The 72,089-nt window shown below is 38.9% G+C and overlaps 1 protein-coding gene and 1 pseudogene across 2 annotated transcripts; both read right to left on the bottom strand.

Moving 5' to 3' along the window:
- Nucleotides 1-47,911: 47,911 nt before the first annotated feature.
- Nucleotides 47,912-48,845, bottom strand: LOC136229070 (myb-related protein 2-like; annotated as a pseudogene).
- On the bottom strand, nucleotides 48,534-53,338 carry LOC136230610 (NADP-dependent malic enzyme 4, chloroplastic-like). Of its 2 annotated transcripts, none has more exons than XM_066019734.1 (9): nucleotides 53,219-53,338; nucleotides 52,482-52,597; nucleotides 51,806-51,936; nucleotides 51,403-51,726; nucleotides 50,597-50,712; nucleotides 49,689-49,758; nucleotides 49,507-49,597; nucleotides 49,194-49,321; nucleotides 48,534-48,762 (listed from the first exon to the last, which is right to left on the bottom strand). In XM_066019734.1, the coding sequence occupies exons 5-8, from the start codon at nucleotides 50,710-50,712 to the stop codon at nucleotides 49,275-49,277; spliced, it is 324 nt and encodes a 107-aa protein (XP_065875806.1). In that variant the 5' UTR covers nucleotides 51,403-51,726; nucleotides 51,806-51,936; nucleotides 52,482-52,597; nucleotides 53,219-53,338; the 3' UTR covers nucleotides 48,534-48,762; nucleotides 49,194-49,274. The 2 variants fall into 2 exon arrangements, with proteins under 2 accessions (XP_065875806.1, XP_065875807.1); XM_066019735.1 differs by having other exon boundaries at nucleotides 49,194-49,318.
- Between the last annotated feature and the right edge of the window lie 18,751 nt (nucleotides 53,339-72,089).

The following is a 72,089-nucleotide window of genomic DNA, read 5'->3' as shown; positions in this document are numbered from 1 at the left end:
GATAGTGACGATCAGAGCTGAGAAATTGAGTTCAGTGGCGGCGTTGGGAATTGAGCCTCAGCTTTTCTCCGGATTCCAAGTTTCTGGGATCTACGAGTCTAGCATGACCGCCGATGTGGTGAAGATGATGAAAGGGGGTTTCATCCCCGGTATGGGCTTGGGAGCACACCATCAAGGGTTGCCAGAATTTCCGGACTTCAAGAGTCAGAAAACCCGGAGGGGTTTGGGATATGAGCTGGGAGGTCCGTCCAACACAGGTGGTGAGGGACAGTTTGATAGCTCCCATTTATATAGGGTTTTTAGGCCCTTTTTAGCTTATTTTTACTTTGTTTTCTTTTACTTTTGTACTCCTTTCATTCTCTTTTAGCAATAATTAGTCTTCTTGAGTATTTATGGCAGTTTTCGTGTTTTCAGGTGTTGGAAGGCTTAGTCGAGTATTCCCGAACCAGACCTGGATCTTATGGAGCAAATCCGGACAAATCTCGGGACCGTCGGAGCACTTTTGGAACTCATCTGGGACCATTAGAGCAGATTTCGGTAGCCCAAGGACCAAGACGGAGAAAAACCTGGAGTTTTGCCCCATTTGGGAGCCTGTCTCGTCGAGGCACAGGCCTGTCTCGCCGAGATGGGTAGTGTCTCGGCGAGACACTGTGGTGTGTCGTCGAGACACTCACTCGTCTCGACGAGACATCCCTTGTCTCGGCGAGACGAGGCGGGAGACCAGTTGGAAACTCGATCCATTAAGCCTATTTTGCCCTAATTGGCGCGGGAAATGCCCTTTTTACCCCCGAGGAGCTTAGGGTTGCTGCCTATCACTATAAATAGGCAGCTAAACTCATATTTTTGGGGGCTGTTTTTTTACTTTTCTTTTTTTTTCTTTTTGCAGAGACAATAGACTAGGGTTTTAATTCCTGTAGTTTAGTTTTTCTTCCTTCTTGTATCCGAAGGAGTGTTCAAGGGGTGGAGGATCGAGGTGTTTATCATTGTAATCAGACAAACGGGTTTTTGGATTCTCTATCTTTTTCCCTTAATCTAATTTGCATTTATTAAACATGATTTCGCTTATCATTACATTCATTTATTCTTTGATTGATATGTCTATGAACTGATCCCCATCCAATCTAGGATGGGGATGAAATTGCTAGGATTGCTATGATTTAGGTTTAAGACTTGTTAATGATTTGATTAGGTTATGTGTGATTTATGCCTAGATGTTATTGGAGACAGGATTAATTGCTAGAATGGGTATTGATAATGCCCAACTAGCACGATTTTGTATATAGTGCACCTAATGCTTGGAACGACAATAATGTGTAGATGCTAGGAAAGGTGGTCTCTGACCACGAAATTACCTTTCCCGAATTCACATTTCCCCTAACTTCTCTAGAGACCACTAGGAATGAGGCTTCGTGGCGGGGCCACGGCTCAAGCCTTAATTACCAATGAACCTAATGCTTTGCATGAACTAGGGTATATGCCTAATCAAGCCGTCACCCAAATGCATGTGAATAGGGAGGACAATACTGATCACATTGGTCCTCAACTTAGGGTAATTACCTTCAATCTTTAATTAAGCTTAAACTCTGGATTCCTTTTACCGCACTTGTAGTAATCGAACAATTGATTCCCCTACCTAGATTGCAACCACCATAAGTCACACTCCACCCTGCGGCACATCCTGTTTATTGTTTTCGTAGTTTAGGTGTTTATTTTTGTAGCTCAACTACCAACTTGCTTTTGATTCCGCTAAATAGACAAATTTCCAGTTGAATTCGACTGATTAGAATAGTAGTCCTTATGGTTCGATCTCGTGCTTAGCACTTTATTACTTGTTGCGATAGGATACACTTGTCCTATTAAATGCTATATACTTTACGAGCATCAAGATTTTGGTGCCGTTGCCGGGGACTACTATAATTTTGATTGGTGCAGTTTGTTTGTTTGGCTTACCATGAACCGACGTTCTCGGAGTCATTCTCCATTACGGTTTGATCCTGATATAGACCGTATTTCTCGCAGGATAAGGAAAGAACGCCGAGTAGCCCTGCTTAGACAGAGAGCCAGCGAGAACTTTGACACAGCAATCCAAGAGGAAGATTGTGAAGAAGAACCAATGGCAGATAGGTCTATCATGGAACTGCTCAAGGCACAGAGGCCGGCTGCGACCTCTAGCATCCTTGATCCAGAAATTGCTGCGGCTTCCTTTGAGATCAAACCGGCAATGATTCAGATGATCCAGAACTCTGGTCAATTCGGTGGGGATTACCATGAAGATCCCAATGCACACCTCAACAAGTTTATGGAATACTGCGGAACATTAAAGTACAGGGATGTGACGCTTGAGCAAGTTTTCATGAAGTTCTTCAGGTTTTCTCTGAAGGATGATGCTGCAGACTGGTTAAGCTCACTAGCACCGGGTTCTCTGACCGATTGGAACGTCACAATGGCCGCCTTCTTGGCTAAGTTCTTCCCACCGTCGAAGACTGCACAGTTCAAGAGCGACATCACTTCGTTCCGACAGTTCGAGAGTGAGAACCTGCATTTGGCCTGGGAGAGATTTCAGAAGCTATTGAGGAAGTGTCCCCACCATGGTTTTGAGGTGCACCATCTTGTTGACTTGTTCTACTCTGGTATCACTTCTGCTAGCAGAGCTTCACTAGATGCAGCGGCAGGAGGAAATCTGTTCAACAAGACAGCGGCTCAAGCTTACAGTCTGGTAAAGGAGCTAGCCGAGAGAAGTAAACAATTGGCAAATAGAGAAGCCAAGTCAGAGGAGGGGAGTTTTTGCAGTAGCTGCCCCAAGTACGCCTGCAGAACCTGATCCACAAATTGCAGCACTGACTGAGAAGATGGACCTCCTGGTAGCTCAGTTTCAGAAACCCAAAGTTGTGGCAAAGTGTGAACTCTGCAGTGGCGGCCACAAGAACGCTGAATGTCCGATGGTCATCGAGTCTGTGAACTACATCAAGCAGTTCGGGCGCTACAACGCACCTTAGAGACAAAACCATCCAGGGTTCAGTTGGTCCAACAACCAAGCGGCCTTGGGACCACCAGGATTTGCAGCCCCTCCACCCAACCAAAATCAGAATCAGAACCAGAACCAGGGGCAAAGACCTAAAAGCGGGATAGAGGAGAAGATTGATGTGATGGTGAAAATCCTCGGAACAATGGAAGGCAGGCTCACCAACAATGAGGCTTTCTGCAAGGGCCTAGAGACTCAGATTAGCCAATTGGCTAAGATCAATTCGGAGCGGGCTACAGGACAACTGCCAATCACTAACGAACCGAATCCGAGGGACAGACCACCGCAAGGACCCTGAGGGGGAAGGACAGTCTCAAGCTCTAAAGACTCAAAAATTGAGCGCTGTTGGGAGGCACCCCAAACATGAGTTCAATTCCTAAACAATTCTTTTGAACAATTTATGACTTGCTAATTCATTTTAATAAGGCTCGTATTAGGGTCGGTTCAATTCTAACTCGTATGGTTGTGATTGTTGCCTAGTTTGAATATGATAGGATTGTAAAAAAAAAAAAATATATATATATATATTTTGATTATTTTCTTCTTCTTTTCGAGCATTAGGCCGTTTCGTCTCGGCGAGACACAGAATGTCTCATCGAGACGAGACAGTGTCTCGTCGAGACATACAGTGTCTCGACGAGACGTACTGGGGGACCGCGGCAGCATTTTCTGCCAGCCGCGGTGTCTCACCGAGACACCCCTCGTCTCGGCGAGACGGGCCACCCAATGTCGAAATTTGGCGGCTCAAATAGGGGATTGGCCGAACCAATCCCCCAAAAACCCTACAAATACCCTAATTAAACCCTCCTAACCCTTCATCTACCCCTTCCCACCTATAAATAAGACCCCCCTTCTCTCTTTCCCTACCATTCTTCCATTACTCTCTCTCTCTCAAACCATAACTAGCCTCCCTCAACTCTTCAACTCCAACCTTTCCTCTTTCGATTTTCCACATTCCGTTTTACATTCTTCGCAAGGTTTCAGGAGGTAGGTTATCTTTTGTGCCAAAGATTTTGATTCTTGGTGTTTTTCTTTACTTGTTTATTTGGGTAGAGTTGGGATCCTTGAGGCTTTTTCACACATTAAGGTTGCCATTGATTTATTATTTGATTTATTCTTCCATAATAGTTGATAGGGACTTTAATAATCGATGGTTTAATCTATATTAATTTGAGATTGTGTGTTTTAGGAGTGATTTTAGTTATGGATCATATCGCTTGGGCATAGAGACGGGTTTTTCCTAATCTTCCGTTGTAAGGATTTAACTTAGGTTTGTTCTAATTTTGATGGGTGAAGATTAGGAATTTGCTTGCTTGTGCTTCTTAATTTTGTTTATAGTTTGTTAATTTCGAACTAATTAGGACCCTTTGCTTCACTTGATTTAGAGATTCTGAGAGAATGCCTTAGGATGTTCAAACACAGTATCTCACGATCTCCTATACGATTTTGTGGACCTAACTTAAGTTTTTGTGTATTTCCTTTTTTTCTTTTTGTGCAGATTCGATGGCAGCACCACCGAGACAGCATCGCCGTCGACGGACCGACACACTCCCGGAAGAGGTAGAGCCTATTCCGGGCACGGTCCGTGCCCGAATCATCGACCCACCAGCCCCCGCTCTAGATGTCAACCGCTACCACCCGTCCCCACTCTCCCGGAGGTTTAAGTGTCCCTTTCTGTTAAATTCTGTTGATGAGGGAAAATTGTTTAAAAAGATCAAAAACTACTCATGTGCTATTCCTAGATTTTTTGACTGGGAGTGGTTAGATCAATGTAATTTAAGTGCGCGTGTCCGCGCTCTTTTATCTGATATGGGGTGGCTAATAATTGAGAATAGGCGTCGCCCTCTGTCTCCCTCCTTTATTTTGGAGTTTTACACAACTCTCAAACTGGAGACAGACGACGATGGAATTAAAACATTACACTTCCGGCTAAATAGCATTGAGCGAGAGTGGAGTGAGGACGATATGAATCAGGCTTTCGGTTTCAAGGAAGCCGATATCACCGAATGGGAACGGGACCTTACCCACAGTCAGTACTTCACTGAAATTTCTAGAGAGCCACGCTACTCTAAGAAAACTGCCACTAATGCTAGCTTGACGGACCCAATGGACCGTCTCATGCATAAGTGGATCTCTTTTAATTTAAATGGTCAAAGGGAGGCTGACAAAGTCACTGAAACAGACCTCCTACTGCTGTGGTGCATGAAAAAGGGTCGTCCAGCCAGGATGGCCCACGTCCTGTGGTCCCAAATGGCTAACTTTCGCTTCACTAAGCGAACTGCTTTCCCATTTGGAGCTATTATTAGCCGCATGGCATTTTTGGAGGACCTTCTTAATGAATTATCTGCTAGACCCTCTACTCCTTTCCTGTTGATTGATAAAGACTATCTGAGTAGAGCAGGTATTATTCACAAGTCCGGTGTTTGGACTAGAGATTTCAATATAGGTACAGCTGGAGCTAGTTCATCTGGCACAGGTGAGGCGGATCGGATGGCAACCAGTTCTGAAGAGGAAGATGAGGGGTACCAGCCACCGCACACTGGTGCACTTGAAGAAAGGTGGAACTTGCCATTGTTGTAGGGGAACAAAACCGAGAGAGCATCCGGGCATTGAATCACGAATTTTAGGACTTTCGCCTCGATTTCAACAGTTTGGCAAGCGATATTCGGGGTTGGATGGATCGCCACCCATAAGGAGTACTTCTATCCTATTTCTTTTTCGCACTTTACTTTATGCTTGTCTTTTGCTTTTTTGGAATAAATGCATATCGTAATGTGGGGAGGGCGGAATAGGATAGAAAGTCTCTTGGAGTTGTGCCATTGAGTATGCATGTTTTGTTTATAGTTATCTTGTAGGTATGTTTGTTTTTGTTTGTTTTGTAAGTCATTTGCTTGTTTTTGGAATTGTTACATTGCTCGTGGTTTTAGGATTTCTAGTAGGAATAAAAAGAATCCTAGACAGTTGAACTCGATGCATTTAGCTATCCCAACAACTCGGATGACACTGCGCTGAAAGTTTTGCACATTCTAAATAAAATCTATGCATGCGAAAAATTTTGAACAACGTTTGAGTCTCCAAAGAGTGTTAATTGCCTAAAACTGACATGGAACGGAACGTTGGTTGAGGCTAGGATTGATACCAATAACCCTGAAATTGTGAGTTAGAGCCAGCAAGATCAATATTTTAGACTCCTATTTAGGAACAATTGATCTCTTAGGTGTGGGATTACGTTGATTGTCATTGTGCTCATAGGAATTGCATCCAATACTGGTCGAATTGTGTGTTTTTATGAAACTTGAAATGATTAGGCAACCTAGGTATAGCCCTTTGTGAGATTTAGCCTATTTCCTTGTTTAGCCAAAATCCCTTAAACAATTCCACTAGATAAGCCCCTTTGAGCCTTTTTCCCTTTCTTTGACAACCACTTTACAAACCTTAGCCTTCTTAAATATCCTTTCTCACCCAAGTTAATTGACTCAAATTAGTTTTGATAAATCTTTAGGCACATATCCCTCAAATTCTTCACTAGAAATGATTCAAAGGCTGTACTTACAATAGAAGGAGCAACCTTTCTGATTTTCACTCTATTAAAAAAAAAGCGGTTATATGGTTACAAACCAGATGAAAACAGGCAATAAAATAGAGAAAAGGATAAAAGACGCGTTTATACTTCCAGATGCCTCCAAAATACTTCACTAAATCACAAAACAACCTTAGCTTAAACCTTCTTATTCGTAGCGAAAAATGTGTCCTGTCTGCAAAAGTCTTAACTGATGGAGTCATTTAACTTTTTGCCTATAAATTCCCTTTTTCCTACCCCAACCTTTAGCCAACGTTACAACCCTTAAAGACCTATGATTTTGTTTAATTCTAACACATTGATTTTGACCGGATGGATGATGCAATCCCAATGTGACCACTTTGTATAATGAAACGTAGAGCGTTACAAAAACAAATCTTTACACCCAAACACTTGAGCGTTAGAGTGACAACTTGTGAGCTATCAATCTTAGTCCTTTTCTTCTGTTCTCGTGAAGTGTTGCTTGATAAAACCAGATTAACCGGTTTTGGAGACTTGTCTGAGGTTCATTACGTTTTTAATTGCAAAGTGAGTAGTCGGGATTGTTGTGAATAATAAAGCGTAGAAGAATCTTGTTTTGTGAGGGAGCTATTTGTTGATTCTTCTCTATTTAGGATTCTGCCTTGCTTGGGGACAAGCAAGATCCAAGTGTGGGGAGGTTGATAGCTCCCATTTATATAGGGTTTTTAGGCCCTTTTTAGCTTATTTTTACTTTGTTTTCTTTTACTTTTGTACTCCTTTCATTCTCTTTTAGCAATAATTAGTCTTCTTGAGTATTTATGGCAGTTTCCGTGTTTTCAGGTGTTGGAAGGCTTAGTCGAGTATTCCCGAACCAGGCCTGGATCTTATGGAGCAAATCCGGACAAATCCCGAGACCGTCGGAGCACTTTTGGAACTCATCTAGGACCATTAGAGCAGATTTTGGAAGCCCAAGGACCAAGACGGAGAAAAACCTGGAGTTTTGCCCCATTTGGGAGCCTGTCTCGTCGAGGCACAGGCCTGTCTCACCGAGATGGGTAGTGTCTCGTCGAGACACTCACTCGTCTCGACGAGACATCCCTTGTCTCGGCGAGACGAGGCGGGAGACCAGCTGGAAACTCGATCCATTAAGCCTATTTTGCCCTAATTGGCGCGGGAAATGCCCTTTTTACCCCCGAGGAGCTTAGGGTTGCTGCCTATCACTATAAATAGGCAGCTAAACTCATATTTTTGGGGGCTGTTTTTTTACTTTGCTTTTTTTTCTTTTTGCAGAGACAATAGACTAGGGTTTTAATTCCTGTAGTTTAGTTTTTCTTCCTTCTTGTATCCGAAGGAGTGTTCAAGGGGTGGAGGATCGAGGTGTTTATCATTGTAATCAGACAAACGGGTTTTTGGATTCTCTATCTTTTTCCCTTAATCTAATTTGCATTTATTAAACATGATTTCGCTTATCATTACATTCATTTATTCTTTGATTGATATGTCTATGAACTGATCCCCATCCAATCTAGGATGGGGATGAAATTGCTAGGATTGCTATGATTGTTAGGATTTAGGTTTAAGACTTGTTAATGATTTGATTAGGTTATGTGTGCTTTATGCCTAGATGTTATTGGAGACAGGATTAATTGCTAGAATGGGTATTGATAATGCCCAACTAGCACGATTTTGTATATAGTGCACCTAATGCCTGGAACGACAATAATGTGTAGATGCTAGGAAAGGTGGTCTCTGACCACGAAATTACCTTTCCCGAATTCACATTTCCCCTAACTTCTCTAGAGACCACTAGGAATGAGGCTTCGTGGCGGGGCCACGGCTCAAGCCTTAATTACCAATGAACCTAATGCTTTGTATGAACTAGGGTATATGCCTAATCAAGCCGTCACCCAAATGCATGTGAATAGGGAGGACAATACTGATCACATTGGTCCTCAACTTAGGGTAATTACCTTCAATCTTTAATTAAGCGTAAACTCTGGATTCCTTTTACCGCACTTGTAGTAATCGAACAATTGATTCCCCTACCTAGATTTCAACTACCATAAGTCACACTCCACCCTGCGGCACATCCTGTTTATTGTTTTCGTAGTTTAGGTGTTTATTTTTGTAGCTCAACTACCAACTTGCTTTTGATTCCGCTAAATAGACAAATTTCCAGTTGAATTCGACTGATTAGAATAGTAGTCCTTATGGTTCGATCTCGTGCTTAGCACTTTATTACTTGTTGCGATAGGATACACTTGTCCTATTAAATGCTATATACTTTACGAGCATCAGACAGGTGGGCCTAAAAAAGTATTTTGTGAATGAAGGCCACGGGAAGGTGTATTCGGGGGCTCATGAGTCATGGACTAGCACCAAAGGAAAGATTCTGCCAGGTTTTGAGATCTTCAATGATGTTACCGACTGGGGAAAAGGAAAGGCAAGCTGTTTCGTCGAGGAGATCATGATGTTAGATCTAAATGCCGAGGAGCAGGTGATCACAATGGAAGCAACTGTGGGAGCGGTGGACGAGCCCAACACCTCCAAGGCTTATGAGAAACCCGAGAACCCTGTTGATGACAATTGTATTACTGCTTTGTTTGAATCCGATGATGTACTCACCAACACTATCAATGAAATGAATTCTGATTTTGCTTACTTGCTTGATGTTGATTCTGATCATTCCATGCATTCTCATTCATATAACATGCCTACATTTGAAATCAATGCAATAGAAATGTCAACTTTCAATCTTGGCACGGATGAAAATCCTAAACTTATACAAATTGCTCAAGAATTAACTACTGAAGAGAGGAAATAATTTGAGAGAATAATTAAAAAATACGAAATAGTGTTTGCTTGGACATACGAAGACATGCCAGGAATCGATCAATCAATCGTAACTCACCGTATTCCAACATACCCCGATGCTAAGCCCGTGAAACAGAAACTCCGACGCATGAGGCCGGAATGGGCAGATAAGATCCGAGAGGAAGTGAAGAAACAGTTAGAAGCAGGGTTCATCGAAGTAATCGACTATCCCCCTTGGGTCGCAAATGTAGTGCCGATCGCGAAGAAGGACGGTAAAGTGAGATTGTGCGTTGATTACAGAGATCTTAACAAGGCGTGCCCTAAAGATGAATTCGCATTACCACACATCGACGTATTAATCGACAGTGCAGCATCGAGCGTCTTGCACACGAACGTTGACGGCTTCATGGGCTACATGTAAGTTCAGATGGCAGAAAAGCACAAGGCAAAGACCTCGTTCACAACTGAGTGGGGAACGTACTGCTATAGGGTAATGCCGTTTGGTTTGAAAAATGCCGGGGCAACTTATCAACGGATGGCTGCGGCACTGTTCCATGATATGATACACAAAGAGGTAGAAGTTTATATGGATGACATGATGGTCAAGTCGGAGACGAGAGAGGGGCATTTCGCGGCACTTGAGAAGTTTTTGGCCCGAATTGTAGAATTCAAGCTAAGGTTAAACCCGAAGAAATGCTTCTTTGGCGTTTCATCGGGGAAGATCTTAGGCTATGTGATCAGTAACCAATGGATTGAGGTGGATCCCGACAAGGTAAAGGCCATACAGGAAATGTCAGCACCCAAGAATGAGAAAGAAGTGAGAGGATTTCTGGGGCAGGTTCAGTATATTAGTCGTTTCATAGCACGACTCACTGCGATCTGCGAGCCGATCTTTAAGTTGCTACGGAAAGATCAACCAACGGTTTGGAATGATAAGTGCTAGCAAGCATTGGAGAGTGTCCAGAACTATCTGTCTAATCCACCGGTTTTAAGACCGCCTAAACTTGGAAAACCCTTCTCCTCTATGTAGCAATCGAGGAGCGATCTATTGGGGCAATGCTGGCCCAAGAGGGGACACCGGTGTGGAGCACACGGTGTATTATCTGAGTAAGAAGTTCCTGGAATACGAGCTTAAGTATAACATGATCGAAAAGATGTGCGTGGCAGTAGTATGGCTAACAAAGAAACTACGGCACTATTTTCAATCTTACAAAGTGATCATTATTTCTCGGATGGATCCCGTGAAGTATCTGTACCGAACTCTGTCTCTAACAGGGAAGCTAGCCCGATGGTTGTTGCTCTTGTCCGAATTTGATATCGAATATATAACAAAGAAGGTTATTAAGGGGAGAGCCGTAGCAGAATTTCTGGCCAATCAGCCTCTGAACGCAGAAGAGGAGGAGATAAATTATGATTTCCCCGATGAGCACTTGAACGCAATAGAAGTTATACTGTGGAAAATGTTCTTCGATGGAGCGGTTAACTCAAATGGAGCCGGAGTAGGAGTGCTACTTACCTCACCAGAAGGAGAAAGGATCCCAATGGCAAAGAAGTTATCCTTCCCTCTCACCAATAATATGGCCGAATATGAAGCGTGCATCTATGGGTTGGAGTCATTAGCAGCGTTGGGAGCATCGTATGTTGAAATTTGGGGCGACTCAAAACTGATTATCGAACAAGCGCAGGGAAACTAGGAAGTAAGGGAAGAAAGGTTGCGTCCATACCTAGACCAGTTGGAGGGATTAGCACAAAGATTCAGCGAGTGTCGTTTTTATCACATTCCTCGAGCACAGAACCAGGCAGCGGATGCTTTGGCCACTTTGGTGTCAGTATGGGATAACCCTCGGAACCTTGCCTCGAAGCCTTTGGTGTTGAGGAGGTCCCACAAACCGTGCTATGAAGACGTAATGCTATTAGGAGCGGATGAAAAGCCTTGGTATTTCGATATCGTAAACTTCATGAAAAGTGGGGCGTACCTGGCAGAATCAAAACTTAGGGATCAGGCCGTGATTAAAAGGTTAGCTCAGCAGTTCGTCATCCAAAATGACTTGCTTTACAAAAGACATACCGATGGATTATAACTAAGGTGCTTGGATGAGGGAGAAGCCCGTGAGGCAATGGAGTCAGTACACTCGGGAATTTGTGGAGCCCATATGGGAAGAGTAGTATTGGCAAAGAAAATCGTGAGGCAAGGCTTCTATTGGCTCACCATGGAAAGAGATTGTAACGAATATGCGAAGAAATGCCATGATTGTCAAATCCATGGAGATTATAATCACTTACCAGCTATGGAACTGCACGTGTTAGCACCCATTTGGCCGTTTGCGGCTTGGGGCATTGATATCATCGGGGAGGTGAAGCCTAATGCGTCAAACGGACACAAATTCATTGCAGTCGCCATTGATTACTTCACCAAGCGGGTAGAGGCATAAATAAAGGCATGAATATATTCGAAGAGGATGATTGGAATCATTACAATCTACTGAATGCATTGTATTATGAATCATGAGTTATACATTTCCTACCTCTTTCACATAAAAAGCCTACGTCCTATCCACCCCTCTCCCTATATACAAACTATACATCGGGGTAATACTAATGAAGAAACTGCAAATAATGAGCCTAATGAGGAGGAAAATCCCAGAAGTCCTCAAAGTCCCTCAGATGGGAAGCCCGCTCCGCAGATAAGGCCTCCTCGGCAACCCGACGACCCTCCTCGGCGGCAAGGCGCCCCGCGGTCTCCACTCGCGTCCTCTCCTCTGCAGCAAGATGCCCCTCGGTCTCCACTCGCATCATCTCCGACCAGTGAGCGTTTCTCTCTCGATAGACATGCCCGACTCTAGCATCGGCATCCCGCTGTGACTCACTGAACCGTTGCTCATTCGTATGAAGAGCGCTCTGCAAAAAAAGGGAAAAATAAAAAAAACATCAAAACAGACAACAACAGAAGTCATACATACATATGTGCATCACACGCATACATTTCACTACACTAAGATAAAATAAGAATACTCACCAGATGGCTGGCGCAACTCAGGTTGAGCCGCTCTCTGAAATAACCAGACAACCCCACGTAATCAGTACACGTCTCCCTCGAAGTATAGAGGGCATCCAGGGGATCGAACGACATCCTCGATGTAAAAACGGGAGGAGCTATCTCAACGCCGGCATAGGCCACTCCTGTCTCGCCATAATGAACTACCGAGAAATCCCTCCCAAAGTCAGGGATAGGTACGCCTAAGTGGGGCCGCTCTGGCCGGGCGGTGCCTGAGGACTCACCCGCATAGTAAGAAGGCTCGCTCGCAGGCATCCGGGCCTGAGCACCGTCGAAAAAGTCGGACATCCGAGCACTCCTCCAGGAACCCTCCTGCACATAAAGACACAATAAGCATCCCTAACCACCTCGTGAATAAAGAATGAAAAAGGGTCAAGCACTCACCGGGATCTCCTCTCGACCGAAAACCGCAGCGACAGCCTCCGCTGAAAACATGTCCGTCCCGGGATCCACGTCCATCGCAACCTCAGGAGGGTCCACTAGAGTCAACAGCATCGATAAATAGCGAGCGCGACCCCCTGCATGGTCCCACACATCTCGAGGGGCAAATCGGCGGGTCAAGTCGCAATGAATGTCCGACAGAAGCATGGTCCTCACTGCAAACATGGACTCTGGGATCTCGCCAGGTGTCCAATGCGAGGCGCTAACCCCGGTGATGCCCCGGTCGCCCAAGTACCATGCCCGCACGCAGGGACCTGTAAGTACACACTGCTGCCCCTGGACGCAGGTAACATAAGCATAATCGGGACCAAAGTCGAGGTCGTCCCATCTAAATCGAATCTGAAAAAAAAAGAGAAAAGTCAGGTGTGATCAAACGAAAATCTAGCATAGTTAGAAGATGTTCACCTACCCCAAGGTCCGCGAGTCGATCCACGCTAGGAATCGTGCCACTGTTCGCCCCTCCTCGGCGTCTAGATCAAAATCACCCCACCGCGCCATAAGTGGAAGCCTAACCACCCGCGGCCTGCTCCTGCGTGTGCACAGAAGAATCCGCCTCTCGTAGGCCCAAACCTGCTCGTAGAAACGAAGGTTAAAAGCAGAAATCGCGAAAAGAATAAAGAAACAAGCCAAGGATGAACGACGTACCAAGAGAGAAAAGGTGTAACCACCGAAATCCTTGCGCTTCCGGCAAGTCAAATCCAAAAACTTGTACAGAAAAGCCAAACTGGCTCCTGCCCAATCATAAGACGATACCGCATCTGTTAGACGAGGTGCTGCGGCCTAATCTCCCGGGCGGACCGGGGGGTGGACAACCTCATGGCGACGTAAGCGGTGATTGGCACCGAAAGCAACCAATCGTGGAATCAAGCTGCTCGGCAGTGTTGGTCCCTTGTAAGGTTGCAAATATAGTTCCAAGGGGGGGTTAGGAACTATTTTACCTTTTTAAAATAATTTGGGCAGATTTCTTTTCTTTAAGAGAAGTTTATAAAACAGCGGCACTTAACACTCAGTAAGACACTGGCTTAGTCAACTAGTGACTAGGACAGCTTCGTTGCTTAGGTCAGGAAATAACACTTAGAGTCTATTCCTGAACCTGCTCGTTTGTAGCGCACAACTCAGCTTGACCTCTTTTACTTGGTCAGTTTTAGTTTGTTTTAAGCAAGCAATATGAATAAGGAGTTAAGGTTTAGAAAAACTTCACTCAGCAGATTTATCCAGGTTCGTCTTCTTCTAAGCCTACGTCCTGTCCCCGGAACACCTCCGAGATTTCAAATCCTCTACTGAGCTCTTTAAAGGTAGAGCCTCAAACCTTTTACAATATCAGCAATTGAGTATGACAAGAGTACCTTCCTCTATACTTCTACTCAATCCTAATCTCTCCTTTTACAATATCAGCAATTGAGTATGACAAGAGTACCTTCCTCTATACTTCTACTCAATCCTAATCTCTCCGCTGAGTACTTAAAACCGAGTACCCAGCCTCTCCTTTCTACTTCTAGAAATGATAAAGATTTTGTCCTAAACAACAATTGCTAGAACACCTTAGATGATTGAAAACCAATCACTCTAGACTTTTACACAAATGAATAGACTTTGTAGTGTAAGAATTTTTCTTTGCTTCTTGCTTGCAGAACTTGTAGAGATTTGGACAGCGTAATGGCTTGATCAAGTTCTGTTTTTTTGTGAAGCTTGTGATGGCACTATTTATAGAGACGTCTGGTCATTCGGTCATTTCGAATTTTGAAATAACCGTTGGAGGGAAACGGCTATGTGTCGTTGTCATCCTGACTTGCACAGAGCTCTTGGCCAATCACAATCGTGTATCTTCTGTCCTCGGTCAGCACAGCAGATGGTCTCTCCTTTTATGGTAAAGTCAACTGGACAGCATACTGTGTCGTCTGAACTTTGCCAAAAGAGGAAACACTTTGTCTGGAAGTTTTTCTTTTGCCAGCTGCTGTCTTGTACGCTTTGTCGAGACTACTCAGCAGCTTCATCTTGAAGTTGTTCCCGAAGGTCTTCTAGATCCTTCCGATTGCTAAGTTGCGTTTTGAACAAAAACGGCAGCGTCTTGACATACGCGGGCCGAGTGTACTGAGTTGTTTGACTTGGGCCTTGGCTTCCGTATTGGGCTTGGGCCTTCCAATCCTTATGACTTATAACATTTATACTCAACATTGAACAAACACATTAGTAGAATAAATCAACGCATTTAAACTTAGTGTGTTTAGAATATGTATTCTAATTTATACTTAAACAATTTTGTCAAATCAAAATTATGTGGAAAGGTGTTTCAACAAACTCCCCCATTTTGATGTTGGCAAAACTATTCAGCGAGGAACTCAGTATGAGCTCCCCCATGATAGTTGACCTAGTATAATTTAGCAAACTCCCCCGTAAGGGTTGAGCTACTGACTTAGTTTTACTCAAAACATTTAAAGGTTTAAATGAGTAAGTCTAAGGTCAGTTTTCAGATATAGGTCAGCTATATCAACATATTCTATTTACTCAGTATTAAGCGGAAGGTTTAGTCATATAGAGCGCGCTGAGTAATTTGTTGTTCAATGAGTTCTTATCAGAATGTTTTATAAACACATAGGTCAATGTCAATCATGTTATCAGCATATCATTTGGTCAATAAATGTTACAAGTATTAAACATAGCTGATTTAATTGAAGATACATAATGACTCAGTACTTAATAACATATATCATAACTCAGGATTTGAATAAGAGATGCAAATATGATATATAGATAGAAGTCAGTAATTACACAGCAAAATTTTTATAGATAAGGCAAATAGAATTAGATTACAAGTGACTCAGTCTAAAACTGGGCTAGCCTATCTATTTCTTTTTCTTGTGTTGCGATGACTGACTTCGCTCATGCTGAGCTCTAGCTGCATGTTCTTTCTCCCCCGTTTTGTCAACTTCAGGGAGTCTGAAAGCATCAGTTAATACAGCGCGAGTCAGTTCTTGGGATAGCTCCTTAAGCTTCTCAGCGCTTTCATTTACGCCATCAAAAATGGCAACTCCATCAACTGATACCTCATCGGGTACTTTGAGATCAGCAGCACTGAGCATATTTACACTGAACGCTTGAGCTTTGCCTTGCCAGATAAGAGCTTCAGTAAGGCCAACAAAGATTTGGTGGAAGGTTTTTAAGAGAGCTGTGTCGTAATACTGACGTTGAATGTTGTTATGACGAATGTGGTTGAAAGTTTGTTGTGCGAGAGTCATCATCTCGTTCTGCTTCATTGCGTCAGTATCCATCTCTTGCTTATTCAGATTAAGCAACCTTATAGCCTCACCAATTTGCTCTACTGAGCACTGACTGTACGACACCATTTGCTCATTGGTCTTAAGTTGCTCAGTATGAAGCTGAGCAAAGAGCATTTTGATTTCAGATGAAGTGGCATAGTCAGTGTTCATAGCTGACAATTTCTGGACTTGTTGATGGAGACAGTTCAGGTGTTGCACGGTTGTCAGCTGGATCTCAGCCAACTTGGCAATTGAATCCTGCTTAGCTTGCTGTGCTTGGAAGGATATGACGACATTCAGCAGATCCTTGAGTCCCTTAACTTTAGTGAGAAGCTGAGTGACTTGGGAGAGCTGGGTGGTCTCAAGAATTGAAGATCCAGCAGCAGGAGAAGTGGAATGTTGAAGGTCTCTGATTAATGCTTGCACTGAGTCAATGATCTTTTTGCCGGACTCAGTGGCATTCAGATGGCTTTGTGAACCTTCAGGGACATCAGTATGACCGGAAGGAGGAGGAGTGAAAGGAGTAACCTGGTCAGTGACTGGAATAGTATGCTTAATCTGCACTTGAGTTGTAGGAATAGTTGATTGATCGGCAGAGAGTTGAGTTGGAGAAGTTGTAATGCGAATACTGTCTGTGCTGACGGCAGAGGTGTGTGGAGTCAGCACCATGCTTGAGGAAATAGCATGAACAGTAGATGGCTCAACCTGACTGGTTGATGTTGCAGAAGCATTGGGGTCGACATGTTCCTGTTGAGAAGAAACAGAGGCTTGTTTTTCTAATGGCGCCGATGTAGTGGAAGTGGATTGGCGTTTGAAAAACTTAAGTTTGACGGTAGAAGGGTCCTTAGTTGTCTTTGAGACGACAAAGTCAGGAAGAGTTGGTAGGTGCACAGGAGGTTCACTGACTAGCTTCTCACTGGCCTTGACCAACTTTCGCCTTCTACGAGGTGGAGTGACAGTATGATCAGGTTCTCCTGAGTGAGAAGGGGAAGATTCTTGTTGCTCAGTATGAGGCTGGTCAGCTTGCTCTTCAGCTGGATCAACAGTGTGTTGGTCGAGTACTTGCTCAACTCCAGCGGCCAACTCAGTATCGACATGCTCAACCTCAATCTCACTGGTCGTTTCCTCAGAGTCCTCAGCGTCATCCTGACCGCTGGCTTCTTCTTCTTCTTCTTCGGTACTGTCACCGTCAAGTTCTTCCTCAACTTGAGAGATGAAGTGATCATCTAGTTGTACCTCATGTTCATCATACTCAGCTTCTGTACTTTGACACTGCGTGAAGTGAGAGTCACCCGGTACAACGAAGTCTGTAGGTATGGCGTTCAGTGGAGTCAGTGTTGAAGACTTTTGCTTCTTCTGAGGTTGCTCCATAGCTTCCTCAGTTCCAGGCTCACCTTGCCTGCTTCTTTTCTTAGCTGACTTACCGGCTGACTTCTGCCTCTTTGCTGGAGACTCAACGTTTTTGGAAGGAGTCTCAGCAGTTTTCCTCTTGCGGGAAGCTGGGGCCTTAGTCCTTCGCCCTTTCTTTGGCTCAGCAGTTTCCTCAGCTTGGCCAGCAGCAGCAGCTTTACCTTTCTTCAAGGGCTGTCCAAACTTTAAGGCTCTCAGCGAGGAAGCTGTGATCTCAGTTCCTCGAGTCTTCTCCTCACCTTCGAGATCAACCTTATGATCAATGAGGATTCTAGTGATGAGTGATCCAAGCCGCATCGTGCCAGTGCTTCGAAGGAAACCAGCAACAAGAAAGACTGGCATGTTGATGGGGGTGTATGTCAGCATATGCCAGATAAAGCATTACTCGAAATTGGTTGCTGATGTAGTGCAGTTGATCTTCGGGTAGATGAAATAGGTCAGCAAGTAATGAGCCATCTTCTGGTGCTGACCCATTGATGAAGCTGAGACTTCTCCTGAGTGACCCTCAGGTTTGCAAAAGTTGTGTTTATAGTCAGTTTTATCCTGATCTCCCGATCTTCTCAGCCTTGCTCCTTCAGTTTTTAGCTTGAGAAGATTTCCTATGTAGAGAGGGTTGATGAAGATGGTTTTGTTTTTCACCTCAGTGCACAGGTAGTCAGTGTTGTCATTTGCAACTTTGAGGTTGTGGTAAAACTCCCTCACCAGGTCAGGATAGGTTTCATCCCTAACCGAAAACAGCCCAGTCCATCCATTCTGTGAAATCCACTCGCAGAACGGTTGTTCATTTTGTACGAAGTTTTCAGAGACCCATCTTGAGGGCTCAACTTTCCATTCGCGGACATTGTCAAAAACCTTGGAGTAGGTCCTGACCTTTACGGGTTTTCCCTGACCAGAGGTTTGACCAGCTTGTCCTTTGCTCGGTGTAGGAGGATTTCCAGTAGGTTCATCGGAGCTAGTCTTTTGGTGGCCGGCACCGGAGACGTTGTAGGAAATCTTAGTCATTTTCAAGGATGGGGAAGGTTTAGAAGGATTTTGAGAGAGAAAGAGTTTCTTTGCCTTAGAATTTGATTAAGCGTAAAGAATAAAAAATGGGGAATTACCCATTATTTATAGAAGAAATGAGCGGTGTGGATTTAATCAAATCCATGTGTCAGTTTTGCCTCGGGATTATGTACCGACAAAGATCCTGGCATTTATGACACATACGGCGAATACGTCATCCTAGGGCTATACGCGTGCTATTGCATTCATTCTAACGGATCTAACACTCAGTGTGTAGAATACTAAGCGTTTGATATTCTGAGTGGTCAGCATTGCATAAAGGGATGATTTTTAAGTTTAAGTTTAAACTAATTTACTCATTGTGCAAGTTTACTCAGTATTGTATATTCAGTCAGTTTCAAGAGATACTCAGCAAACAATAGATCATTCAGCATGTAATTCTCTCAGCATTCAATATTCATTTAGCACAGGAATTTACTGAAGAGGATTAAACATACCAATTGCTTCTCTCAGTATGCTGAACTGCTCACGAGCCAGTGGCTTCGTGAAGATATCCGCTAGCTTCTTGCTGACTGTAGCCCTGAGCTACAAGTCTTGCTTTGTTCCTGACTACGTTTCCTTGTTCGTCCATCTTGTTCCTGAAGACCCATCTTGTTCCGATGGTCTTTTGACTCTTTGGATGAGGCACTAACTCCCATACATCATTTCTTCGAAATTGATCGAGCTCTTCTTGCATTGCGTTCATCCAGAATTCATCATACCCAGCTTCAGCGAAATTCTTCGGTTCTTGTACTGAGACGAAAGCAACATTGCTGAGGTATTTCCTGAGTTGATTCCTCGTTATCAGGGTATTCCCAGCAGAATCAAGGATTGCACTTTCGGAGTGCCCTTTAGGAATCCTTATTTCTTTGGGTAGATTCATGTCTTGTGCTGTTCCTGTTTCAACAATCTCTGCAGAAGTAGATAAGTCAGTGAAAGTAATTTTAGGTTCACTCTTACTCTTGGTCAGCCTTTTCATGAGTGACTCAGTAGCTGGTTCTGAGTCAGCGATGGTTACTGAGTTTGGATCATCTTCGGTCAGCGGCTGGTATCTACCTGCAGGGTCAGTTTCATCGAACTCTACATGTATTGACTCTTCTAAAACTTGAGTTCGCTTATTAAAAACTCTGTATGCTTTGCTGTTTGTTGAGTAGCCCAGAAAGATAGCTTCATCAGCTTTTGAATCAAACTTTGCTAAGCTATCTTTGGTATTTAAAATAAAACATCTACAGCCAAAGGCACGAAAGTATCCAATATTGGGCTTTCGTCCTTTCCAAAGTTCATAGGGGGTTTTCTTGAGTATAGGTCTAACTAGAGCCCTATTAAGAATGTAGCATGCTGTGTTAACAGCCTCACCCCAAAAATACTTTGGAAGCCTATGCTCATCCAGCATTGTCCTGGCTATTTCAACCAGAGTTCTGTTCTTCCTTTCTACAACCCCATTTTGCTGAGGTGTTCTAGGAGCAGAAAAATTATGGTCAATGCCGCTGGCTTCACAGAATTCAACAAACTTTTGGTTTTTGAATTCTCCACCGTTATCACTACGGATATGAGCTAATTTTAAGTCTTTTTCATTTTCAATTTTTCTAACCAAATTTGAAAATGTCTCAAGGGTCTCATCCTTGCTGGTCAGCAAGATAACCCACGTATACCGAGAGAAATCATCTACAATGACCAAGGAAAATCTTCTTCCACCCAGACTCAGCGGCTGGACTGGACCAAAGAGATCCAAGTGTAGTAATTCTAACGGACGTTTAGTTGAGACAATGTTTTTACTGTGAAAAGATTGTTTGGTTTGTTTTCCAGCTTGGCAAGCGTGGCATAATTGATCTTTTTGGAATTTAAGTTCAGGCAGTCCCTCAACCAATTGCTTTCTTGCTAGTTTGGCCAGGAGGTCCATGCTTACATGACCAAGTCTCCTGTGCCATAGCCAGGAATTTTCTTCCTTTGTTACTAAGCACACAGTTTTTGAAAACTTTTTCTCTAAGTCTAGCATAAAGACATTATCTATCCGAGGGCCAGTTAAAATTAACTCATTAGTTTTACCCTCGTATATTTTACATCCAGTAGCATCAAATATAACTTTTCTCCCATTGTCACATAGCTGAGCTACGCTGAGTAAGTTATATTTGAGTCCGCTGACTAGGGAGACAGATTCAATAGTAGGATTACCTCCGATGGTTCCTGAGCCTACTATCTTACCCTTCTTGTTGTCTCTAAAACTTACGCTTCCTCCTCGTTTACGTTCGATCGTGATGAATTGAGTTTCATCACCCGTCATATGCCTTGAGCATGCGCTGTCAATATACCACATTTTTTACTTCTCGGCACATCTCAGGCTTACCTGCATTGTAATCAGTTTCCTTTAGGTACCCAATTCTTTTTGGGTCCTGACTTGTTAGGTTCAACAGGTAAAGCATCATATTTTATTTTGTGGCGACATACATTAATAGTGTGGCCACTTTTTCCACAGAAGTCACAACTGACTTTCTGTTTAGGACTCTTTACTGACTTGTCAGCACCCCAGTGCTGAGCGTGCCAGCACACCTTAGTGGTGTGTCCTAACTTCCCACAAAAGTCACACTGGACTCTTCGCTGGGGATTTCGTCTCTGCTGAGTACCTTGGTACTGAGTACCTTGGTACTGAGTACCTTGATACTTAGTTCTCAGAGGAAAATTATTTTTGTTTGGAACCTTTAGTTGGTTCTGAATGGTTGTGACATCCTTCCTCAGTTTCTTGGAAACTGACTGGACTTCAGAGACAGACTCATGAATGATTTTCATATTTTCATGCAAAACTGAGTTGTCTTGAAGAAGGTATCTGAGGTCACTTAGTTTGACCTCTTCTACTTCATCACAGCGCCGGCTGAGTGCTTTAATCTTCCTATTACACTTTTTAACAAGTGTATAGAGATCACTCAGGGCGTTACCCATCTCATTTCTGAGTTGAGAGAGAGAGATTACCTCATTAGATTGCTCTTCATTCTCTGACTCATCAGATTGGTCAGCATGCTCAAAAATGCATGGCTCAGCAAGTTCGTCAGCCATAAAGCATATCTTCGCTGACTCGGTGGCCTCAGTTTCTGTTGATGAAGATTCATCACTGTCACTCCAAGTAGCCACCATTGCCTTCTTCCCACTTTTCTTGTCTTTCCTCAGCGTGGGGCAGTTTGACTTAATATGGCCATCTTGGTGGCACTCAAAGCATGTAATGGGCTTTGAGCTGTCCTTTCTGTATTTGCTGTCGCTTGAGTCAGCCTTATACTTATCAAACTTTTTGTAAGGCTTTTTGGAATATTTGTCGTTCTTCCTGAACAGCCTCTTCATCTTTCTTGTGAACATAGCCATCTCCTCATCATCAGTTGAACTCCCGTCAGTGGAGTCAGCCTTCATGACAAGTGACTTCTGCTTCTTGTCATCAGATTTTTCATTCACCTCAAAGTTCTTCATTGATATCTCATGGGTCAGCAATGAACCGATGAGTTCGTCATATTTGTAGGTGGTTAAATCCTGAGCTTCCTCAACTGCTGTCTTCTTTGCTTGCCAGTCTTTTGGAAGACTCCTGAGTATCTTTTTGACTTGTTCTTCCTCAGTGAAGATTTTCCCAAGTCTCTTGAGCTCATTAATGATGTTGGTGAACCTTGCGTTCATGTCTGAAATGCCCTCATCATTGTTCATCTCGAACAGCTCGTACAGTCTCATCTGCTGATTCACCTTGGATTCTTTTACTTTGTTTGTTCCCTCGTAGGTGACTTCCAGCTTTTTCCAGATCTCTTGTGCCGACTCACAACCTGAGATTTTGTTATATTCTGCAGCATCGAGCGCACAGTGAAGCATATTGATAGCCGAAGCATGGTTTTGAAGCTTCTTAAGATCATCCTCTGTCCATTCAACCTCAGCTTTAACAACTGACTGGCCAGCAACATCTTTCACAGGTACAAACGAGCCTTGGACTATAGATAGCCAGGCACTCATGTTTGTAGCTTGAATGAAGTTTTTCATTCTATTCTTCCAAAAGGTATAGTTTGACCCGAAGAATAGGGGAGGCCTGGTAATGGACAGCCCCTCAGGTAATATCTGAGTTGTCTGGTTTCCAGGGAGAAACCGAGTGCTGTTTTCGCCCATGGTATGGATCAACTCAAGATTGTTAGACCTTTAGTAATGAGCTTTTAAGCTCTGATACCACTTGTTGGTCCCTTGTAAGGTTGCAAATATAGTTCCAAGGGGGGGTTAGGAACTATTTTACCTTTTTAAAATAATTTGGGCAGATTTCTTTTCTTTAAGAGAAGTTTATAAAACAGCGACACTTAACACTCAGAAAGACACTGGCTTAGTCAACTAGTGACTAGGACAGCTTCGTTGCTTAGGTCAGGAAATAGCACTTAGAGTCTATTCCTGAACCTGCTCGTTTGTAGTGCACAACTCAGCTTGACCTCTTTTACTTGGTCAGTTTTAGTTTGTTTTAAGCAAGCAATATGAATAAGGAGTTAAGGTTTAGAAAAACTTCACTCAGCAGATTTATCCAGGTTCGGCTTCTTCTAAGCCTACGTCCTGTCCCCGGAACACCTCTGAGATTTCAAATCCTCTACTGAGCTCTTTAAAGGTAGAGCCTCAAACCTTTTACAATATCAGCAATTGAGTATGACAAGAGTACCTTCCTCTATACTTCTACTCAATCCTAATATCTCCTTTTACAATATCAGCAATTGAGTATGACAAGAGTACCTTCCTCTATACTTCTACTCAATCCTAATCTCTCCGCTGAGTACTTAAAACCGAGTACCCAGCCTCTCCTTTCTACTTCTAGAAATGATAAAGATTTTGTCCTAAACAACAATTGCTAGAACACCTTAGATGATTGAAAACCAATCACTCTAGACTTTTACACAAATGAATAGACTTTGTAGTGTAAGAATTTTGCTTTGCTTCTTGTTTGTAGAACTTGTAGAGATTTGGACAGCGTAATGGCTTGATCAAGTTCTGTTTTTTTGTGAAGCTTGTGATGGCACTATTTATAGAGACGTCTGGTCATTCGGTCATTTCGAATTTCGAAATAACCATTGGAGGGAAACGGCTATGTGTCGTTGTCATCCTGACTTGCACAGAGCTCTTGGCCAATCACAATCGTGTATCTTCTGTCCTCGGTCAGCACAGCAGATGGTCTCTCCTTTTATGGTAAAGTCAACTGGACAGCATACTGTGTCGTCTGAACTTTGCCAAAAGAGGAAACACTTTGTCTGGAAGTTTTTCCTTTGCCAGCTGCTGCCTTGTACGCTTTGTCGAGACTACTCAGCAGCTTCAGCTTGAAGTTGTTCCCGAAGGTCTTCTAGATCCTTCCGATTGCTGAGTTGCGTTTTGAACAAAAACGGCAGCGTCTTGACATACGCGGGCCGAGTGTACTGAGTTGTTTGACTTGGGCCTTGGCTTCCGTATTGGGCTTGGGCCTTCCAATCCTTATGACTTATAACATTTATACTCAATATTGAACAAACACATTAGTAGAATAAATCAACGCATTTAAACTTAGTGTGTTTAGAATATGTATTCTAATTTATACTTAAACAATTTTGTCAAATCAAAATTATGTGGAAAGGTGTTTCAACAGGCAGGACCGGAGCTCGGAGATATGGAAGAGTCGCCACCCACGAATGGGAAAATGAACACCGATCCCTTGCGGGAGACCGGTGTGGGTTCGAGAAACTTAGGTACGAGCCGAGAAGGCTAGCTCCTTTCCGGAGAAAGGCTACTAGGCACCCCGACATCGCCCGGTTATGAACCACCGGCCTCCTACTCAGCATGTTAGGCGATAACGGACTAATCTTATACTTCTTTAAGTTTAAAATTCATTTGAAACCTTTTCTTTCTTTTTTCAGAAACCGTTTTGAGCATATATTATTGGAAAGCCATATTAGTAAAGAATCACCCATTTATATTATACATACACAGAGAAGGGGGAAGAAAGAAGTGATTTATTTACAACTTTATTTAAATGTCATGCCGTGTGTTTATTCTACACTAACTTATTTCCCCAAAACGAGTTTATTTACATGGTTCGCACCTTAATCACCGTTGGAACGATTTAGGTGCGTTTTAAAACCCCGATTAGTGAAGTTTACTCGAATCGCCGTTGGAACGACTCAAGTGCTTTGGAAACGTTTGAGACAAAAACCTTTAATTAAGAAAACTTGGTTAAACATACAAGTCAATTTTATTTTGTACAAATCCTTTAAGAAAATGATTCAAAAACTCTATTATTCACAAAGAAAGCGATTTTAATTACAATGTTCACTTAATCCGCCTTTGGAACGGATTAAGGTTTTAAAACGTGGTGTTTTGGAAACAATTTGAAATATTAACAAAAAAAAACTCCCTTTATTTATATTAGGAACCTCTAAAAATTCATTAGTTTAAATAATCAAATTGAAAACTCTCTTTTGATTTATTTTCCCCTCTTATTTAATGGACTCTCTCTACCTATTATAATTACAATAATAAACCCATTTAAAGCAAGATTCATAATCAAATAAAGCCCATTTGAAACATGGACCCATGAATGATCCAAAAGAATAAAGAAAGTAATTCTAGCATATATATATATACATTTAAATCAAAAAGAGAATATGAAAATAAAAGTTAATAAAAGGAAACTATATAATACATATATGAAAATATTAGATAAAATACATTTATACTTTAAAGATGTGAAAATAGTAAATAAATCTCATAAATAAGAACATAACATTTACCCAAAATAATTTCATTCAATAACCAATAAAATAACCCAAATATCCCAAAACTACATATATACATTTATAGTTTTAAATATCAAAAAAATAACGTATACTAATATCTATTGATTATTTCCCAAAATGCCCAAGTAAATAATCTTCAAAATAGGATCTAATATAACTCAAATGAATAAAAGAACAAATATATACATATACTTATGTTTTAAAAATTAAATAAAGAATGATATACAAACATCCTAAATAATTATATACACTAAACATCTAAAATAGTTTGAAACACATATATTACATAACTATACATATATATATTAAGGATTAAAAGCTTAGAAGTTGAGAAAAATGGACTGAAATGGCATTTTTTGCGTTTTGGCAGATTTACCGACGGAAAATCCGTAGGTAAACAGATATTAGTGACAGAAATGGCAAATTACAGCAGCAATCTAATTGTTTCCAGATTTATTCAAAAGCTTTAAATTAAATCTAATTCAATCGTTTTGGATTTCCGAACTACCAAAAATGGATCATAGTCAATAACGGAAGTTCCTAAAACGATGTTTTTATTTTAAAACATTATTTGGAAATTTCTTTTAAATTAGAAACTTATAATTTCAACGTTTTTCGATACCCGAACTACCTTTTTATCGGATCACGGTTCGTATTGGGATATCAAAACGAGGTTTTCTATTTTAAAACAAAACCGAATTTTATTCAACACGAAACGAAAAATAAATACGCTAATTAAATAAAACGTGATAAAATAAATAACTAATCAAATAAAAAAAAACTATAACATAAAAAATAAATAGAAGAAGAGGATAAATAAAATAAAATAAAATAAAAGAGTCTAGTCCTCGGATAATACCTTAAATTCGGTATCTGACAGTCGAAGCCGATCGATTCCACGAGTCGCGATCTTCATTTTTTATATTTTTTAGTAAAAGTTTAACTTTAGGAAACTCGGAATTTTTGAGAAAAAAAATATTTTTCTCAAAAAAATTCACTTTCTCTCTCTAAAAATGTTTAGAGTGAGAAAGGCTCCAAGAAATCCCTCCCATTTTTGCATTGGGATCCGTGCCCCTTATATAAGGAAACGGGTCCCGGAAACTTTGGGCGACGCCCGAGCAAAATTGGGCGTCGCCCAAAGCCGTTGGGTGGCCGCCCAAGGCTTGTTGGGCGGCCGCCCAACATCACGTTGGGCTACCGCCGAACGATTGTTGGGCGATCGCCCAACGATTGTTGGGCGGTCGCCCAACAGCGTTGGGCGCGCGCGCCCAACTGCCGTTGGGCGTCCGCCCGACGCGGTTGGGCGCTCGCGCCCCCCCTACCTTTGGGCTTCCGCCCAACGCGATTGGGCACTCGCTCAACGGCCGCCGGGGCGCGCCTCGCGCCGCGGTCGTCGAACTCGTGTTCCGCGTCGTCGGGCGTTCACGCATCGTGACCGCCGAACGCGTGTTCCACGCTGCCGTTTGCACACGTCCCGTGTGCCGATGAGCGCGCGTCCCATGCCGCCAAGCTCGTGCCTTGCTCGGACACCGAGCGCGTACTATTCATGGTTGGGTGCGTGCGTCCGACAGACGTCGAGTGCGTGCTTCGCGTCGTCGAGCGTGCGTCCGACTGTCGTCGAATGCGCGTCGGCCACCGCTAAGCACTCGCACCGTGCCGTTAAGCATTCGCGAGCTATCCGATCGACAACAGCGACCGACTGTAACTTATTTATTTTATTATTTTTGAAACTTTCGGAATCAATCACTTCAACCGTCTTGTTTTCAGGTTTTCATCACAGGTCCTCCGACTCGGTGTCTACAGCATCCAAGTCACGGAAAGCCTGAATAAGACCCGCGTGTATAGTTCCGCTCTTAGTGCGGAAGATCGTCTCGCCCAAGGCATACAAAAGGAAGCTGCGCGTAGCCTGATCCGTGTCATCTCGGTCACAGAAGTCCCTGCGACTCAATAGTCCAGATGTGGTAACGAACTTCGCCGGGGTGACCTTGACACCCGTGTAGACTCCAGGTCCAATCAAAGCGGATAACTCGACGCGGTCGACTTGGGGACGCACCATGTCAAAGAAGAAAGGGACCGGGATACCGCTACCTCGCAACCCAGTCAACAAGGAGAAGTCGCGGGGCGAGATCGTCATCTCCCCGAATGAGAAGTGAAAAGTATGGGTTGAGTCCACCCATCTCTCGCATAAGGCGCGCAGGCCGAATCGATCGCATACCCCGTTGGCGCGAGGCAGCGCCAGGATAAAAGGCTCGAAGCCCAACTCTCGTACCCGGGCTTTGGCCGCCGGGCTAAGCAAGGCATGCCAAGCATGGATATCCTATGTGGTCCCGGAAATGCCAATGATCTGGAAGTAACGGAACGGGTAAATTTAAATCTCGCCTCTAGGCTCACGTCTAATAAAGGTTTGTTAACCTAGTTATTCTTTCGGTTATGTTTAAATCTAACCTAGAGCTCTCTGTCAGTTAGGACCGTCACGTTGTGAGATTTCGTTCTTAGGGTCATTTGTGTAAGATTTGATTAATTCATCATTCTTTGGTGTTCCACTCTCCCGCGTGCTTGCAAGGAGATTAATCCAATTCTAACGTAGGTTAAAAGCATTTGATTTAGTCGTTTATGTTTTTTTTACTACTCACGTGCACTATTCACGTTTTTACTATTCACGTGCACTATTTACGTTTTTACGATTGGCATGCATCATTCATGTTTTTACTATTCACGTGCACTATTGACATTTTTACTATTCACGTGCACTATTCACGCTTTTACGATTGACATGCATCATTCATGTTTTTACTATTCACATGCACTATTCACGTTTACTATTGCAGTTAGCATGCATTATTCAATGTTTTTACTATTCACGTGCACTATTCACGTTTGTACTATTCACGTGCACTATTCTCGTTTTTGCGGTTAACATGCATCATTCATGTTTTTACTATTCAGGTGCACTATTCACGTTTTTACTATTCACGTGCACTATTCACGTGCTATTCACGTTTTTACTGTTGGCATGCATTGCTCGTATTTTTACTATTCACATGCATATAGGTCAAATTATTTGAAAAAATAAATAAAGCATTGCTTACGTGCATAGAAATCCGTGTTTTCTAACTAAAGGTCTTCTAAACGGCTTAGAGGTTAGCATGCAAATGATGTTCAAAGTATGGCTACTAAAGCCTAGAAGTCTAGTCAAAAGATAAAAGAGTAGAGGGGTACCTACCTGATTAATGTTGGTCCGGTTCAGATGAGAATCAGGATCCTGAAAGGGAGCCACTCCGCATAAGTTGGCATACGCCTCGCGTATGCTGAGTAGATTCCGCGTGGTGTCTGTGGATAGGGCAATCATTTCTGACTTTATGTTTCACGCCCCGCGTATGGGATGATGCGCCTCGCGTATTTGAATGGATTTTCACTCCTTGCTCGTACCTGAAATACAAATCTCGGGGCCGAGTTAGCTTGACGTTTTTATTTCCTAAATTACTCAAAAATAAGGGAAATTAACTGAAAGCATGGAATTTATTTTTATTCCGTTATTTTATTAAAATACTCTATTTTTGTAATTAAACTTATTTATTTCTTCTAAAATCAACCCATAAATCACGCTAAAAGATAGGGTAAAATACCCCTATCATGTTCTCGAAGACTGTGTCAATTTTTGACTCTCATCCATGGCAAAGTTTTGACCGTGACGAAGAGGATGTCGCTGCTTCTTTTAATAAAGGCTTCTATGATGATCTGGAGAACCTCGGTGGGCCTTGGACCTTTCATGGGAAGAACGAGATTGCAGGAGATGAGAAAATAGATGTCTTGCAGCACTTGGATGAGGAGGATCTTGATGACGATGATGATGCTTCTGCTGCCCCCCTTCCTTAGAGATAGATTTCCCTTTTTATATGTATTCAAGCTTTCCTGCTCCCCAATCACTCGAAATTCGATCCGAATTAAATGTGATTTTGATGAACTTTATTGATATTGCTTTAATAGAAATAACTGCGTGCACCATGGTGAAAACGCTTTTTGCTTTTTTCTACACCAAGTGTTTTAATAGCCTTGATAACTACGTGCACTATGGTGAAAGCGATTATGCCTTTTTCTACACCATATGTCTTAACAGCCTTGATCCGCGTGCATTTATAGTCTGTTACACCCATATGTCTTAATGGTTTCGATAACTGCGTGCACCAAGGTGAAAGCGTTTCGCTTTTTTCTACACCATGTGTCTTAACAGCCTTAATAACTGCGTGCACCGTGGTGAAAGCGTCTATGCTTTTTTCTACACCAGGCGTCTTAACAGCCTTGATAACTGTGTGCACCATGGTGAAAGCGTCTATGCTTTTTTCTACACCAGGCGTCTTAACAGCTTTGATCCGCGTGCATTCATATGGTCTGTTACACCCATATGTCTTAACAGTTTTGATAACTGTGTGCACCAAGGTGAAAGCGTTTCGCTTTTTTCTACACCATGTGCCTTAACAGCCTGGATAGTAAAGAGTGTGGCTTCCCTCATAGAAGATGGGTTTTTCATTTTGCCCTCTGCCTTCACATATGTTGGAGATATGTTGGCTCCCCGGAGATCATATAAAACTTACTATATGATAATCTAGGATGATAATTTTGTTAGCTTTTTCTCCATATTATATAAGAAAATCAAGAATATGTAGCATACGTAAAGTAAGTAAATAAATGATAAACATGAACACACCATATTTACGTGGAAACCCCAATTCTGGGGAAAAGCCACGGGACCGTAATTACGGCTTGAGTCTCTTTATTCATAATAAGTGTTAATACAATTGCTCAGGAAGTAGAGCTTCAAGTGATTTGCATTCCATGTCTTATGAATCTTCTTTCCTTCTATCGTTTCAAGTAAGCAAGTTCCAGTTCCAACCAACCTTCTTATCCGGTATGGCCCTTCCCAATTTGGACGAAGTTTCCTGATGCGCGTGGCGCCTAGTGTGAGCTTTTCTAAGACGATTAAATGTGTATTACGATGATTGCGCTAAAACTATGGATGTGATCTTTTAAATGTTCTAACTCCACTAGACACTACGATTACTTAGGGGCAAGTGTACCCCGTCGTATCAAGTAATAATCTGGTTAAGACCGGGTATCGAATCCACGGGATTTATAATTACAAGTATTAGACGACTCGATTTCGTATGTTATTTAAGCGGTGATTACTTTGGGGTAAAGTAGGATGCAACTACACACTATTCCTAACTATTAGCGACACAGATTTATGTGGCTAAAACCCTATGAAGTAGGATGAATAACGATAAGTTATAACCACGATAAATAACGACTCTAAATGTATACGGATAATAATTTACTCTTGTAAAGACGACTAAGTGTAGTAGGACCGACCCATGAAGCACTTAGACTACGTGATTCCTAGTCAAGGCGTGTCTAATGCGGGGGAATTAGAAACTAGGGCCCGTAAGTTCCGTGGCTTGTCAATTCCTACGATTTCCGGTTTGTCACTTCCGGTGAGGCAACACCTATATAACTCCCTAAGGATAGCCCGAATGGCGTCGGAAATCGCGTTCTCCTACACAATAATCACTTATCAATATCAAAACAAGTAGCAAACACTAACACGAAAAGGGAAATAGAGATTATAAATCATGAAATTATAAATATGGAATGTATATAAACGGAATACAACCAAGCCTAGTACATAGGAAGAGTACAAGCTAATTAGCACGTAAAAAGGGGAGAATCCGCCCTTGAAACTAGCTAACCGGACTCAAAGCCGTCTCCTAGGTCGTGGAGGTGGAACTCTCGAGCTTGGTGACGAATAGTGGAGCAGAACTTCGATGGAATGCCGGAACAACCAAACAAGCTCTCGAGGTGGAGAGTTTAGCTACAAAAACTGAATCTATACTACAACAATAATCAAAACAAGTATAGTTTGCTCTCTAATGTGTAATTGGGTGTGTCTAAATGGAGTTCAAGAGCTTCCTATTTATAAACATTAAGCAAGGGCAATGTTGTAACTTCACAAAGCACAAGTATGGAGCAACATTATTTGGTGCAGAAATCCCATGATACGCCCCGCGTAAGTGCCCATTCCGTTAGAAATCTCCTGCATGTGGACCAATTCCATGTCTTGTTGTCTCAAGCACGCCCTGCGTGGCTAAAGTACGCCCCGTGTGTTTGAGTCTCTGAAGTTTTATTGCTTGAATTGGAGCTTTTACGCCGTGCGTAGCTGAAGTACACCCCGCGTAAAAGAGTCCCTGAGCTTTTATCATTGAGGAATTGCCTGGTACGCCTCGCGTGTATGCTGATACGCCTCGCGTACGAAGAGTTCACTCAAGGAGACAGTGCAGTCTGACTTTCAGGATTAGGCCAATTATTTCCAACATGTGTCATACGCCCCGCGTAGGGTGGCATACGCCTCGCGTATGCTGAGTCAATTCCACATGGCGTCTGCGGATAAGGCAATTATTACTGACACCATGTTTCACGCCCCGCGTAAAGGATGATACGCCCCGCGTATTTGAGTAAATTTTTGCTCCTTGCTCGTACCTGAAATACAAATCTTGCGAGCCGAGTTAGCTTGACGTTTTTATTTCCTAAACTAATAAAAAACATGGAAAATTAACTGAAAGTATGAATTTTATTTTTATTTCTTTATTTTAATAAAACACTTTATTTTTGTAATTAAACTTATTTATTTTATCCAAAATCAACCCGTAAATCACGCTAAAAGATAGGGGTAAAATACCCCTATCAAACCTCCTCGGACTTTAAAGTTTTACTTGTCCTCAAGTAAAAGAAATCGAAAGACAAGGGATTGAGAAAATTAAGAAACAAACCGAAGGTTGGTTTTGCCAAGTGCGTGATTTCAAAGTTATGGTTTTATGCAAAGGTTTCGGTAAGTACCTACGCAAACAATTGAGTACGAAACTAGTTTGAAACCTCCATGATCAAGATTAATAGGCAATATTAACGGGGATTGATTATCTTTTGAGAACCCGATAGTATCTCACCAAGGGATTTCGCTCTTACGCTCAATTTTAGGTGGGTCGGTGTTTTAGCACTCTTCTTTGCACTTACTCGAGATCATGTTGAATTTGCATTTTCATCAGGGTTTTTCCTCCTAAAATATGGTTAGGCAACATTAAAAATGAACCCGGAGGGGGGTTGTAATGTGGGTGGCTTCTTTAGTGGTTAGTTTAAAGAAACTCGAGTTCAAAAATACCGTTTTGTGTTTGCACCGTGTTTTTGTTTATTTCAGCCTTGGCGAATTTTACAAAACATACTTCAAAATTGCTCGGGTGGAGCTTGAGAATGCCTTTTTATTTTTATCGTATCCTTTGTTTTGATAGAGGCACAAAAACAATATTTTGAAGGTTTATGGTGCTCGTTTGTTATGGCCGTGACTTTTTCCGAGTGATTTGGGTGCAAATTGATTTTGTCGGTATTCGAACAAGAGGAAAAAGGGTTAATGGTTAAAATGGTATTAACAAAAAAGTTGGTTAATAGGCTCGAAGGAGTTTCCTAATGTTTGATGAAAACGAGAAAAATAAATTAAGAAAAATTAGCCTAAGTGGGTTCGGTTTATCATCTATTGCCTTTTTACCAAAAATAAGTGTACTTAACCCGGTATTGGATGCAAATTCTATGAGTCGAGTGAAGTCAAGGCTCTCGAAAAATTGTGAAGGAATTGGAGTTCTCGTACGAACTCCTTTAGGCTCAAAAATACCTCACAAAGATTCGGGTTTAAATTGTGTACTATCAAATCTTCGCTAAATTCTCAACTATCCCGTTTTTATTGCCTTTTCAAAGTTCATTATGGAGATAACATTTGGGTTAAGGCTCAATGCCTTAGTTTAGTACTAACCTAAGCTTTGCACAAATTCCCTAATTTCAAAACCAAGACTAAAATTCCTTAATTAGATCATCCCCTTGTGTTGACGTCTTTTATTTTTGATGACAAATAACGGAACTTTAATTAATTTCCGAAGGACGGATAGCGTGTCGGGATAAATTTAAAAGAGTCAATAAAGTAGTTTAATTATTTTGTTGGTTATTTATTATTATTTTTTATTATTATTTTTGTTTTTGTTAGTGCAAAACAAACTGAAAGTGCGGGGTTGCACGGCCCTCCGCGTTATTTAAAATGACGCCTGTTCTAAGGACATCGTAAAAAGAAATCAAAACAAAAACAAAAATAAAGGCAAGGAAGGAAAAGAAGACCCTTAGTGGTCAGGAGCCCTACGCGAGGCGTGCCCAAGGGGGCGCCCCGCGTAGGGTGGCGTTTTTATCGCTTTTTGAGTCAGAGACTCAAATACGCGGGGCGCAGGGAGTGGGGAGTCCCGCGTGTTTGAGTTTCTGGGCATTTTATTTACGAAAAATGATGATCACGTGGGGCGTAAAGGTGAGTACGCCCTGCGTGAATGTTATTTATGGCAGAAAAACGGTGAAAAATAAACACAAAATATGAACGAAAACCATAAAAAGACATTACATAGATATTAAAACAGAAAGCAAAATTACAAGAAAGCAAAACGAACTAAAACAAAACAAACGAAAATAAAACGAATTAAAATAAACACGAAAACACAAAACAAAAAGAAACTATGGTTGTGGTGGAGGCGGATTGCCATGGATGTTAAAGTGGGTGTAGAAGGCGTTGGTGAATGCGTCAAAGTTAGCCCTATTCGCGTGCCTTTGAGCCTCGGAGGCATCGAAGCGAGCATCTAGGGCGTCGAAACGGGAGTCGAAATGGGCCCGATCACGATGTTGGTTATCCTCCAAGATATCCAACCGAGCATAGAGAGAGTTGAAGTCGTGGAGGGGTGGAGGACTAAAATTGAGACCCATGCTCGAGTCCGAGTCACCTTCCGCATTGGAATGGGCCGCCCCCGAAGTCTCGCCCGGGCCGGAGGTCGAACGCTTAAGAGACTTAAAAGCGTTCTTCTCCACTGGCCGAGGCAAAAGGCTCGGGAGGCGATCGGGGGCAGCTTCACCGAGAGCGGTGAGGGCGAAGATGGTGATGAGGTGGCCAAACCCGAGCTTGGCCCGCTTCCGGATGGGCGTGGAGTGGAGGTGAGCAGCCACGTGATAAGTGAGGTCATAGGTGAGCCTATTGGCACAATAGTAGAGGGCCAACAGTTCGTGCTTGTTGACCTTAGAGGACTCGGACTTCCCCGAGAAGTAAAATGAGATGAAGCGGTGGAGAAGTTGGAGGATAGGGTCGCAGATGAGAGATGGGCGGAGGTTGGAGATATCATAGTGCTCGGACCCGGTGATGGAGGTCCAAAACTCATGAGCGGCAACACCGTCGGGCAAACGGGATGTGCCCCCCTCCGCTTGATAAGTGAAATGGTGTTGGAGCCATTGAGTGTCAATGGAGAAGGGGCGGTTGTGGAGGCGGAAGTTGAAGAGGGCAGCTCCGGGGACGTTGTTGGAGGTGTGGGTGGTGTAGAACTCCACCACTAGCGACGGGTACACCCGCCGGTGCGTAGAGTAGATGTCGTACCAACAGAGGGCACAGAGGCGAGCTTCGAAGGGAATGCCCAAATCATATTGATCAAGCACGCTACGTTGGATATAGGGAAGCTCCATGATAGTGGTGGCACAAAGATCTTCGTACCTTTGGGCCTCCTCCTCGGTTAGGAGATGAAAAGGAGCCCGGTATTGGCGGGTGAGTGGCGGAGTTTCCTCCCATTCGGGAGGTGGAGGTGGTTGTTGGTTTTGTGCGGAACGGGAGGATCAGGCCCGAGTGGACCGTGGGGGACGCATGTCGGTGGTTTGCTTTCGCCTAACCATGGTGGGAGCAAGGGATAGAAAGAGTAGAAGATGAGTGTTGTGAAGAGTTAGGGTAATGAGTGAGGAAGAAAAAGGAGGAAAGGAAGGGTGTATATATAGGAGGGAAGTGGGTATCCAAGCAAAACTCGGGTCCCTAGGAGGGATACGCGCGGCGTGAAGCGGCCACGCCACGCCACGCGTATCCCACCTCTTGAGCGTTAATTACGCAATAGGGGTGCGATACGTGGGGCGTACATGGGGGTACGCCACGCGTAGTGCACCTCCTGCCCTTTTGGATGGAAGAAAAAGGCAGGGACGCGGGGCGTACAGGGGAGTACGCCGCGCGTAAAAACGAACTTGGAACAATCTTTTTCGTTTTTTTAGATGTATTTTGAATTTTTTTGGAGTTTTGATTTATGATGTTATTAATGAGGTGTTAATGTTTTTATGGTTTTTATGTTTAATTAATGTTTTTGTGTATTTTAATTTTGAAATTAAGAGGGTAGTTAATGCAAAATTTATTATGGAGGGAGGTTGAGGTTTTGAATTTGAAAAGGTAGAAGTTGATTGGAGAGGAGAAGAGGTGGAGTGGAGAAGTGGGGAAGATTTTTGGGGAAGAGAAATGATGGGAAGTTATGAAGAAAAAGCTGTCATGGGGAGTTGTGATTCACAACTCCCTGAGGATACGCGCGGCGCATCCCAGGGTACGCCCCGTGTGTCCTCTATGTGGCTCTTATTAAGACGAATTAGGGAAGGTACGCGGGGCGTGCCTATAGGTACGCCCTGCGTAGTGTGCCTTTTTTGTTAGAAACAGGAGCATACACACAACTACGCGGGGCGCAAGGGGTTGTACGTCCCGCGTATTTTAAAATTTTTGGATTAATGTGGGATTTGTTTTTCCTTTAATTTTATGAAAATAAAAGAAAATAGGATAAAATAAAATAAAGAGCAGTAGAGCAAAAGATGGAAATGAAAATAAAATAACAACAATTCAAGGGACAAAAAATAAATAAAAGAGAAAAGAGATAGAAATAAGTTTATAATACATATAGACAAGTGGTTCGAGAAATTCAAACCGATGCTACGTTTTGAGTCGAAGTAGCTCGACTTTCTCATACGGCGGCTCATTGCAAGGCGTCCGCGTTGGAGCTTGACGGGTCCGAACTTTCCCTATTCATGAGTGTTATCGCTTGTCCGGATTCTCGATTCTTACCCCGCGGGTTTTGTTCAGTGTTTGCCGGGAGGGTTCCTAGTGGCCTTTCCTGCTGTTGACGATTCAGGTGGGCTACTTGGCGGCTAAGATCCCTGCAAAACACTTCGCTATCGGAAAGACGGGTTAATATGTCCTTTAACAAAGACGTGACCGATTGGTCGTGTACATTGTTGGAAGGTGGAGCGTTCCGATTACCGGGCGCGACTTGTGATTGCCCGAGCCCGTTTTCTCGAAATTCTTGCTCAAAGCCGGATGGGGGCCTCAACACATTATTATTATTGCCATATGACAAGTTCGGGTGTTGGTACCGAGGCCGCCAACCGTTGTTATTATTACTGTGGTGGTGATAGGAGTTCAGATTAGGATTATACCTTGGATTTCCTCCTACGTGACTTACACTCTTGATGTCGCCAGCGAAAGGGCTACCGGCTTGGCAGTTGAGTCCGTCGTGGTCTCCACCGCAGTGATTGCACATCAGGACCTGTGCACTTTTGTTGAGGCTTAGCTGGGCAATTAATGAGTCAAGCTTCTTATGCATTTCTGCTATGGAGCTCTTCGGAGCCTCTTTCTCCACAGCAAACATTTGGTGTCACGACGGGCCGGCAAGCCGATCCTCTTGCCATTGCACGCTTTTCCTCGCGAGCTCATGAATGAGCTCATAGGCCTCACTAGCTGACTTCCGAAATAGATCCCCACCTGCAGCGGAATCAACAGTCGCACGGTTGGTGGGGGTTAACCCGTGGTAAAAAGTGCTTACCAAGTCGTGCTTCGGGATGTCATGGTGGGGGCAGTTTCGGAGCAACTTCCGGAACCTAGCCCAAGTTGCATGAAGGGCCTCGCATTCCAACTGCCTGAAGGACGTGATATCGGTCCGTAACTTGACTATTTTGGATGGCGGAAAATAGTAGGAAAGGAACTCCTTTTCGAGCTCCTCCCATGACGTGATGGATCCCGCCTCCAATGAGTGTAGCCATTCCAATGCCTGTCCTGTCAATGAAAAAGGAAACAATTTTAGTCTCACAGCCTCAACGGGAACACCATTTTGCCGAGAGGTATCGGCACACATAAGAAATTTATCCAAATGTTTGTTGGGGTTCTCATGGAGTTCCCCTCCGAATTGACCACATTGTTGTATCAGTTGGATCATACCGATCTTGATCTCGTATGTGTTGGCCGGGATCGTGGGAGCGACAATGCCATTACGATTTTAGGGACGATGCGGAGCAAGGATCTCCATTATCGAACGCGTATCATTGCCCCCGCGGATGTTGTTCACGTGCGGCCTTGGGTTTCCGTTGGGTTGGTTGACCTCGGCGTTGGGGTTTTCCATTCTCTCTCTACGTAACCTACAAAGAGTACGTTCAATTTCGAGATCAATAGGTACGAGAGAATCACTCTTAGATCGGGTGTGCATAAAGTAAAACAAAGATTATCATCAAGAAAGAATAATGTTAGTAAAAGTATATATAAACAATTTATACAAAAAGAATGCTTAAACTAACAATGAAACGTTTTTGTCTAATATTGTAGGAGATTATAAATCCCCGGTAACGGCGCCAAAAACTTGATGCGCGTGGCGCCTAGTGTGAGCTTTTCTAAGACGATTAAATGTGTATTACGATGATTGCGCTAAAACTATGGATGTGGTCTTTTAAATGTTCTAACTCCACTAGACACTACGACTACTTAGGGGCAAGTGTACCCCGTCGTATCAAGTAATAATCCGGTTAAGACCGGGTATCGAATCCACGGGATTTATAATTACAAGTATTAGACGACTCGGTTTCGTATGTTATTTAAGCGGTGATTACTTTGGGGTAAAGTAGGATGCAACTACACACTATTCCTAACTATTGGCGACACAGATTTATGTAGCTAAAACCCTATGAAGTAGGATGAATAAAGATAAGTTATAACCACGATAAATAACGAGTCTAAATGTATACGGATAATAATTTACTCTTGTAAAGACGACTAAGTGTAGTAGGACCGACCCGTGAAGCACTTAGACTACGTGATTCCTAGTCAAGGCGTGTCTAATGCGGGGGAATTAGAAACTAGGGCCCGTAAGTTCCGTGGCTTGTCAATTCCTACGGTTTCCGGTTTTTCACTTCCGGTGAGGCAACACCTATATAACTCCCTAAGGATAGCCCGAATGGCGTCGGAAATCGCGTTCTCCTACACAATAATCACTTATCAATATCAAAACAAGTAGCAAACACTAACACGAAAAGGGAAATAGAGATTATAAATATGGAATGTATATAAACGGAATACAACCAAGCCTAGTACATAGGAAGAGTACAAGCTAATTAGCACGTAAAAAGGGGAGAATCCGCCCTTGAAACTAGCTAACCGGACTCAAAGCCGTCTCCTAGGTCGTGGAGGTGGAACTCTCGAGCTTGGTGACGAATGGTGGAGCGGAACTTCGATGGAATGTCGGAACAACCGAACAAGCTCTCGAGGTGGAGAGTTTAGCTACAAAAACTGAATCTATACTACAAAAATAATCAAAACAAGTATAGTTTGCTCTCTAGTGTGTAATTCGGTGTGTCTAAATGGAGTTCAAGAGCTTCCTATTTATAAACATCAAGCAAGGGCAATGTTGTAACTTCACAAAGCACAAGTATGGAGCAACATTATTTGGTGCAGAAATCCCATGATACGCCCCGCGTGAGGTGGTCTACGCCCCGCGTAAGTGCCCATTCCGTCAGAAATCTCCTGCATGTGGACCAATTCCATGTCTTTGTTGTCTCAAGCACGCCCTGCGTGGCTAAAGTCCTCCCCGTGTGTTTGAGTCTCTGAAGTTTTATTGCTTGAATTGGAGCTTTTACGCCGTGCGTAGCTGAAGTACGCCCCGCGTAAAAGAGTCTATGAGCTTTTATCATTGAGGAATTGCCTGGTACGCCTCGCGTGTATGGTGATACGCCTCGCGTACGAAGAGTTGACTCAAGGAGACAGTGCAGTCTGACTTTCAGGATTAGGCCAATTATTTTCGACATGTGTCATACGCCCCGCGTATGCTGAGTCAATTCCACATGGCGTCTGCGGATAAGGCAATTATTGTTGACACCATGTTTCACGCCCCGCGTAAAGGATGATACGCCCCGCGTATTTGAGTAAATTTTTGCTCCTTGCTCGTACCTGAAATACAAATCTTGCGAGCCGAGTTAGCTTGACGTTTTTATTTCCTAAACTAATCAAAAACATGGAAAATTAACTGAAAGTACGAATTTTATTTTTATTTCTTTATTTTATCAAAACACTTTATTTTTGTAATTAAACTTATTTATTTTATCCAAAATCAACCCGTAAATCACGCTAAAAGATAGGGGTAAAATACCCCTATCATTTCCCTTCTTCCAAATGTGCCTTGGTTATGGCGGTCTTTCTCAGAACAAGATCTCCTTCTATTAGCATTCTTTCCTTCACCCTCGAGTTGTAGTAACGGGATACTCTTTGTTGATATGCTGCCAGCCGTATGCACGCTTGATCTCTATGCTCATCTATCATATCCAAGTTATCATGCACTGCATCAGAATTTGGTTCCTCCTCGAAATTAACCATTCTCGGTGAGATAGCTCCAATCTCAACATGGATCAGTGCTTCTGTTCCATAAGCTAGACTGAACGGGGTTTCTCCAGTTGGGATTCTCTTGGTGGTTCTATATGCCCAAAGGATTGAGGGAAGCTCATCTTCCCATGCCCCTTTTGCCTTGTCTAAGCGCATTTTTAAGCCTTCTAGGATCGTTCGGTTGCTTTTTTCTACTTGGCCATTGGCTTGTGGGTACGCTACCGAAGCAAAACTGAGTTGGATATGAAGCCTTTCATAAAAACCTTTGAATGAATCACAATCAAACTGTTTTCCTCTATCTATAATTATCACTCTTGGTATTCCAAACCTGCATATGATGTCTTTCCATACCATAGTTTCTATTTTCCTTGCAGTGATGGTAGCTAATGGTTCTGCTTCGATCCATTTTGTGAAATAATCGGTTGCCACTATCAGAAACTTTCTTCCTCCTGTTGCTAGGGGAAAAGGTCCTAGCAGATCTAATCCCCATTTTACAAATGGAGTTGGTTCAATGGAGGTTCTTAAGAGCGCGATTGGAGCATTTTGAATGGTTGCAAATCTTTGACATTTATCACATGTTTTAACCTTCTTCAAAGCATCATCCCTCAAGGTGGGCCAGAAGAACCCGCTACGCAGCACTTTACTTGCTAAGGCCCTTGATCCCAAATGTTGTCCGCATATCCCTTCATGTATTTCGGTTAGAGCATAATCTGCCTTCTCTGGACCCAGACACTTCAAAAGTGGCATTGAGAAACCTTTCTTATAGAGGACATCATCTATCAAGGTGAAACGTGCTGCTCTCATCTTCAATTTCTTTACCTCTGTAGCTTCAATTGGAAGCTCCCCTGTCTTCAAGAATTTCACAAATGGTGTTCTCCAATCTTGTATTTCTTCAGTACATGCTACAATCTTTTCCTCTATGCTTGGCCTCTTCAGTTCTTCCAAATGCACTATCCTTCCTTTCGTTTCCATTGACGATGCAAGCTTTGATAAAGCGTCTGCATGGCTATTAGAGGACCTATTGATTTGTAGCAACTAGAAATCTTCAAACCCTTGAGATAAAGATTTAACCTTTCGTAGGTATTTAATCATGATAGGTTCCTTCGCTTCATACTCTCCGTTGAATTGCTGAACCACCAACTGTGAATCACTGTGAGCTATAATCTTTTGAACTTGTAATTCTTTGGCAAGCTTCATTCCTCCTATAAGGGCTTCGTATTCTACAATGTTATTTGAACTTGGAAAAGCGAAACGTAAAGAGTATTCGATTATCTCTCGTTTGGGAGATATCAATACTATTCCTGCTCTACTTCCCGTTGAACTTGATGCTCCATCAACGAATAATTTCCATGTGTGCTCGTTCTCTCTTGCCACTCTTCTTTCTCCAGTACATTCCACAATGAAATCGGCTAAGGCCTGTCCCTTGATTGCTTGTCTAGGCTCAAAGTTGATGTCGTATTCTCCTAACTCGATTGCCCATTTCGTAAGACGTCCGGAGCATTGAGGTTTTTGCAATATTTGCCTTAGAGGCTGATCGGTTAATACGACTATGGAATGAGCCTGAAAATAATGTCTTAACTTTCTGAAGGCCATTACTAGTGTAAGAGCGACCTTTTCTGCAAAAGGGTATCGAGGCTCCGCTCCTTGGAGTACCTTACTGACGTAGTAAATTGGCTTGTCAATTTTTCCTTCTCTTTTTAATAGAACTGCACTCAAGGCCACCTTGCTCACTCCCAAATATACAAACAATATTTCACCTGGCTCTGGTCTTGTCAACAATGGTATTTTCTTCAAGTAATCTTTTAGATCTTCAAAAGCTTTTTCACATTCAGTTGTCCACTGGAAGTTTTTCCCTGCTCTCAAGGTTTTGAAGAAGGGTAGGCTTTTTTCAGCTGATTTAGATAGAAATCTATTCAACGATGCTAACCTTCCTGTCAAACGTTGAACTTCCTTGATGGATGCAGGAGGCTTCATCTCGGAGATGGCTTGGATCTTTTCTGGATTTGCTTCAATACCCCTTTCAGTTATCATGTAACCCAAGAACTTTCCCGACCGCACTCCGAAAGTACATTTGTTAGGGTTTAACTTTATATTATGGGTTCTCAGCACGTCAAACACCTTGTCAAGCTTTTCTGTATGTGCTTCTCCTTTCTTACTTTTAATGATCATATCATCTACATAAGCTTCCACGGTGTTGCCCAACAAAGGCTTGAAAACTTTATTTATCATCCTTTGATAGGTTGTTCCTGCATTTTCAAGTCCAAAAGGCATAACCCTGTAGCAGTATGTGCCCTTCTCGGTGATAAATGATGTCTTTTCTTCATCAGAGGGGTTCATTTTTATTTGATGGTACCCCATGTATACGCCGACGAAGCTCAATAGTTCGTATCCAGATGTTTCATCCACCATTTTGTCAATTTGAGGTAAAGGATATGAATCTTTTGGGCAAGCCTTGTTTAGATCGGTGAAATCTATGCACATTCTCCATTTTCCGTTGGGTTTCTTCACCATCACAATGTTTGCAAGCCAATCGGGGTAATGAACTTCTCGAATAAAATTTGCTTCAAGCAACCTGTCAACTTCTTCTTTTAGGGCTTTTTGCCTCTCTGGTGCTATTCTTCTATTCTTTTGCTTGATTGGCTTGATGTTTGGATCAACATTCAAGTGGTGGGAAGCTACATTCAAGCTTATGCCGGGCATATCTGTAGGAACCCAAGCAAACACGTCCATGTTCCTCCTAAGACATGCTATTACTTCATCCTTGACTTCTTCCGCCATTTTACTTCCAACATATGTTATTTTTTCTGGATCATCTTCTGTCAGCGGTATTGCTTCAACATCTTCAACTGGTTTTGGCTTTGGTTTATTGTCAGACTCTTCAAAAATCGCCATTTTCTCTGTACTTGCACTATGTTTTCCTTTAACAGAAGAAACGTAGCAATTGCGAGCCTTCTTTTGATCTCCTCTCACTTGTCCTATGTCGTTCGATGTTGGAAACTTCATCAGTAAGTATCCTGGTGATATCATGGCTCCCATGCCAATAATTAATGGTCTTCCCAGTATCACATTGTAGGCTAGAGATACAGATCTTACTACCATAAAATTCACCATCCTTGTAACATTACAAGGCTCATCGCCTAATGTGATTGGTAATTGGATAGACCCTTCCACTTGGACGGCTTCCCCCGAGAAGCTAAAGAGTGGGGCTGACACGTTCTTCAATCTATCTAGAGATAGATTCATCTTCTTAAAACAATTCCAATAGAGGAGGTTGACTGAACTCCCACTGTCAATGAGAATTCTTTCCACCGAGAACTTCATTATGGTAGCAGAAACCACCATTGCATCATCATGGGGTATCACTACATTTCCTTGATCCACCGGGGTAAAGGTTATGGACTCTTCTTCTTGGGCTTTCGTCACATTGTTGACTTCATAAGCTTGTCTAGCATAAGCCTTCCTCGATGAAGAGGATTCACCGGCTAAAGTTTCCCCTCCAGAGATAACATTTATGGCTGGGTACGCCGGCTTGTTATCAAGGGGCATGGGTTTATCCTTCTTATCCTCCTTCCCTCTAGCGTATGTTCGACCATCCTTCTCTCTGTTTTCCAAATACCTGTCTTCTTTGGGATGTTGTGGCTTTTCCCTTCTCCACATTTCTGCATAGACAAAATTTTCAAGCTTACCTTGTCGTACCAATGACTCTATTTCATTCATCAATTGCCTACATCGATCAGTTGAGTGACCATGAGTCTTGTGGAATCGACAATAAGCATCTGTCAATCTGCCCATCGTCCCATTAGCCTTTGGGGGGAATGTAAGGAGTCCGCTTCTTTCAATGGCTGCCAGGATATTAGAACGTGGTTGGAGTAAGGGTGTGAAATTCTCATATTTCGGCCTTGGTACATGTCTTGCTTCATTCCTTCTTCCCTTCTTTACATCACCAATCTCGTCCCTTTCCTTTCTTTTCCTATCTTGATTTTCCCTCGTTTCTATGTTCTTCATCACATCCTCGGAAAGGATGAATTTATTGGCCCGGCTGAACAAATCTCCCAAGGTTGAGGGTTGATCATAAGAAAGGGATTTCTGGAGATCTCTCGATCTCGTTCCTTGGAGTATTCCAGCCACTGCCATTCCAGCTTGGAGATCCTGAATCTACAGAGTTGCAACGCGAAACCTCTCTATGTAATCCTTCAAACTTTCCTTTTCATCTTGCTTTATTGTGAGGAGATACGTTGCATCTTTCTTCCTTCTGGTGTTGATGATGAATGCTTTTATGAATTCTCTTCTCAGTTGATCAAAGTTGGAGACAGAGCTTTCCTTTAAGCTATTGAACCATGCGCGGGCATGATCTGATAGAGTGAGGGAGAAAGCTCGACACATTATGGCATCTTCCCATCCATGTAATAGCATTACCGCTTCATAACTCTGTATATGATCGTAGGGATCACCCTTTCCGGAATAAGTGGCGAGTTGAGGCATCTTGAATTTTTGAGGAAGAGGTTTATTCATGATCTCTCCCGAAAAAGGAATTTTCCTTGCTGCTTGTGTGTCATTGCTCGGAACTAATTTCTTTTGTTCTAGCACCTTTTCAATCATCTTCTTAAGGTCTACTGTCTCTTTCGCGTTGAACATGGATTCTTCCCCGATTTTCTCATGTGCCTTTGAATTTTCTTTGTAAGAACTTTCCACAACTTCATGGATATTTAAGTGGTTTCCCTTGCGCTTCCCTCCTTCACGTGGTTCTGAGATTTCATCGCGTGGTAACTCGACCTCAGGACCATTTTCCTTGTTTCGAAACTCTTTGTCTCGCATTTCTTCTTGGACAAAAAGCATTAACTCTTGGAGCTGATTATTATTTTCTTCAAATTTTTTCTTCAACTCTTCATAATCCGCCAAGGGAACGGTAGGTGGATTTGTTCTCGACGGCCCATGTTGGTCTTCCACGTTTTCAACACATTCTTCTTCGTTGGTTGGATGTGCATCGTGTTCGTTCGGAATATGGGATGCTTGAAAAGGTGAAACTTGAGATTTCTTGGGAGGCATCTTTTTATTACGAAAAGTGAATAATGTTGAATGAATGACTTTTTGATCTTTTCCCACAGACGGCGCCAATTGTTGTAGCCTGAACTAAATAATGAATTTGTAAGACGGGAGATCAATCGTTGAACCTCTGAAGGAAGGCGGTCCTTCCAATCAGGATAATGACAGTCGAACTTCCCTGAGGATCGAACCTCCTGGATGAAGGTTGAATTAACATCCCTGGATGAAGGTTGAACGTCTTCGGATGAAGGTTGAACGTCCCTGGCGAAGGTTGATCTTCCTTGAGGATTGAACCTGTTACAGTGTGGGAAGCGGTCTTCCCACAAACGCTCCGATGCTTAAGTCAGATACCGTTAAATATCGTATTCTCTCTAAAAACCAACCCCTTCCTCTTCAGCTTTAAGCCTATTTATAGGAATCAGGGTGGAAGTTACATGTGAGCTATCGGTAAAAGATCGTGGTGGAGTACGTGGATAGTGGTTATATCAATTAGTAACACAATAAACTATTTAGATATAATTAATATTTGGAAATCTAATGTAACAATTAAATAACGAAAAACTAGTATTTTCAAATAATTTGATAAGTGATAGTGAAATTAGTCTTGTTTGAAGACTTTAGGTCTAAAATTTTATTATTTCCTACATTAATAATAAATTTGCACTCTATCAAAAACCATATGAATTTCAACATTAACGGAACTTATTATTTAATTACCAATTCAAGTCGCTTAAGCTAGAGATTTTGTGTTCAATTTTTTGTATATGCAGAAAATTCTAAAGGGTGTCTGACAAGTTTCGAAGAGAAAAACTGGAGAAACTATAATAAAAACTTATTACTTAATTTATTACAAATTAAAATTATTCACACAATCAATTCAAACTTATTACTTTATTACAAATGAAAATTATTCACATAATCAATCCAAACTTAACTAATATCAGTAAATTACTCCTTATCTTTTCTTTTTGACGTAAAATATAATTCATTTTTTGTGGATTTAACCACTAATATTTTGTAGTTCGAAATAAGATTGTTTACAGTTTTTCTATTCCCACGTGTTTTCAAGTTGTTAAAAATACAAATATAGAAACACAAACTAGATGAACAATGTTATGTTAATTCAGTTTTATTTTCAAACATGACAGATAAACATACTAAGAATACACCAAGGAAAGATCAGATCGGCCGGCTTGCAATTAGAACCCTAGAGCTATTTCATTTTAGTTGTAATACACCAGGTGTAATACACATTTGTTTATGTTTACTCAATTGTTTGTGTTCTTGTTCTGGAATTTTTAAAATTGGTTCAATGTTTATTCATGGATATAACATGCTAATGCTGAATGCAATACAAGTTATTGACAGATTAATGAATTTATGCACAGTAACCTGTCTCCGCGGATTCTGTTTCTGTGTCAGTTTCCGTTTCGATTTCCGTTTCTGTTTCCAGTTTCCATGCTACATAGACTGTGACTGATCCCTGTGTCTTGGGTTTAGGTAAAGTTTCTTTTTACATGTGGCCATAAACTCAAACTCACACATTTGTGTTTGAGCAGCCCCTCAGACCAATGAATGATCAACACAAAACTCAAACTCAAACATTTCATCTAAAAATCACTGAATAGATTGAATAACCTGAAACAATTGATCAAGTTGTAAAGGTTTGGTCAGCTGAAAATCCGTTCCAGCATCAATACTCTTGCGTGCTTCCCTTATCAATTTTGTCGCCTTATATCCTTCCATTTTTGGCATCAAATTACTCTCTACTGTCAATTAAGATAAATCAGATCAAATTTATGTATAGATTTTTACCTCACAGTCCACGAAAATGTAATCATAAATAAATGATTTTGAACAATTTGTTTCTTTCCACTTGGCTTCCAAAGTGCTGAGTACTTGATGTACAGCTTCTTCTCCATTTGAGCATAAGTGTTTTCCCTTTCAATGGCATTTCTGTGTCTGTTATTATCTCTTCCTGCCAGAAGCAACTCACTTGAGCTTTCGTGGTACTGGACTCGATAATCTCAACAGCTTGAAAGCGAAGACAGAACTTGAATAAAGCGAGAAACCATGAAAAGGTTTTGTATCACCTGATTACTTTCTTCATATCCTCTATTCCGCTTAGCTTTCCAGAAACCCTGATCTTCTAACGACAAACTTACAAGTGAATTTCTGAGTCTCGTTCCTGAATCTAGAAATGGTTCTATAAAAATCATAGCAGGAACTAGCTACATTAGAATCAATCACAAAGACAATGATTATTAACGGACTGTTGTTGCTATAATGTTCAAATTCTTTTATTTATTTCTTCAACACTTTCCTCCTTTCGTCACCAAAAATGCAAATTATCATATGAGATCCTTCAGGTTTAGGTGACATGAATCGGAAGTGTTGAAATCCAGGGGAGGAACAATTCTTCAATCTCAGCAACTTATTGTTCACATGTGGATACAAAGATATTGAACCTGAAGCAATTACCTCTTTCTCCATATTATACTAATGTTTTATCATCACCATAGTAAAACTCCAACTCCTATGTAAAATGCAGTATGCAAATCAAAGGTCCACTGCACAACATGGCTTCAGAAGTACAAAAAATGACCGTTGTTTTTATTGCCTTTAGGGTCCGATTTTAAACCGTTGCAGTTATTAGTGACGCCATTGCCTGGCATCAGTATCTTAATATTGGCAACGGTTTCTAACTAAGACCACCAATAGAATCGATTTTAATAAAAAACCGATGCCAAAGAGGCAACTGTTTAGAAAAAAAACCAATGCTCTGAGCCGAAGCCAATTTGGCATCGGTTTTTTATTAGAAACCGTTACCAAATACCAAAAGCTTGTCAGAACTACATTATTATTATTATTATTATTTTTGGATTGAAGGGAGCTATATTGTTATTATTATTAATGCCCACAAATTCCATACAGAATCTGTGTTCTGCTTCTAAAAGCTATATACAAACAGCTTAATTAAAGTAGTTCAACTATGCACTCTATTGAATCACAAAATGTTCAAAAGGAAGTGGCTCATGAGACCAAACCTCAAATTTATGTACAATAAAATTTGGTGGCATCTCGTGCACATCTTAAGTGTACAACAACTAGCCCATGCCTGCTGAAACCATTCAAGTCAAGTTTTGTATCAAAGTAAGGCAATCAAATAGCACATCCTTGTGAAATGTTCTCATTCTGTTGATTACTTGAATCTACCCTCTTGTTATTCTGCTCATTATCAGTATTCCTAATTCCCTTGTATCTTCCCTCAGAAAAGCTGCTAGTACTTTCTCGGTGGACTCCAACTCTCATGGATAGATCATTGCAACTTTTGTCTGGAGAAAATATTCTCCTTTCTGCATTGCTTCCCATAAACATTTTGTCTTTAAGATGTTCACTCCACTTGAATTCGGTTTGATGTAGCATGTTCAGCATTTCTTGTTCCTTTTGAGATCCTTCACAGGAGGTTAGACAACTATCCATTGAACAATCCGTGGGCAGAGCTGCCTGTATTTGCTGGGGGCATCTTGTAGTTCTTTCAGCTCAGAAAATGCAGAACTAAGGCATTGAGTTGATACTTTGGACACTAAGTCAGAGAGTTGAACTTTGGCCGCTTCGAGTCCCATAGTACCTAAATTCTGCCTTCCCAGAGTTTCTTGTGCTTTCTCTAGAACTGCTTGTAGATATTTTCCTTGAGCTTCTACCCGCAGCTATAAATGTCGCTATACCTAAATGTCGCTATAAATGTTTTTACAATCTTATGTTGCTTACCTCTAATTGCTCATGTAGCCTTCTTTGCACTTCAATTTGCATCTGCAGTGCTTCACTGATGTGTAAGCTTCTGCATGTAAATAAGCACAAGGTTTGTTTTCCATGTAAGAAACTCAGAGTTTTCAGCATCAATTTTTTTTTCACAAAACTCATTATGCATCGTGAAACAATAAAAGTAAAAAGTATATTCCAACAACCCACAAGTTCACAATTTCAGTCAAACTAAAAAAATTCTACTTTGTTCAATCTAAAACCCAAAATACTAATCAAGTGGTTCCTGATTGGATTTTCAATGTCATCTTCCTGGATTCCTAATCATTGGGATGCCATTGAATTTCATTTCGTATTCAACTCCAACTTTTTCTTCCTAATATATTCAATTGCATTCAGCCAACTACCACCACCTATCCAGCGACAACGTATAAAAGAAAGCATAAATCATATTAAAAGGAGTGGGGGAAAATAATTGTAGCATACAAAATGTAAGCACAAAGGACTAACCTAGTTCATAAGCCGTATCGGCCACTTTTGCAGCAATATTTGCCAAATCTTTCTGATGTTAGTGAATGGTGGGCATATGAGTCATTTGTCATAGTTCTCCTCGGTCACCTCTGAAGCCAAAGCTTCTGCTGCAACGAAATAAATCATAAACATTGATCTCATTAAACAACAAGAAATACTACTTCATTAACCATATTTAACAATATACTTATGCATGATGCTTTCTATAACTTTGTTAGAACTTGAAAATCAAGTTCCCTGTAGCCACTTTGAGGTAAATCTGCAAACATTTTGGTGGCTTTTGTCCACTTACATGCTGCCAGAAGCATATCATCGTGAACACGGATTGTACATGACATGATTAAACCAAGACCAAATCCAGGAAATATGTATGCATTGTTTCCCTGAAGGACAAGGAAAATTAAATCAAAGTCATTTTCCAATGGATAAATTATTTGAACATGAAAAATCATCCACAATGTTGACAACTCTTACCTGACCAGGCACATAAACTTTGCCCTCATATTCAAAAATGGCAAATGGGCTTCCACTAGAAAAAATGGCACTAAAATTTATGAAGATAAAGAATTGTTGTAAGAGAGCCTTCTTAAACCATGTCTTAATAAATAAAATAAGCAACAGTTAGATCCTGATAGTAGTTCAGTAAGTTGTTCCAGCCAAACCCCCATATACAAAATGGACAAAGGCGTCCCCACCCACATTTGCCCTATACCTATACAAAATGGACAAAGGCATCATGTATAGACGCTGAAAGCAAATACACATCACAATTTTAATCTACAATAGCTTAAGAATAAATGAAATTCTAATCACAACAGATGATCAAAACAGAGTACAGAAATGATTTAATTGTGTAGTTTTACTTTAAGCAAACCTCATGATAATACTAAGAAGGAACGACTAAGGGGTGCCGAGGAGGAAAATGAGAAATTTGGGCAACACATCCAAGATGCAAAATTATTTAAAGAGAAACACTTATTATCCACAAGATAAAAATATTAATGGGAAGATGGAGACCACCAAAAGAGCAGGGCTCAACTCATGATTTCACAAAGTTAGAAATGCATATGAAAAAAATTCAACTGGCAATATAAAGGTGAAATGAAAGATGAAAAGATTTTGGAATTTTATTCAGAATTGCAGCCATATGAATTATGTAAACAGGCCAAAACATACCAAATGAACTGGATTTATTAAGCCAATGATTTTCTTTTAAGTAGGGTCGTAAATTGATCAGAAAACGAATAGCATTTGACAAAGGAATTTTATCATACAACTTAACAACACAATGAACCAATCAATAAAAACAAAAACAGTTCAACGTTTTTCCGTTAAATGCTTCAGATTTAAAGAAGAAATTACTAATTTAAACCTCAACTTACATGCAATTTCTTATCATCTTCATTCGCTTATCATCTTCGGTGTCAGAAAGGGTAGTTTTCGCCGACGACGTTCTGCAATCCAGGGGAGGAACGATTGCATATCCTTTTTTGTTCATCTGAGTGCATAAAAAAGTATAAAAAAAATTAACAAACATTAGCCAATATATATAGTTCTCTTTTCTTTTGTTTTATTAATTTATTAATGGATATATCTTCCATTAGCTAATTTAATTTGCCCTATTGCTAATAGAATATACTGGGGTGGTCTGGGGATTTGGACAGAAAGATTAATTTGACATAAAGATTGAAAATAAAATGCTAAAATAATGGCATACATGATATCTCGTGTAATGAAAATAAATAAGTGCTTAACAGGAAAAGGAACATTTAAGAATTATGTTAAGATTAATATGCTAGTATAACCAATTGACTCATTGATTGGCTAATTGATTAATTGAATTAACAGATGGATTTCTAACTGATAGATCAATTTGATCGTTTCAATTATTTAGCTTAACCAATCAACTGAGGTCGGTTGATATCTGTCAGATATTAAAGTGAACCTTTAACAATCAGCTTGAGCTTTTAGTTCAAACCGTTCCATGACAATATCTAAATATACAGTCAATAAGGATTTCCTAATCCGTTTCCAAACTGATTAAAAACTGACTAAATAAAAAATATATGTAAATAAATTTCTAATTAAGGGTGAAAAAAGATAGTAGAATACTAGATTTTAGCTTAATTAATTAGTACATTAAAAACAATAATAATAATAAAAATAAAAGTTATTACTAGCCAAGTACCTTGTGTCATTATTTGGTCGTTGAAAATTGGTGTAACCACTTAATACACCGGATTGTCCATGGTGGAAGTGCGGTACAGAATTTCTAGTTGAACCTTCATGACAAGGATAACAAGTGAAGCTAAAGCTGGAGGTGCTTGAAGTAGAGAAATTTTCTCTATGTCCTTGTTGGAATGTGCTCAATGGTTTTTGAGGGAATAGGATGTTAATTTCCTTCATTAAGGAGGAATTATAGCCTGTTACAAATGATGACCGAAGTATCCTTTCTACAGTTGCATATGATGACTATAAACCTCTTTCTGCAACCTTCTTATAACCTGTATTTCTGAAAAAAAAGAAAAAAAAATAATTAATTTCATTCTTTTTCCATTATTCAAGGACAATATAAAGATAAATTTACCCACCTGTAAATGTCTAGCAGCATTTTCTTTAGTGAGCCCTTGAACATTCATAAACTCGAAATCTCTTTTCGGGAACAGCCTCTGCACGAATCAAATAATTCACCTAATTAAAAGGGACGGACCCAAGGGGAGACCTGCGAGGGGGTTTGAGCACCCACTAATCGTCAGCAAACCACGTAAAAACAGTGTAAGCCACACCACATCATTGTAAACCGGATAAGCCACACCACATCATTTAGTCATTAACCACATAAAAAAATACAATTATGGAATGGAAATACAAAACAAATAAAAGTTCTGATGCAGCTAACTTCATTGTAGGGAGGGAATCTATTCAAAGAACAATGGGAAATTTAGGCAACACATGCAAGATGCAAAATTATTTAAAGAGAAACACTTATTATCCACAACATGAAAAATATTCATGGGAAGATGATGGAGACCACCAAAAGAGCAGGGCTCAACTCTTGATTTCACAAAATCAGACATGCATATATGAAAAAAATTCAACTGACGATATACAGGTGAAATGAAAAGATTTTGGCATTTTATTCAGAATCGCAGCCATATAGCACTTGTGTAGTTTTACACTTCAAGCTCTTTATGAACTGAAAAAAATCGTTTTTCGTTAAATGCTTCAGATTTAAAGAAGAAATTACTAATTTAAACCTCAACTTACTTGCAGTTGCTTATCATCTTCCGTGTCAGAAAGGATAGTTTTCGCCACCGACGACATTCTGCAATCAGTGCTAGTGCTAGAATATCCTTTTATGTTCATTTGAGTGCCGTGAAGATCTGCTGATGCAATCACATCTTGACATGAATATTCTTGTTTCTTACAATACAAATGCAAGAAAAGACTTAATGCAACTTATACTTGAGAAAGTTCAATTAAGAAGGACTTAATGCAGAAAAGCTTTCACCAAATCATTTAAAGCAATTGGTTGCTGCGTATGGTTAATCAAATAGCATAGCAAATTAGCAACATGCCAATATAATTAAACTAATGAAATCAAAGTAATTAGAATTAGCAATATACCTAATTATTGATGGAAGAAATTAGAATTAGCAACTCAAAAGCATCTTAATTGGAAGGATTGTCAAATAGCATAACAATCAATTAAATGGAAGAAATTAGAATTCAACATCGGGTCCATCTTAACTTAACTCAAAATCATCTTAGTTTAATGGAAGAAATTAGAATTCAACTAAATGCAAGGAAAGACTTAATGCAACTTATACTTGAGAATGTTCAATTGAGAAGGACTTGCTTTCACCAAATCATTTAAAGCAATTGGTAGACTATACCTGAATATTCAATTAAATGGAAGAAAATTAGAATTCAATTAAATGGAAGAAACTCAAAAGCATTTTATTAGAATTAACAATCAGAAAGCACTGCAGAATTAAAATTACCTGTGTGAATTGCGAGCAACAATTGAAGAAAGGAGGACAAAGAAGAAGCGCAGAACTGAACTGAATGGCAGCCGCAGGGTGAGGGTTTCCTTCTCTCAAGATCGCTCAGTGGGAAAAATTAGGGCTTCAAAGTAATTAACAATCTGTAATTTAAAGAGAGACAAAATAGTTGTAACTAAAGCATTCAATTTAGATTATTTTAATTTTGTAATATATAATATTATATATATAATTTTAAAAAAAAAAAAATTTGCCCCATTCTCTTGACTGTAGCGTGGGCAATTAGTACGGACCACTTAAACCAAGTTTTGGAGGCTAACTGGTCACTTAAGGTCGGATTAATGGCCGAACAAGACATTTTAAGTAAATTTTGGGGTTAATGAGTTAATTTATATAAATTTGAGAGGCTAATAAAATATCTCCAAAGTTTATAGAGTCAATGATTTTGGGGGCAATGGAACCGGCCAAGCTTCTGGTCCGATTATACTACTTAGGAGTCAATATTATTGACCCGAATCGGGATAACTCGGTGAACCAATTCCACCTTGGTTTCTATTAAAAAAATTTAATAAAATTCAAATTGATTCCGTTAATTTCCCAATTTAGACTATAAATTAAAAGAAAATTTACAATGATGTATAAACTAAAACAAAGAAATTGAGCCTACATCTAAAAATTAAATAACAATTCACAATATATAAATAAATTAATTTTAATTTTAAGTTTACCACTTGTGTAATAACATCAAATCTACATATTATTCAGCCATTTTATAATTTATGCGGATGATTCCAACTCAATTTATTGCAAGCATAAATGTTACTATATAATTATTTTAACCTGTGAATTGATATATATATATATATATATATATATATATATATATATATATATATATATATATATATATATATATTATCCCCTAAATAATTGCTTAATTGTTTTATTTTAGAAGAATAGTAATATGCTAATCATTTTACACATGTTAAACCGAATTTGAACTACACATACAATTGGTTTATCCAATAGTGTTAAAGAAAATAATTGATCAAAAGTTTAGTATATCCATACAAAAGTTTAGTATATCCAAGAAGGAATCTGAGTTGAGATTTTAAAATCTCTAGACGACCAGCGTAAGAAGGATTTTAAGGAGAAATTTTCCTCCTTACAAACCTCCTGTCGCGACCGAGATTCTTGAATCTCGATCATGATACGCTGATTTATGCTGTGGGATTTAGCCAAATAACTTGAGTTTCTTCCTATTCCTACTCAAATTTCCACCTCTTAATCTACCCTATTTAATACCTATCACTTACACCTGTATACATCACCTCTACTTTCACCAATCAAACACACTTTCCTCTTCCCAACACAAAGATCTCTACTCTTCCCAATAAATTTTTCCCTATTCATCATCTTCTTCCTTCCACAAACACATACCATCCCTTAACCATTCCAACTTTCTTTCATCTCTCTAAATTTCTTTCAACCCATTTTCAAGCCAAACTTAAACAAGATGCCTAGACAAAAGAGAGCTGCTAACAAGATTAAAGCAACCGAAGCAAATCGTTTACATGTTCAATATGGGTCTATGTTCGATATTGAGACGGAAGCGGAAGGGCGACGTTATCTACACTGTAACGGACAAAAAATGGAGTTTACCGATATAAATTCTTCCATTTCGATACGGTAAATGCACTCTCTTTCAATGAGCGTATTAATGAATTTTTAAGTGTTCTTGGTTGGACGAGATTTGCTAGTATACGTTTTCCGCATATTGAGTCCTATATTATAGAGTTTTTGGTCTCTCTACGTTATGATAAAAAAGAAGGGTATTATTTCTTTCCGAAATAACGGGGTTATGTTTGACATTGATTATGAGACGATGGGAGAATGGTTTGGTTTTCCTACTAGGAATTTTTATCAAAATCCAAAAACGTTTAGTACGCACACTGTTTGGAATTCTTTGACAAATTTAGACGATTTCTATCCGAAAAACACTTCAAGCAAGTGTTATGTGTTCTATTTTCACAAGTATTTGTCTTTCTCATTGTTTGGCCGGGTAGAGAGTTCAAAGGTACAAAGTCGTGATTTGTTCCTGCTTGACAACATTTTTAAGAATTTTACCATTGATAGTATTGGCATGATTTTCGAGAATTTACATTGTGCCGCTGCTTCCCACAGCAGGCAAGTGCCTATGGGTAATTTAATTACCGGGATAGTTTTAGATGCTCGGGGTGAATTAGCCGATTATCAAAACCTCCCTCATCATGTTGGATTGCCTCTTTTGGATATTGCGGCTCTTCAAAGAGCCAATTTAATGCATAAACTTGGTCCCCCCATATTTATATCGTATGAAGAGCGCGTTAAGCATCTCGTTGCTTGTTCGGGTGGAGGAGCTTCGAGTTCCCAAGGTTTAGGTATCGAAGAGGGTGAAGATGAAGATGAAGAGGGTGAGGAGGATGAGCATGCTGATACACAAGCACAAGAGCAAGCACATGAAGAATAACCAAATATTGAAGAACAAGTCGGATGGCAACGTGTTTTGACACAAGTGAACGAGCATAACCGTCAAATGAATTTGAGGTTAGATGACTTGCGTTTGGCTCTGAGAGCGAGCAAAATCGATCTCCGCCATGGTATGTAATTAGATCCATTCAAAATTGTGCTAACAATAACAAGTCCGGGATTATCATTGCTATTGTTGACAGTTGATGAATTCGAGTTTGAATTCATTGTTGAATCGCCTTCTCCTTCCCTGGAATTTGAGTTGCGATTGTTATTGGAATCGATACTTTTAAATCTCCCTTCAGATTCACCCAAATCTTCTTCTCTTATGTTCTGACTGGAATTCAACGCATCAACATACGATTTGCGCTTTCTAGTCATGAGAAATCTTAGTGATGAACATCAAAGGATCTGCCATTATTGCTCTGATACCATAAAAATAAAAGAGATGGAAAGAAGGAGAATGTGATTTCAATGTGTATACTGCTGATAAAATATCAGCTATTTATACAATTAGGTTTACAATATCACTTGATAAGGAAATGTCATAAGCTAATTACAATATAACTCCCTCAACTATTATTATTCTCTAACATAATTTTATTGGAGAACATGATGAAGATCTAACAAATTGGTAAGAGAATTGTTGTACTTTAGAGAATTGAAACTCAAATATGGTATCAAATTTTTTTCTGAATAACTCCGCAAATAGGACAAAAATAACCGAGATCCTCCTTCAAGGTAAGAGAATGATCACACTCCTTCCAAACTTCTTCTAAGAATTCACTGGTGGCAGCACGACCTATAGAACAGTCCTAGCAAAAGAAAAACAATATGGAATTTCAAAATTACAAAGCAAGCCTGTGTTGCACGACCACAGAAACGAAAATGGAAATGGAAATGGATACTCGAAGCAAATATGGTTGTAAAGGAGAGATATCAATTTTAGTTTAAGAGATTACTCTAACTAAGGAAAACTATGAACTAGTGAATACAGTAAGATTAAGCTAAAGTTGAGAATCAGGTAACAGTGGTTTTGTTAATTAAAATTTGGTAAGTAAATTAAATAAAATTCTGCTCTTGGATTTGCATGGATATTCTTTTTACACTTTTTCTTCCAAAATTTGATAAGTAAATTAAACAGAAATCCGCACATGTGCTTAGCCAAAAACTTCAATTGCCCAATGTACATCCGTACATTTGTCAAATTTTAAAGGACTATTGCATCTGTTGATACTCATTTTCTGCATCCAACAAATTCTATTGAGAAATAAGGAGTTATTGAATACAATTGGACAAGATGTATTAGGCCAATATATTTCTATAAATTGATACATATCCCAACTCTCTCCTTTACTACCATATTTGTTAAAGCTGAGAAAACTGGAAGCAAAACCACCCCTCTCTCACACACACACACACATATGTTTACCAGTAAGATTAAGCTAAAGTTAAGAATCAGGTTAGTGGTTTTAGGTTTAAAAAACAATGGTTTTGTTAATTAAAAATTGGAAAGTAAATTAAACCGAAATGTTAAAAAACCGAACTGAAAAACCGAATTCACTCGGTTCGGTTCGGTATGCGGTTTAAACCAAACCGATGCACACCCCTATGTAGGGTTGCTCCAGCTAAAAATGGGTGAGTTCTGAGCTCTCTGCCTAATACATCTTGTGCCCCTATACTTATCCTAAAATGTCAACTGTCTTTCAAAAGTTTCAAATGACACACTATTCTTGTTGAGTTGCATTGAATAACCTCCTATTTTTCAATAGAATTTGTTAAATACAGAAAATGGATGTCAACAGATGTACAAGGGGCAATTGAAGTTTTGGCTAAGCACAGGTGCAGATTTCTGTTTAATTTACTTACCAAATTTTGGAAGCAAAAGTGTAAAAAGAATTCCATGCAAATCCAATAGCAGAATTCTATTTAATTTACTTACCAAATTTTAATTAACAAAACCATTAACCTTATTCTTAACTTTAGCATAATCTTACTGTATTACTAGTTTATAGTTTTCCTTTATTAGAGTAATATTTTTAACTTAATTGCCCATATATAACAAATTCTTTCTGCATAGTAAAAAATAGAGAATCCTGAGATTTTGTTTATTTTAATTAGAGGTGTTCAAACTTGGGTTTGGTGGGTTATAATTGAAATTTTACCCAACTTATATAAGAAAACTACTTCATGGGTTGGATATGAGTTATGGTGGGTTATGTGGGTTGGAATAATTTTTTTTAGATGGGTTAGGTGGGTTGGGTTATATGGGTTGGATGTGTTATAGTGAGTTGAAAATTATTTTGTTTTCTTTACTGTTTTTCTTCTATTTTTTTATTATCTCAAATTGTGTAGGCTAAATACTAAAAAAAATTAAATTGACATTATGTGGTTGAAAATATATTTTTGTTCTTTTTAGTTTTATCGAACCACAAATCTCAAATAATAAATAATAATAATAAAATATGAGCATAAAGATTAAACTTGATACCAACGTTTACAAAAAAAAAAGTGTAGACTTGATTCTAATATACGAAATAATATATATTAATCTCTAACGATTCTAAGTAATATCAATTTTACTCTTACACTACTGAAAATTTGAACATTCCGATTTAACTGTTATTTAACTGTTACGTCGAACATTCTAAACTTTAATTATGTCTATGATATATTGTGCGTTACAAATATAACTACAAAAAACTTGTTAAAATTTTAATAACTAAGTTTGTTACATGTAATCGATTAAAGTTGACTTGAGTGGTTAAAAGTCTCAAGCAGAGAAAGGAACACATAAAAAAAGTTAGGAATTGGAAGTAATGAAATTTATAGTCTTTACTTGCAACGTAATAGAAAAGGTCTCCTAGTATTTTTCAGAACTCTCTTTAATTAAGTCAACGTTTTTTTTTATCCATTTAAAATTTTAAACATATTTTTTTAATGGAGTACATGAATCAGCAGAATCACTGGACTTGCTCGATTCACCACAAATTCGAGTGTCACGTCCGATTCATGTATGTTTTTTTTCCGTTTTAGAATTTTTTTATTGTTTTCTCATTTTTCCGATTTTACAATTTTCATTTTTTTCATTTTAAAAAATATCAAATTGTGAATAACTACATTTAAAAAAAAATTTAAATGAGATAAATAAAAAACAAAGTGAAAATATAGAGAATTATACGAGTTGAGTGGGTTACACGGGTTATTAAGACGGGTTATGATAAACCATCAAATATAAGATTTATAACACATTCAACCCATTGTAACCCATTTAACCTTACATTTCATGGGTTTGATGGGTTGAAATTTGGTGAGTTATAATAACCCAACCAATTTTGAATACCCCTAGCTTTAATATACCTAAAATGAATAAAATTTTGCATTTATGAAAAAGTGATAAAATGTAAAAATGATTCTAACATTGAGGTACCGTTTGGTTCGCGAAATGGAATAGAATCAAAGAATGGAATAGATAATTTTTTTATTCAAAAGACAACATACACTCAAATGTTATACTTCTTATTTCTTTTAAATTTTTTTATTATTACTATAAATGATTCAAATATTTAATATAAATTATTTTAATAAATATATAAAAACAGAAAAATAGAAAACATTTAAAAAGGAAAAAAAACATGAAAAATATAAAAATATTAAAAACGAAAAAAGAATAAAAAATTGTAAAAACAGAAAAATTATAAATACATGAAAAAAGAAAACAAAACATTAAAACAAAAGACAAAAACGAAATAAAAGTGGAAAATGGTGAAAATGCGAAAAACATATAAACATATATGTGAAAACGAAAAAAAGCGTAGACACGTAGAAAGATGTGAAAATGCAAAAATAGAAAAAAATGTAGAAAAAACACATGAAAACAAGAAAATCCAAAAAAAAAACAAAAAAAGACATAGGAAAATGTATGGAAAACACGAAAACGTAAAAAACGTTAAGACTTGAAAAATATGGAAAATGAGAAAACGTGACAAAATGCATAAAAACATAAAAAATTGTTAAAAACATGAAAATGTGTAAATACAAGAAAAACACGAACGTTAAAAACACAAAAACGTGAAAACGCAAAAGGTGAAAAAATGCCAAAATCACGAAAGTAAAAAATGTTAACAATAGGAAAATATGAAAAAAATGGAAAAACATGAAAACGTGAAAAAGAACAAAAAACGTGAAAAACGTAAAAACCACAAAAATTGAAAAAACATTTTTAATGTTAAAAACACGAAAATGCAAAAAAAATATGTTTATGACATTTTTTCACACTTTCATGTTTTTGGCATTTTTTTTTTTACGTTTTTTCTTGTTTTTCCTGTTTCTTTTTATTTTTCGCGTTTTGTCACATTTTTGTGTTATTCACGTTATTGTGTGTTTCCGGTTTTTCATGTTTTCACTTTTTGGTATTTCAGGTTTGTCCCCTTTTTCGTATTTTCGTGTTTTTTGCGTTTTTTTGTATTTTTTTGCATGTTATTTTTTCGTGTTATTCACGTTGTTTCATGTTTTTGTATTTTTTTTATGTTTTCGAGTAGTTTTGCATTTTCTCACTTTTTCGGCGACAGAATATTGATCTTTATTGACAACAAATTAGCTTTTCAGATCAAGAAGAAAAGACACACAAGATTAGGGGACTAAGGCTTCCACAATTATTTATATCCCTTAATTACCATCATGTCACTTTAACATTATTGTTGTACTCTTTTTTTAATTGTCTAAGGTCATTTTGGCATTCCCTCCCTATTTTACATGCACTCTTGATTATCGGTAACACTAATTAGGCTTTTTAGTATTTTTCTTTTATTTTGTTGAGCTATATAAGCTCTTATTATTGTAAGGATATGGAACTTTTATCAAATCAATTTATCATCTTTGTTAAGTTTCTAACCTTCAACAATGGAGGAATCTTTGATTTTTCTACGGATTTAGACTGTAAACCAAAGATTGACTCCTTCTCGTTTAGTTAGAGAAGAACATTTTTGTTAGTTTACAATTAAAACTAACACGTCCCGAATCTGATCTATATCCCAGCATTTGAATAACAAATCCAAGAGCAAATCTAATATATAAATTGAAAAATTAACTCACATTTATATATTATGTTTTATATAATGTATTTTTTTTCTATTTTTTCTATATTACAGTGTGCTACATTAAATATTAAATATTTAATTATTATTAAATCATTTTCACATATTATAATTCAGCAGAATATATCTAAAATTGATTTTTATCATGTTATATATATATATATATATATATTAAATTAATATCACCATTTGTATTTATTTAAATAACAATTTACTGAATTATTAATTATTATATCATCTAAATTATTTTTATTTTTATATTTCAAATGTTTATTTAGGTCACTGTTATCTACTTTTTATTTTCTATGTTATTTTGCTTATTTTTTTAATTCATTTACTTATTTTCTATTTTGTTTTGGTTATTTATCATGTTAATTTATTTGTATTGATTTTAATTTTATATTTTAATTTTTTATTAAATGAAATGACTACTTCAAATTTAATTTATACAAAAAAAACTCAATATTTACTTTATCATTTTAATAACAAAACGAGTTAAAATATAAATATATTGACATAACAAACAAAATTAATCCAAAATTAAATTGATATGGATGTATAAAAACACCCTTAAAACTTTATAAAAAAAAAACTAATATGTGCATTTCCCAAAATTTAATGAAATAATTAGTTATTGACAAAAGTCATTTTTTTTTGTAAGTGTTTAGTTCATATAAATTTAGTGGCTTCCACATGTTTGCTAATTCTTAATTAACCAATAGCATCAAAACAAGATGCTTGGAACAATCCAAATTCAAATTCTTAAATATATATATGTCACTAGTGTGAATAAAGGTTGGGACTATACTAAGCTTCGGTTGACATCCCAACGAGGTTGGCACCCTAACCGGAAGCTAAGAAAACCCAAATTTATTAATAAAAAGAAAAAGAATTACAAGGAGAGAGAAAAAAGAATAAAAATAAAGAAAGCATAAAAAAAGTAAAGAATGAAACAATTAAAATAGTAATTAGAGAACCGTAAATGGCCAACATTGTTGATGTCATCGAGAATCATCGAGTGACAGAAAGCCGGAGCAGCAGGCCACCAATAAATGACCGACGATGTGACCTCGAAGCGTGCTAAGGCATCAGCGATCCGATTGCCCTCTCAAAAAATGTGAGTTATCACCACGTCCATGCTCGAGCATTGATGCAAACATTTTAGCAAAGATTGACGAATTTGATAAGGAACGGCCACTGAGCGGAGTCTTAGCAAGTTCACAACATAAGTTGAATTAGATTCAATCCATAAACAATGCCAACCTTTCTCCCACACAATGTCCAATGCAAAAATAACCGCTCGAAGTTTCGCCAAATGTGCAAACGAAAGCGGGATAGAGAATGGGAAACAGCCTTGGGTAAAGGCCATTGTAGTGCGAAAAATACCCCATGCACTCGTCGGCCCAGGTGTGCCCAAAGCTGACCCGTCAGTGTTCACCTTCAACCAGTTACGAGGCAGAGCTTTCCAACAAACCATAAATAAGTTCGGAGCTGGGCGGCTTAGGATCAAGCCGAAGACGACCAAGAATTTCTTCATCCGAGCGGGAGGGACAGGTACCGGTGTCGTTGCCTTCATGAATGCACGTCTGTAAGATAATAATATATCTTTGAATTGAAGGGGACTGAGAGTCAAATATCGCCTTATTTCATGTTCGCCAAATTAACCAGCAACGGGTGGTAACCGCGCAACACCAAAGATCATTAACCTGAGTACCAAACCTGTAATTATATAGATTGTTCAAAAAATAATTAAAGTCAACGTGAATTAACAGGTTTGTATGAAATAGTATTTCAATTTTCTTCCAGAGAGCAGAAGCAAATTGACAATTCAAGAAAATATGGGAGCGACTCTCAGTAGTCGTAAGGTAAAGAGCACAATGGAAAACTAACGACCATCCGTGGTGCTGAAGACGCTCATGGGTCGGCATCCTATCATAGATAATACGCCATTAGAGAGCCGAGCGAGAGAGCGGGATATGTTTCCCCTAAATGAAATGAACCCAAGGTGGCTGGACGTTTGTGCCAAGTAGCTTGGAATAATAACCCTTGACAGAGAATTCCCCATTCGGATGTGGTTTCCAAACACAAACGTCAAACTCTTCCCAACCACGACAGATCCCCTCAATACGGGCTTGAATCTCAGAAGGAATCTGATCCGGAAGTGCCCAACTATTACCTGACATGAATTCCACAACACTATCAAAAAGCTGCCTCTGAGAAACAACTAATAGACCGATTTCATCCGCAACGGGTGGATTGATCCAAAGCCCAGTCTAGAATTTCAGACTAGAGTGTTGCCCAATCCACCAGTGGGACTGATGCAAAATAACGTTGTACATAAGACGATATGATGACCAAATCGAAGATGGAGCAGAACAGACCCGATGGAGGCCAGAAGCAGAGAGAAATCTAGATTTCAATAAACTAACCACAAAACCATGCCCTTCTATCAGATCCCAGTAGATCTTACCAAGCAGAGCCAAGTTGAATTGCCAAAAATTATTCATCCCAAGGCCACCTTCCCCAACTCTCAGACAACAAATATCCCATTTAACAGTAACCAGTTTCCTTTGATTAATAGAACCCGTCCATAGGAAATTCCGCATAGCTTTGTTTAGCTTCTTTAGAATACTACATGGCCATTTGTAAATAAAGAACGAATGAACTAGGGAATCATATGGCAGATTTGATAAGGGATAAATGACCCATAAAAGATAAAGCCTTGCCTTTCCATTGACAAAACTTAGACAAAAAAATTTCCACAAGGGTGTTAAGGAAGCGTGCACGAGGAGCTCCTTTAAATAGAGGCACGGTGAGATAAGAAAATGGCAAACTGTCAATTCAAATACCAAGAAAATAAGCAAGCCTATTTGCTCTCGATCTAGAGACATGTTTCCTGAAGTAAATGCTCGATTTCCCCCAATTGACTTCCTGACCCAATATACTGCCGTATAACTGAAACAAATCCTTCAGAGTTCTGATATTACGCAGTGTGGCTTTCCCAAAAACCAATATGTCATCAGCATATAGTAAGTGAGACGGAAGAGCCGAATTAAAAGAATAATACATAAGAGAAAAGAGGCCCTCAGAATCAAATTTGGAAAACCATCTTGTAAAAAAATCCTCAGCTAAACCGAAGAGGATTAGAGAGAGTGGGTTTCCTTGTCTGACCCCTCTAGAACAGCTAAAGTATCCATTTGCTGCCCCACCGATCAAGACCGAAATACGAGAGGAGGACAAGATATTTAGAATCTAGTCTCTGAAATGGAGCGAAAAGCCAAAAGCCTCTAAAACTGTCAACATAAAATTCCAATCAATGGTGTCAAAAGCCTTACGTATATTGATTTTAAGAGCGATATTCCCACCAAAGCCGCACGTATCAAGTGAGTTAATTCCTTCCAAAGCTGCAGCGATACAGCGGTGAATACTTCTACCTTTGATAAAGCCGAACTGATTAGGGGAGACAATCCAAGAGGCTATAGATGCTAGGCGATCTGCCAGAGTCTTGGAGATAATTTTAAATGAGAAGTTTCTCATCACAATCGGCCGATAGTTTTCAATTCTGTTAGCATTCGTAGTTTTTAGAATCAGAGCCATCAGATTAAAGTTGAGGCCAGGGGCTATAAAACCACTGTCGAAGAAAGCATGAACATATTGCAGACATTTGGATCAACCACATCCCAGAAATTCTGATAGAAAATACCTCCAAAACCATCAGGCCCGGGCGCGCTCTCCGGGGACATATGAAAGACTATCAGATGAATTTCCTCAATAGAAGGTTTGGCGAACAGATCGTTGTTTTCCTCATCCAGGACCAAATGAGGGATCACCACATGCATACAAGATAAGTCAATGAGGTTCCCAACACTTCGAAACAATGAAGTATAATAATCGATAACATGAGCACATATCGCTTCATGGTCAGAGGAGGGATGCTCGCCAAAGATGATGTAACGACCCGGTCCGGAATGGGTGGCACCGGGGTAGAGGACCTGAGCAAGGAGCGGCCCTAAGGGATGGCGATGGGGGCAGGAATGAACTGAATCCCACATCGGAAATGGAGAGGGAGTGATTGAGGCTTATTAGTAAGATGTGAATCCAATACATGCACACGCGTTTTAAAGCCGTCAGGCCCAATGTGTTGGATTTGGGCTAGAGCGGAAAATATCTACATGGTATTGGACCAGAGTGTTACAATTGGTATCAGAGCTTACTCTCCACGTACGATGTGTGGTTCGGGGACGAACCAGACGGAAGCTAGTAGGCCTGTAACGACCCGGTCCGGAATGGGTGGCGCCGAGGTAGAGGACCTGAGCAAGGAGCGGCCCTAAGGGATGGCGATGGGGGTAGGAATGAACTGAATCCCACATCGGAAATGGAGAGGGAGTGATTGGGGCTTATTAGTAAGATGTGAATCCAATACATGCAGACGCGTTTTAAAGCCGTGAGGCCCAAGGTGTTGGATTTGGGCCAGAGCGGACAATATCTACATGGTATTGGACCAGAGTGTTACAGATAATGAGAGAGGAACAGTTCCCATTCGATTTACGCATCTTACCAACTAGATTGAAGAAGGCAGTGTTGCGATCTCTAGAAGCCAACTAGTTGATGAGCTTTTTTCACGAGACAGACTTTCCTATCGCTGCAACTGAAGATCCATATCCTCCCTTTCTGTTATTTCCTGATCGTGCAGCTCAGAAGACCACCCAGTATCAAAGATCTATCGCTGAATATCTGCAATTCTATCCTGTGCAACATGAATGTTATGCTCCACTCTCCCAAAAACCATTTTATTCCATTCTCGCAAAATGGCCTTAATGTTATGCTCAACTCTCCCAAAAACCATTTTATTCCATTCTCGCAATACATGTACATTGCTATTTTAATTAGTCTTATACATGTACATTCGAATCACTTTCTGTTCTAACAATATACTCATGTAATCCTTATTTAAAAGGCTAAAAGCTACATCAATACAACTCAATTGAAGCCGCGGTTCTGATTGTATTGTGCCTGACCAGATTAGTCCTCTTCATTTAGTCGATGTTAAGGTCGTTCTCTTCTTTTGTGTTCTTTACTTTGTTGTTTTCTATCTTTGAGCTCATTTTACTATCTTTAGTTTGACCAGAATTGCATTTTGTGATTTCTTAATCTCGTTGCTAGGGTTATTTATAAGATTAAAGTCCCAATTTTGTGATAATCAGGGTTCAATATTGTAAGATGCAAGTAATTTTAGACGAATTAAGGACCAAAATAGCCCCTACAGTTTCAAATTTAGGTTTCAATTTAGTCATCAAGTTGACAAATTTTGACAAATTAGTTAAAAAACAATCATTTTCAATATCTAAAATTTGACAATTGGAGGACTGAGTTGTATCTAATGTTCGATTCGGTTTAAATTGATCTTGTATGTCAACTTCTATGTGATTTTGACTCTTATAATTAAATTTTGGACAGGTACTAGGTGTTTAAAGCTTCTTTGGTAGATCACATAATGGGAAATAAGTGACTTGTAGAATTGAAACCTTTTGTGATGAAAAGATAAATTAGTTAGCCAGTTTTACTTATAACTCGTATATTTTAATGCTCAAATACATTTTCCCAAGACTTAAATTGTTAGTGCATTATTGAAATTGAAACCTGGTGGATTTTTTATTGATTTTCCTTTTTGGCAGGGAAACTCATTTTTGTTAGCAAGGTGTTTTCCTCTAAAGCTGGTCAAACTTTCTTATTTCGAGATCAAATGGTTCAAAAAATCGATATCAATCTGATAATACTTGTTATATCCTGAGAGTTGGTTTGCTATAGCTCGTTTTTGAATCTCAGTGCATAACATCATAGTTGGATTGATTCAAATATTTTAGAAAGTGAACTTGCTTATTTTGTGTTACCTTTTATGTTGAAGCCTTTGGGGTTACTATCATTATTAAGTGAGGAGTCCACCTTTCCAAATGGTGACATTTCCCAACAAGTTGTGCATCAAAATTCGAATTCATGTTTAAGAGGAGGCAAAGGCTTTTCACAAATTGCCATTATGATGGGGAGGTATGCTAATTTGTGAACTGGATAATAAATTGCATGTGGTATTCTTATTCTAATATCAAAAGTAGAGTGTAGATTGGTTGGGTGGCAGACCTTTTAAAAGTGATATTTATTTTTCGATAGATTTGATTGTACACATATTTTTTTTGTTTTGAAGTCACTTTTATGTCAGAAAATCATTTTTTGAAATTATCCGTCAACTACTCATACTTATATATTTGTTAGTTGGGTAATTAATTTATTAGTCCCTATATTTTGATAAAACACACTGTTTAGTCTCTGTATTTTCAAAAACACATAGTAAAGTCTCTAATGTTTTTCTCGGTAAACTGTTTAGTCCCTAACGTTTTTCTCGATAAAGTGTTTAGTCTATGCCGTTAGACTCTCATGAAGATTCTGTTAGTCAATTTGGATTTGCGTTCTTCTTTTCCTTTATTTTCCTTTCCTTTATCAACTTTGAGTGTTCTTCTTCTTGATTTTCTTTTTAATCGTTCAAATTCGTAAGCATTGGGTCTGTTCTTTTTCTTGTTTTCCATACAAATAACTTCTTCTTCTAAATTGGATTTCCTCTTCTGAAGTTTGAAGGTAAATAGTAAAGAGTAATTTAGTCATTTTCGAAGTCATAAACGGTAAAAAATCTAACAAACAGATGGAATGACTAAACAGTTCACTGAGAAAAAGGTTAGAGACTTTACCATGTGTTTTTAAAAATAGAAGGACTAAACAATGTGTTTTGTAAATATATAGGGACTAATAAATTAATTACCCTTGTTAGTTGATAACATAAATTGATTTAGTGATATTTTTGTTTGGATTTTACTTGTTCAAATATTGTAAATTCTTTACTATATTCTTATACATATATATATAAAAGAGTTCCCTTCAATCCAAATAAATTAATAAAAAAAATACAATTTTTTATTTTTGGTAGGAAAATTACTTTAGCAACATAAAATTTGTTAGCATTAATAAATAATATTAGCAACGACAAGCGTTGTTGCAAACATCAAATTTTATAGCAATGACATGTGTTGTTGCGGAACGTGAAAATATATAGCAACTATAGATGTTGTTGTGAAATATCAAAATCAAGAGCAACGTTAATTCTTGTTGCGATAGGTTACAATGTACTGTAACAACATCATTATTCGAAAAGACAAATTTCATTCCCCCGCAAATTTCATTCCCCCGCATACCATTGATATCAATCTGATAATACTTGTTATATCCTGAGAGTTGGTTTGCTATAGCTCGTTTTTGAATCTCACTACATAACATCATAGTTGGATTGATTCAAATATTTTAGAAAGTGAACTTGCTTATTTTGTGTTACCTTTTATGTTGAAGCCTTTGGAGTTACTATCATTATTAAGTAAGGAGTCCACCCTTCCAAATGGTGACATTTCCCAACAAGTTGTGCATCAAAATTCGAATTCATGTTTAAGAGGACACCGAGGCAAAGGCTTTTCACAAATTGCCATTATGATGGGGAGGTATGCTAATTTGTGAACTGGATAATAAATTGCATGTGGTATTCTTATTCTAATAGCAAAAGTAGTGTGTAGATTGGTTGGGTGGCAGACCTTTTGAAAGTGATATTTATTTTTCGATAGATTTGATTGTACATATATTTTTTTTGTTTTGAAGTCACTTTTATGTCAGAAAATCATTTTTTGAAATTATCCGTCAACTACTCATACTTATATATTTGTTAGTTGGGTAATTAATTTATTAATCCCTATATTTTGATAAAACACACTGTTTAGTCTCTGTATTTTCAAAAACACATAGTAAAGTCTCTAATGTTTTTCTCGGTAAACTGTTTAGTCCCTAACGTTTTTCTCGATAAAGTGTTTAGTCTATGCCGTTAGACTCTCATGAAGATTCTGTTAGTCAATTTGGATTTGCGTTCTTCTTTTCCTTTATTTTCCTTTCCTTTATCAACTTTGAGTGTTCTTCTTCTTGATTTTCTTTTTAATCGTTCAAATTCGTAAGCATTGGGTCTGTTCTTTTTCTTGTTTTCCATACAAATAACTTCTTCTTCTAAATTGGATTTCCTCTTCTGAAGTTTGAAGGTAAATAGTAAAGAGTAATTTAGTCATTTTCGAAGTCATAAACGGTAAAAAATCTAACAAACAGACGGAATGACTAAACAGTTCACTGAGAAAAAGATTAGAGACTTTACCATGTATTTTTGAAAATACAAGGACTAAACAATGTGTTTTGTAAATATATAGGGACTAATAAATTAATTACCCTTGTTAGTTGATAACATAAATTGATTTAGTGATATTTTTGTTTGGATTTTACTTGTTCAAATATTGTAAATTCTTTACTATATTCTTATACATATATATATAAAAGAATTCCCTTCAATCCAAATAAATTAATAAAAAAAATACAATTTTTTATTTTTGGTAGGAAAATTACTTTAGCAACATAAAATTTGTTAGCATTAATAAATAATATTAGCAACGACAAGCGTTGTTGCAAACATCAAATTTTATAGCAATGACATGTGTTGTTGCGGAACGTGAAAATATATAGCAACTATAGATGTTGTTGTGAAATATCAAAATCAAGAGCAACGTTAATTCTTGTTGCGATAGGTTACAATGTACTGTAACAACATCATTGTTCGAAAAGACAAATTTCATTCCCCCGCATACCATCTAAATTCGGCAACAACTAACATTTAGCAACAAGAATGTTGTTGCGAAACATAATTTTTTTGCAACAACTAAAAAGTCGTTGTGGCTACCTTTAGCAATGGAATGTTTCATAACGAGCGATTGTTGTTGCAAATAATGCAATTTCGTTGCTAAAAATATTTTCGCAACAACCTGTTTCGTTGCCAAAAATAAATTTTCTTGTAGTGACGAAGTTTAAATTACACTTTTAACTAGTCCGTCCAATAATTAATCAAAAGCTTAGTATATCCATTAAAAAATAATTGATCAAGAGGTTAATGTATTTACTTAAAAAAAACTAAGCACTTAATCAATAAAAATAAATTCATCACGGGCTCAATGTGTTTTGCCTCTATACATTCAATTGGCTTATTCAACTTATCCAAAAAACTTTATTGACCCTTTAAATTTATAAAATGTCTATTTAGCCTCCTCAACTTGCTTAAAATAACATATTTGCTATTTGGATTTATTTAAATTGACCTATTGATTCCCCAAACTTACTTATAGTGATCCATTTGCCCCATGAACTTGTTAATATTGACGCACTTTGACTGAATGAGTTTTCTAATTAGATAAATAAATATAATTATTAACATTATCTACATCTAATATAAATATAATTAATAAGTGGTGAAGCTCTTAGCTTGTTGGTTGAGAGCTTACCTATGACCTTAGAGGTCATGGGTTTGAATCACATGGACGGATTGGAGTTTTTTTCTTTGTCTTTAATGTAATTCTCCCTTTTTAGTGTAAGTGCATTGCGCACAACTTAAAAAAAATATATAATTAATAATTCTAATTCTAATTCTAATTCTCTTAGATATTTATTTATATTATGATAATAATTTAATCAGAGATATAATCACATTATATTTACTAATTAATATTATCTCATAATTAATTTAACCATGACTATAATCAAATTATTATCTCAATTAATCAATTAACCCCTTATATATATAATTTTCGGCCCCTATAGTTCAACTCTCAATTTACCATTTTGTCCTCCATTCCAAATCACATGTGTAACCTACCAATTATTTTACTTTTTTTTTGGCTCAACTTGAACAAATATATTTTAATTTCATAATATGATTAGAGATTAATATATTTTAAATTTAAGAAAATATTTGATTCAACTTGAAGAAAACATATTATATTTTTTTTTTCATGTGTATACAATTATTTATGATCTGTTACCAATGTAGTGATAAAATGATGTACAAGTAAAATGACGTACACGTGTGGTGGGAGATGACAAAATTCATGAGTAAAAAAACATTTTAATGAATTATTTCTCAAATTGACCCAATGTTTCAACATCAGAGATAAAATTGCTTTTTATTGCCAATTTTATGAGTAAAATTACACTATTTTCAATGTTATGGTTAAAATTACTCCTAACTCTCAACGTTAGAATCATTTTTACATCTTATCCCTAACTTTTTCATAAATGCAAAATGAATTTTATTCATTTTAGGGGTTAAAACAAATAAAAGCTCAGGTAGAGGTGTCAAATAGCTAAAAAGGTTGACCCAACCCATTTAATAAATGGATTGATCCAACCCAGCCCATTTAATAAATGGCCTTTTTAAATATGGATTAACATGACCCAACCCATTTATTAAATGGGTTACATATGTTCACCCATTTAACCCAATTAACTAAATCTCAAAAAAATTCAAAGACACGTAAAAGCATAAAAATGGAAATAATGTGAAAATGTAAAAATCGTAAATAAAAAAGGAAAAAACATGAAATGAGTTAAACTGGTTAACCCATTTAACCAAATTAACTAAAATATAATATAATATCTGATTTTTCATCTTTTACGTGATATAGTTTCTTAATATAATTAAAATTAAATTTAACCAATTTAAATTCAATTAAGTACAAAAAGAACTAGCATCTTCATTGGACTTCACTTCATTAAACTAGCGTCTGCAAATGAAGGCAAAAAATGGAAGGAAGAAGAGTCTAAAATCATACAATTGTTACCATCATCATAATCTCAGGCGGTAAGTTAAACTATGAGAGAAACAAAAAAAAAACATCATAGAAATTAGACAAACAATTTGCGATGCTAGACAATAATTCGTTTTGAGAGTTCTCTATATTAATTTTACTTTGTGATAAGGTGCAAAAATACCCATATTATTTATACTCAGAAGCAATTTTATCCTTAACGTCTAAAATGGTGCAATTTTACCCCTAATGTTGACAAGAAAGAGCAATTTTACCATGATTTTAACAAATGGGGTAAATTTGAGATGTTACACTTCACTTAAGTAACATGTTACAAACATATAATTAGACATGAAAGAAATAAAAAAAATACTGTATTTTGTAAGAGCGGGACAAAAAAAATTAAATATTTCACCAAATCAAAAAAAAATTAGTCTCCAATTCTATTGTTAAATCACAAAAAAATGTTAAATCTTTTTATAGATCTAACGGATTGGCAACTGGTGCAAAATAAAAAGCAAAATATCCGTGTTTTATAATGATGTTTGAAATTGACCCGGCCTGTCA

This window comes from Euphorbia lathyris, chromosome 5, assembly GCF_963576675.1.
Source record: "Euphorbia lathyris chromosome 5, ddEupLath1.1, whole genome shotgun sequence".
In the NCBI taxonomy this organism is placed as follows: Eukaryota; Viridiplantae; Streptophyta; class Magnoliopsida; order Malpighiales; family Euphorbiaceae; genus Euphorbia; species Euphorbia lathyris.
Note: the sequence above shows the minus strand (reverse complement) of the source record. Positions and strands in the feature narration are given on the sequence as shown.

What these genes read in the sequence shown, in the direction of transcription:
- LOC136230610 (XM_066019734.1), bottom strand. Translation starts at nt 50,712, where the DNA reads ATGAACAAAAAAGGATATGCAATCGTTCCTCCCCTGGATTGCAGAACG. An exon ending in AAGATGATAAGAAATTGCAT is followed by an intron (nt 49,759 to 50,596) that starts GTAAGTTGAGGT and finishes CATAAATTTTAG; the next exon opens with TGCCATTTTTTCTAGTGGAA. An exon ending in AAGTTTATGTGCCTGGTCAG is followed by an intron (nt 49,598 to 49,688) that starts GTAAGAGTTGTC and finishes CTTGTCCTTCAG; the next exon opens with GGAAACAATGCATACATATT.